This window comes from Xenopus laevis, chromosome 3L (assembly GCF_017654675.1).
Source record: "Xenopus laevis strain J_2021 chromosome 3L, Xenopus_laevis_v10.1, whole genome shotgun sequence".
NCBI lineage: Eukaryota > Metazoa > Chordata > Amphibia > Anura > Pipidae > Xenopus > Xenopus laevis.
Genome location: NC_054375.1, coordinates 13,251,737 through 13,323,825, shown reverse-complemented (window position 1 = coordinate 13,323,825; position 72,089 = coordinate 13,251,737). Strand labels below are relative to the sequence as shown.

Sequence of the window (72,089 nt, the reverse complement as noted above, 5' to 3'; positions counted from 1 at the left end):
AAAACGATGTCCAAGCACTGGAGTCATCAGTGTGCTGAAAGAAATAAGGTTGCCTGCGTCCATACGCTGCGCCCAGCGAATCCCCTGCGTCGGCGTCACGACATGTACGCTGTGACATCACTGGAACGCATCGCGCCGAACAGAGGATCGGTGAGTACCTGACACAGACAGACAGACAGACAGACAGATAGATAATAGATAGCTATAAATAAAATAGCTGGTTGGCTAACTGACGTATGAATACACAAAATAACACACACACTTGCCCTTTCCCTCTGCCAATAACTGAAAAGTGGTTTGATACAAACTATAACAATTTGTAAATAGATGTAGGCAATTTAGACAAATAAGGTATTTTCTATAAACGTAGACGAATAATTAGGGCTAATGAAAAGAGACCATTAAGTCTCAGTGTGGGCCAGGTTAAAATAAAAAATATACAGCTATTGCCATGAGATTTTTTTCCTGGAGCCTATGAAGTCGCTTGGCAAATGATATAAAAATAAAAGGCAGACATTTCAGTAAGAGGTAAAATAATGTAAAATTGTCCATTTATAATGTGGGCGCAGAAAAGCTAAGGGGCAGGTAAGGGAATTGTATGAACAACGGTGCGGCTTGAGGGCTGCGCCCGGTGATACAAGAGCAAACAAAGCGCCCCATTCACTTAGTGCCAATGGCTATTAAGGAGCCCAGCACCTAGTCGCTAATAAATAAATGTTTGGGCAAGTCTGCGGAATGTCATACTAGTTGATATTACTCCATTCCTGCGACTCCGCTTCAAAGAGCTCAGTGCAGTCCGTGTTCAGGAAAAGTGGGGAAATCTAATTGTCTGGGAGTCCGGGCGACCAAGCGAAACACAAAATATTAGTATTTACTCCTCTCTGATTTGCTTTCAGATAGAGGCACAGGTATAGTCCTGCCATCAGTCTGGCCTGTGTGGGGAATTAGTAGAGACAAGCCTTGCCCCCAGCCCGGACTGGCAATCTGTGGGTTCTGGCAAATGCCAGAGGGGCTGCTATAAAGTCCCATAGACAGTCAGTATTTAGTGGGCTGATTGGGCCTCTGTGTTCCTAAAATGCCAGGGCCTATTTTAATTCTCAGTCCGGACCTGCTTCTGTGCTACCCAAACCTGCACCCAACTGCCTGGCCTCCTCCTTTGGGCTGCCTTTCTATCCCTGCCTCTCACTTGCTTTCCTACATTCCTACCAGCCCTAATAAACAAAATGCCCCTATTTGTTGCCTCATTTAATTACAGGCTCAAAACACTGCTATGCACCTGGGGGAGGGGGGGGAGCTTTATAATGAATGAAGTATGGAGACCTGCTTATTCTATAGCATTATCCTTCTGATCAGATTGTGTTTTAGATTTTACACAGGAGAATAAATGATATAAAAGGATTCAACTCATCTAAGAAATGTGGCGCTTTAAATAGTACGACATGGACAGGCGCAAACAAATAAATTACCAGTGCAATGCAAATATAATTCATACAAAATAAAAACAATCCATATTCTGCTGCAACGATTAAGTCATATGACCTGCCCAAATATATAAATAATATATAAATATATATGGAGGATAAATTGTCGATTGTATAAAAATGTAAACCTACACAGCTATATACTTATTTATATTTATATCATATTAAAATATAACGGTGATTATACTGCCTTTTAAGTGAGAGGAGTCGAATAATTATTTAGTTATTAATAATGGATAATAATAATAATAATAATAAATCTAAATGAGGAAACAATGTCAGATGCTGAAATGAATTCAAGGTGTAATTGTCTGACCCGTCTGCACAAAAAACGAAATCGTAAAGGTTCTCCCTGTGATTTGTCCCTATTTCGAATGATTTAGTAAAAACAATAATACAATAATTCTAAGGGTAGGAATAAACAACAACATTGATAATAATAACAATAACACTTATAAATAAATAGTACAGGATCAATAAAAGAATTTCCAACAAAAGCCAAACCCCCAACTCCCTGTATATGTGAAGTTGCTGTTGTTGCTACAAATGTCAAGCTATTATAATAATAATAAGAAGAAGAATGTTATATTTCTAATTTTCAGGGCCGCATTGAATAAGCGCTTGCTGTACATTTCTGAGATGTAAGGCCGTGTCTGTGCAATAAAGCAGCTGTTCATATTTTCCTTCCCATCCCTCCATTCAGAAATATAAAGCAAAGAAGAAGGAAACACAGTTTCAGTAGCCAAAGAAGAGCCTAGATGTGACCTGAGCATCTGCCCATAGAAGATAATGAAGGGAGCAGGGGCCTTACCAGTTCTGTTCAAGGTGATCGTCTGTATGAGGTGATAAAAGACCTGATTAATTATTATTTTTTTGTAGTTTAAGCTCAGTTGTGCAAAGGAAAGTGATTCTGCCGCATACCGAGAGCCTAAGGAAGACAATGCTATAAAAGTACCAATTCTTTATGGGCAAGATTTTATCAGATTTGCCTGAAAGTGAGTTTAAATCTAATTCACTCCCACCATCACATGGTTGAGAGATTGGGAACAGAAGCAAATAGGAGTATACTATACACACATACATATACACACACACACACATACATACACACAGAGACACACACACACAGAGACACACACACACATACATACACACAGAGACACACACACACACACACACACAGAGGGAGCAATATTGTGGAACAGAAGTGAAGAGGTATAGAGAGATATTAGTGTAGCTGTACATTGTCACTGGCACTACCTCTATACCTTGCACTGTCTCCTTTCTCTTTGCACCTCTGTTCTGCCCCACAGGCTCAGTAGCACTGCTGCTCCCCCTCCCCCTTAACTGCCCAATTCAGGAACAGTAGGGTTTGCTGCTTGTTTGAAAGGATCTCATTGATGCTGTACTGTATTTGCACAGGTTATGATCAGAATTACTGTGAAAAAGAGAATGTATGATGATCTGTGGCAAAGCAGTGCTCCTATGTGTGCTGTACCTATGACTTTTCAGGGGCAAGAGCATGTGACAGATCTGTCTGTCTATCATCTGTCTGTCTGTCTGTCTATGGATCATACTCCCAAGGAAGTGGAACCCAAATGAAAGGAGGACCTATGTCGGGCCAATCCTTTCCCATCATCTATTGACGGTCATTTGGCAAAATGATACATAAGTTTGTACTGAAACTGGGGGCTCCAATATTATTTGGTACAGCGGTTTGGGTAGTATTTGTGCTATCCTTGCACATATCTCATACTGAGGTTTGGTCCTGACTATTGACCAGTCATATTTGTTTCTACAATCGTTGGCATACAGTACATCAGTATAAAGCAGACTCCTCTATTGATGACAAGGCTACAATATCTAAGGAAGAAGGAGATATAGCGATAGATAGATAGATAGATAGATAGATAGATAGATAGATAGATAGATGATAGATAGATAATAGATAGAGAGAGATATATGATAGATAGATAGATGATAGATAGATAGATAATAGATAGATAAATGATAGATAGATAGATAATAGATAGATAGATAATGGATATATATATATATAGATAATGGATAATGATTGAGATAGATATGTGATTGAGACAGATAGAGAGATAGATAGATAGATAGATGATATATATAGATAGATAATGGATAGATGATTGAGATAGATATGTGATTGAGACAGATAGAAAGAGAGAGACAGATAGATAGATAGATAATAGATAGATAGATAATGGATATATATATATAGATAGATAATGGATAATGATTGAGATAGATATGTGATTGAGACAGATAGAGAGATAGATAGATAGATGATATATATAGATAGATAATGGATAGATGATTGAGATAGATATGTGATTGAGACAGATAGAAAGAGAGAGACAGATAGATAGATAGATAGATAGATAATAGATAGATAGATGATAGATAGATGATAAATATGGACCCACAGACTGACACACAGCACTAGATAGGGTAGTGATGGGAACAGAGGGACAGGTAAAAAGAGTGAAGGGAAGTAATGAAAAGCTGGATGGGGAGAGAGAAGAAGGGGATGGAGGAGGAGGAGGAGGAGATAAAAGACAGGGTAAAGGAGTAGAGGAGAGAAAGTATAATATAACACATCTATATGTTACAGGACAGCCATTGGCTGAAGTGAATAAATACACGCTGGTATTGGAGCTTATTATAGATTTCACTGAAATTCATCACTTCTCCGTTGTCATTACATTAAGCCACGTGCTACCACTAGAGTTGTACATCTAGACACATTACTTACATCTTTTCACGTGTATATAAGTGAGAAAAAACCAGGTCCTCTGGTCTGTGTGCAGATAATTAGGTGTTTGCAGGGCCAGAACTAGGGGTAGGCAGAGTAGGCGCTTGCCTAGGCCGCAATCACAGAGGGGCGCACTTTTCAGCAAGAGACTTTTTTAAATTTTGTGTTTAATGCTGGTTTTATTTAGCCTTTAATAGTAAAATGGATTTATTGGGAGGGACAGCCACCTGCCCTTACCCCTTCTGGTGCTGCAGTGCATGATGTGAATATTAAACTGTTCTGCGCGTGTGATTGTTCTCCGCTTGCGATTGTTCTCCGCTTGTGATTGTTCTCCGCTTGTGATTGTTCTTCGCTTGCGATTGTTCTCTGCTTGTGATTGTTCTCCACTTGTGATTGTTCTCCGCTTGTGCGCATCCACTCCCCCTCCTGATCTCCCCCCTCCGACGCTCCCTGATTAATACATGCTATTAATAATAATAATTTGCTGTGCCTTAGCTATACATCATCAGACCATCCTTGTGATGCAGGCTTCATTTGTTCTAGGGCTGGGCCTCACACCTCACTCCTTGTTGGTCATAGTATATGATTTACTTTCTATAGTATCTACTATGATGGTGCATTGAAGCTGCCCTGGCCTATGTGTTATATTGTGATGAATTAAACAAATACATTACATTAAATTCACTCTGTCAGTTGGTCTTCGTTTTTTTTAATTATTCAGGTTTTTGTTCAGCGTCTCTCCATTTTGTAATGTAAGCACCTACTTGGTTGCTAGGGGCCAATTTAACCTAACAACCAGGTATTGTTTTGAGTGAGAGATTGGGAGATGAAATAGGAGTAAAAATAACATTTTATCTTCACAGAGTTCTTCTGCCTTCTTTATTAAACCTTCCCTTCTTTATTTGATTTTCTTAAACTAAAAAGGTAAATTGGTAAGGTGGGAAATGGAGATATAAGAATACTGGGGGGGGGCGCAGACTGAAGCACTTGCCTAGGGTGCCAAACTATCTTGGGCCGGCACTGGGTGTTTGCAAATAAAGCAGATTAGAGTGATTAGAGCAGCACAGGAGAAACTGTGATCATGGGGCCAGGGGGAGATTGGCAAACACATTCCTTCCCCCCATAGTCACCGCTGCCTAATAACCTGGGAAGGATGGGAAGATCAAGCAATTCTCTCAATGAAGCCCTAATGTCTGCACCATTAAACAGAAGCGGCTACACCAACAGCAATTTATCTCCCTGGGATTTACCTGATCACAAATATAGGCCATGTTAAAAGACAGACTTTTAGTGTCAATTCAAGAATTTGGACTCAGTTAAAAAGGCCAATAAAGACCGTAATTTATGGATTATGTAGACTTTTTGAAAGGGAATTGGCTTCATAACTTCATTACTTGTTTCAATGTGGTTCTAATTCCCTTCAGAGCACTGAGTGTGTGTGAGTGAGTGTGAGAGTGTGTGTGTGTGTGAATGTGAGTGAGTGTGAGTGAGTGTGTATGAGTGAGTGTGTGAGAGTGTGTGTGTGTAAGTGAGTGTGAGTGAGTGTGTGTATGTGAGTGTGTCTGCTTGAGCTTTCTCTTTTGTTTCAGGGGAAATGATTCACATTGCTACTATAGTGTTCATTACAGAATGAATAGGGCTGGTTTTGCTTTAATTTGGGAAATAGGCAACAATGATTTCTGAACAACAGATATATGCACCTGCCTATACACACACACAATTACTCACATATATCAGTATGTTTGTACACGTCCGCTGCTGTACGGTCATTTAAATGGATAGTGTGGGGGGCACAATATAATTGGCTACTGAAATCAGAATAAAGTGTCGTTTTGTTCCTGATGACAATATGTACTTGATAATAATGTAGAAAAGGTAAAAAAAAACAAGATTTGCTTTACTTTTTAAGTTCCAGAAACGTTCTTGTGCTTCCAAGTAGTGTTTCCCTTCTGGCATAATGAGCAGTCGATATAATGTGAGTCAGATTCAGATATTCTAATGTTTTAGGCATCGCTTTAGTATTCCTTAAAGAGAATACACAGAATTTATACCTTTCAGCAACCACATTTACTCTTGGCACAGAAAAGTTCTTTATAGCAGTAAGAGCAGTTTCATAAATCTCATCAGCTAATGGTAATGTATAGAATATACGCTGTCCCTCTGCTCCCAGGCAGTGAATAAGTAAAGCTTTCTAGCAGCACAAATCTCCCCTTGCTCAGCAGCAATAATGTAATTTTCAAACATACGGATCCAAGCAGTAAAAGGTATGGTAGGCTCACTAGGGTTTGGAAGAGAAGGTGCAGGCTGCTGCAGAGGTTGAAAAGCCACCCTTGTCGCCATTTGTTATGTTTTGGGTAGCCGAGGATGAGGAGAGTATAACAGTGCTTTATTAGCAGAGTCATGCAGCCATTACACAACAGTAACTTTCACTTTTAAGCTGTCAGGAAGTATGCACAGTATAAGTCTGAGCACAGTGACATCTACAGGCCATTTGTAGAAACACCACACTAGGATCATTTTAAAGAACCCCAAATAACAAGTGGTAATGATGATGATGATTATTATTAATGCCACTATAATTTAAAATGATCAGTGATTGACCTAGAGATAAAAAAGTGCTTTGTGGCTATCCGAGCAAATGTGAATACAAATACTTCTTAATAAACAGCACTTAACCATTTGATGACCCAGCCCCTTGCAAGTCTCTAACTCCACTATTGCAAATCGCTATCTCCCATTATTTAAAGCACTGCAAAGACTTGTTTTTATTCCTTTCACCTTTGGTGATCTTTGATAATATCTATTCACCCTTTGGCATTGTAACCAACATAGGAAATATCTGGAATTCATTTTCAATGATCTCTCTCAGATATTAATTGATATTTCTAGGCGCGGACACCTGAGGGAATGTTCGAACTCTAGAATTTTGGGACATTAACTGAGGCGGGTCCAATAAAGCTGCAAAAATATATATATATTTATATGTATAAAATATATATAAATTCTTTACCATTAATTGAAGAGAACATGTCAGTGCGCATTAAAATATAATTAGCATTTATTCAACTGTGTATGCGGCACGTCAGTATATATATATATAAATAACAAAACTCAATGCCGGTGCAATAAAATGCTCCAATGCCTGTGTGTTGCTTCAAGTAATCATATTAATAAGAGAATAGAAAAAAAACACACCACCCAGGACTTTGCATAGTGTCAAAAACAACAACATTTATTCTCAACGTTTTGGCTCTAGTTCTTGAGCGTCTTCAGGAAAATTGTGCATATAATAGGGGACAGGGACATAATGTTGATACGTAAAGAATCAATGTGGATTTATAAACTTGATGTTTTGGCCCCAAAAGGACTCAATGAAACTCTCCCCATTAGTCTAACCCCTAACCAGAGGATACTCGTAGGAAACCTAACAATAATTTGACGCCAAGTAATAATGATACTTAATACAATTGTTCTTTGACTTATCTTTATTATGGATTCCTCTATCACATGATCTAAAAGACTCATTTAATTTTGACACAATATATCTGGACATTATACAACAATGCTACCCCAGTAGGATGGGACAATTACATGTGGCTGATCCTTACCTGCTCTATAACTTCATAACCGATTAGCTAACTTCTCTATATTATTTGTAAATAGCGTGGATATACATTTCAATTTCCCATGTTCAATTTTCTTCCAGGTTCATGGGCCCTCCTCTTTTTTGGATTGGGACTCAGTTTACTGTAGGAGACAGGCCCCTTGCAGGGTTGGGATTATGTACAGCAGTGACTGTCAAGAAAAGGAAAAGATAAGTTAACAGCTGGTTACCATTGACAGAGTGCGCTAATCTTAGGCGATATATACATAGGTATGTGATAAGCTGGAGTCCCGTCCATTGGGGAGTGTTTTCGGGTGTAGCTTCACCTCCCCACAAGAGGGATGAGTGATGGACACGGGGATTTATTTGATATCGTTTTTTTCTCAAATTCTACACACTAAGGGGCAAATTCATCAAGGGTCGAATATCGAGGGATAATTAACCCTCGATATTCGACTGGGAATGAAAATCCTTCGACTTCGAATATCGAAGTCGAAGGATTTTGCACAAAAACTGCGATCGAAGGAATAATCCTTCGATCGAACGATTAAATCCTTCGAATCAAACGATTCGAAGGATTTTAATCCAACGATCGAAGGATTATCCTTCGACCAAAAAAATTTAGCAAAGGGATCTTCCCCATAGGCTAACATTGGGTTCGGTAGCTTTTAGGTGGCGAACTAGGGGGTCGAAGTTTTTTCTTAAAGAGACAGTACTTCGACTATCGAATGGTCGAACGATTTTAAGTTCGAATCCTTCGATTCGAAGTCGTAGTCGAAGGTCGAAGTAGCCCATTCGATGGTCGAAGTAGCCCAAAAAACACTTCGAAATTCGAAGTTCTTTTTACTTTGAATCCTTCACTTGATGTTAATGAATTGGCCCCCAAATGATCGGGCATCACTGCCTAACTTCTTACTTTTTAATTTTTATCTGCACTAAGATGTTGGTGTATATTTAAGTTTTCACGTAGAATAGACCATGAGGGATCCCCGATGACGTCATTATGTGACTGAATTCACACCCCCTCATCACACGTCACTGACCCGTTGGCTGGTGTTTTGGGTATTTAAATGCTGTATGTTTATATGCACGATTTTCCTGAAGACGCTCAAGAACTAGAGCCGATACGTTGAGAATAAATGTTGTTGTTTTTGACACTATGCAAAGTCCTGGGTGGTGCGTTTTTTTTCTATTCTCATATATATATATATATATATATATATATATATATATATATATATACTTACACACACAAGCGATATGTTGATGATTAATACGCATACAACTCACGTTATATTAAACAATAAAAAAGGAAGTCAGCATAACAACAAGAATTAAAACATTTAGAAGAAAAAAAATGAAACAAATCTGTAGAAATTGGGAGAGTCACTAGATTTCTTCTAATCGCACAAATGTTGTTTTGTGCCAGTCTAGAGAATACATGGGAGCCATTTAGTCATCTAGTCAGGTGCTGGCCAGGTGTAACGCACCATAAAAGCCGCTACATTCCATCACATGTACCAGATTCCCGGCTCTTAAATGCTGCGTGTGCTTCGTGTACATGTTAGTGGGCCTCAGCCTGTGTGCGACCTTTCTGTGCTTTTATACAGGCACAGGTTAGTGCCAAGCACTCGTATCCACAAGGGGACCAGGCATTTTATGGCCATTTCCCCCAATAGTTTCCTTCTGCTCAGCATTCCTACTGACCCTTAGTGAGTGGACAAGTAAGAGCACAAAATAAAGCTGCCATTATAGTCAGTTTGTTCTGTACTACACTGTTCCTTTTGCTAAATCTCTTTTAATCAGGTGCCCATTGGAGAATGGATGGCAACTTAAATGTAGTCCAGTGAAAAAGAAAGGTGGTACTAGTATAAGGAGCACTTAGCCCTTGATTAGTGTCTATAGAGTGTTATATGTAAGAAATACTTACCGAGCGGATCCATCGATGCGCCTCCATCCAGCGTTCCTGACGTCACGGGCATCGGGTCACGTGTGCGCGCAGAAGCGTGCACGTCAGCGCGCATCCAGGCGCAGGCTCGTTGCGGCGCAGAGCGTGTTCACGCTGACTCCTCGTCGCAGGCGTTCTGACGCTGCAGAATTGGCGCCAAGTTTAAAGGTATTTAAACTGACTTTTGTATTTTAACTGTGCCTGGTTATCGTGGTTTGTCCTGAGACCTAGCTTACAGATTTAAACTACTTCTGATTGACTCCTGTGTATGACCTTGATGTGTTTTGACTTCTGAGACTTGCTGCCTGCCCAGACTTCTGCTTATCTTTTCGTTCCTGCTGACTTGCTGCCTGCCGTTTGACTTCGGATCCGGCCTGACTATTCTCTTCTTTGAAACCCCTGGTACCTCGCTTCGGCTTAGCCTCACTGGCTTCTCTCCACTCACAGCTTCCTCCTGTCTCATCCCCGGGTGGGTTCTGTGTTGTGTGAGCCACTTGTGGGTCCTTATCATCTAGAACAGGTCCATCGCTTCATAAACTATCCGGTAAGCCTGACAGTATAACCAGGCCAAAAGATGGATCAAGCTGAAGGGCCATCTCCGTTTTCAGTCCTCACACAACAGTTATCTACGCTTACGCAAGCAGTCCGTGAGCTTCAAGGGGGCTACGCTCAAATGCAGGATCAGATGAGGACCCTGCAGCCACCTCCTGGTGGTTCAGCTACAGTTCCATTGGCCGAACAATCTTCTTCTAGCAGCTCTGCACCTCCTTCTGAACAACCAGAGCCCAAGGTTCACCTTCCTGAGCGATTCTCGGGAGATCGAAAGACTTTTAGTCTATTCAAAAATAACTGCAAACTCCTGTTTACGTTAAAACCACGCACTTATCCTACTGAACAGGCCCGTGTAGGCACTATTATTTCCTTCTTGGTGGGGGATCCTCAGGCTTGGGCCTTCCGTTTGATGGATATGCAAAGTCCGGAACTGGCCACAGTGGAATCCTTCTTTAAAGCAATGGCTGTATTATACGAAGATCCACACAGATCTTCTGCGGCAGAAGCTTCGCTACGGGCTTTGAGTCAAGGGCGAGGTCCAGCTGAAGACTATACTGTTGAATTCCGCAGACTTGCAGCAGATGTGGATTGGAATCAATCTGCACTTAAACATCAGTATCGTTTGGGGTTGTCTGAGCCCTTGAAAGATGAACTAGCACGTACAGGAATTCCAGAGACCCTGGACGACCTCATCTTACTTACTATACAGATTGATCGGAGACTCCGTGAACGAAGAGCTGAGAGGTCGGGCCAAGGCTCTCAAATGTGGGTTCTTCCTCATGCTCCTCCACCAGTCCGGTTGCCTGTTGCTCCATCTGCTACTGTGGACCCTGAACCTATGCAGATCGGCGCCATTAGATCAGCTCTAACGCCAGAGGAACGCCTGAGACGTCGAAGGCTCAATTTATGCCTGTACTGTGGACAAGCTGGCCATCTGCTCCGTGACTGTCCCACACGACCTTCTCCTCGGGGTAAAACTCTTCTTAACAAGTCACCGGTATTTACGTCTCCTTTTACTCCCCTACTTACTGTTCCGCTTTCTTTACAGTGGGAAGGCAAGACAGTGAGTCTACAAGCAATCATTGACTCTGGGGCTAGTGGGTGTTTCCTGGACTCTGCAACCGCTGAAGCTCATTGTTTTCCCCTGCACCAGAAGAAGAATCCCATACTACTTCAAGTTGCAGATGGCTCGCCCATATTATCCGGCCCAGTTACCCAAGAGACTTGTCCTCTGTTTATGTCACTTAATAAAGTTCACGCTGAAATCTTGAACTTTGATATTGTGGCGTCACCTTTATTTCCAGTTATTTTGGGGATGCCATGGCTCCGGAAGCACAATCCGTCCATTAATTGGGATTCTGGGGAGATTGTCTTTTCTTCTAATTTCTGCCTCTCTAATTGTCGACCCATTTTACCTTTTGGACCTGCTAAACTCTGTTCGCTTGCACCTCCGCAAGAAGTTCTTAATAAACTTCCGATGGCCTATCAGGAGTTTCAAGATGTCTTCTGCAAGAAGGGAATGGACATACTTCCTCCCCATCGTATTTATGATTGTCCCATTGACCTGTTGCCCGGTGCACAAATACCTTTGGGGCGAATTTATCCTTTATCTGAGCCTGAGTTATTGGAATTGCGCAACTATTTAGATGAGAACTTAGCTAAAGGCTTCATTCGCAATTCCACGTCTCCTGCCGGGGCTGGAATTTTCTTCGTTGAAAAAAAAGACCATTCATTGAGACCTTGCATTGACTACCGTGAACTTAATAAAATTACTATTAAGAACCGATACCCACTCCCGCTTATTCCTGAGCTGTTCCAGCGGCTACGTGAAGCTAGAGTTTTCTCCAAACTAGATCTCCGAGGAGCATATAATCTGGTCAGGATTCGTGAGGGGGATGAATGGAAGACCGCTTTTCGCACAAGATATGGACACTTTGAATATCTCGTTATGCCATTTGGTCTATGCAACGCTCCAGCAACGTTCCAACACTTTGTAAATGATGTGTTTCGTGATTTTCTAGACGTATTTGTCATTATTTACTTGGATGATATCCTTGTTTTTTCCAATTCCCTTGAAGATCACAGAATTCACATGAAAAAAGTCCTCTCTCGTCTTCGTACCCATCAACTGTATGCTAAGCTAGAAAAATGCATTTTTGAACAAGATTCTGTGGAGTTCCTAGGGTTCTTTATTTCTCCTCTAGGCATCCAGATGGATTCTCGGAAAGTTTCAGCGATCCTAGATTGGCCTATACCCACATCTAGAAAGGACGTTCAGCGATTCATTGGCTTTGCTAACTTCTATAGGAAATTTGTTAAAAATTTCTCTCATATAATTACGCCTATCACCAGTCTCACCCGTGCCAATGTAAAATTCATCTGGACATCTGAAGCTCAAGAAGCTTTTGATTATCTTAAGAGTCTCTTCGTCTCTGCTCCCATTCTTCATCATCCAGAACCTTCACTGACTTATGTCCTAGAAGTTGATGCATCGGAAACCGCAGTAGGAGCCATACTTTCCCAAAGGTCAGGTGTTAAAGAAGAACTTCACCCAGTCGCTTTTTTCTCACGTAAAATGTCAAGATCCGAGTGTAACTACGACGTCGCTGACAGGGAGTTATTGGCAATTAAACTTGCGTTGGAAGAATGGAGGTATCTTCTTGAAGGCGCCAGACACCCTATTCTTATCTTTACAGATCACCGTAATCTGGAATATCTCCGTTCAGCTAAAAGACTTAGGCCCAGACAAGCCAGATGGGCATTATTTTTTATGCGTTTCAATTTTCATCTCACCTATCGTCCTGGTACCAAGAACACTAGAGCCGATGCTTTATCGAGAATGTTTTCACCGCAGCCAGACTTACAAGAATCCTCTCAAACCATTCTTGGACCCAACCATTTTCTTCTCCTCCAAACCTCTTTCTTGGATCAGATTAAAAGTATTTCTGAAAATATTCCTCGCTCTTCTCTTCCTCAAGAAATAATCTGCAAAAATGGGATTTATTTTCTTAATGATAAGCTTTTTGTTCCTAAAGATCTCCGCCTTGAAGCACTCAAAATTATTCATGATGCTAAACTAGCAGGTCACCCTGGAATCCGGAAAACCTCTTTGCTTGCAAAAAGATTGTTTTGGTGGCCCGGGCTGATCAAGGATTGTACTAATTATGTGGCCTCCTGCGAGACTTGTGCTCGTTCAAAAGCCTCTCATAGTAAACCACTTGGGCTTCTTCAACCACTTCCCATACCCTCTCGTCCTTGGGGATCCGTATCTATGGACTTTATTTCTGAACTTCCACCTTCTCAAGAGCACACCGTTATCATGGTATTTGTGGATCGTCTTACTAAGATGGCTCACTTTGTTTCATTACCAAAATTACCTTCTGCCTCTGAGACTGCCGAGGTGTTTATTCGAGAAGTAGTGAGACTTCATGGAGTACCTGATGAAGTGGTTTCTGATCGCGGCCCTCAATTTACCTCACAATTCTGGAAAACTCTTTGTGCAGCATTACAGATTAAAGTATCTCTCTCTTCTGCATTCCACCCCCAATCTAATGGTCAAACAGAAAGAACAAACCAAACTCTTGAGCAATACTTAAGATGTTACTCTTCTCATCTTCAGAATGACTGGGTAAGCTTACTTCCTCTAGCAGAATTTGCTTACAATAATTCTTGCCACTCCTCGACCAAACAATCTCCGTTTTTTGCTAATTATGGGTTGAATCCGGCAATTTTTTCAGCTCCAGCATTTTTTGGGATCCCGGTTCCATCAGTCCAAGACCGACTCACCTTTCTAACAAAAAATTTCAAATTGTTGCAATAGACAATGACTAGAGCTCAACAAAACTTCAAGGTTTATGCGGATCGCAAACGAAGGAAAGATCCTGAATTCAAGGTTGGGGACCAAGTCTGGCTATCCACGGCTAACCTCAAATTATCTTGTCCCAGTAAGAAGTTGGGTCAGCGGTTTTTGGGGCCCTTTACTATCTGTCGTCAAATCAATTCTGTCTCTTTCCAGTTGAAGTTACCTAAGTCCTATCGCATCCATCCGGTATTTCATGCAGCATTGCTTAAACCTGTGGTACATCACCATTTTCCGGGACGAAGTTTTCCTCCGCCTCCTCCAGTTATTGTCGACAATCAAGAAGAATTTGTGGTTGAACAGATCCTGGATGTTCGTAGGAGAGGGAAACGACTACAATATTTAATTAAGTGGAAGGGCTATGGTCCAGAGGAAAATTCTTGGGAACCTTCTTCAAATATACATGCTCCTAAACTCTTGACTCAGTTTCATAAGACTCATCCTGGCAAGCCTTCAACTGTCTGCGTCCAGAGGTCGCATCTCGGTAGGGGGCAATGTAAGAAATACTTACCGAGCGGATCCATCGATGCGCCTCCATCCAGCGTTCCTGACGTCACGGGCGTCGGGTCACGTGTGCGCGCAGAAGCGTGCACGTCAGCGCGCATCCAGGCGCAGGCTCGTTGCGGCGCAGAGCGTGTTCACGCTGACTCCTCGTCGCAGGCGTTCTGACGCTGCAGAATTGGCGCCAAGTTTAAAGGTATTTAAACTGACTTTTGTATTTTAACTGTGCCTGGTTATCGTGGTTTGTCCTGAGACCTAGCTTACAGATTTAAACTACTTCTAATTGACTCCTGTGTATGACCTTGATGTGTTTTGACTTCTGAGACTTGCTGCCTGCCCAGACTTCTGCTTATCTTTTCGTTCCTGCTGACTTGCTGCCTGCCGTTTGACTTCGGATACGGCCTGACTATTCTCTTCTCTGAAACCCCTGGTACCTCGCTTCGGCTTAGCCTCACTGGCTTCTCTCCTGTCTCATCCCCGGGTGGGTTCTGTGTTGTGTGAGCCGCTTGTGGGTCCTTATCATCTAGAACAGGTCCATCGCTTCATAAACTATCCGGTAAGCCTGACAGTTATATGTCACATATTAGCTCCACTCACACATTCAGGCAAGTTGTCTCCAGCTTTCTCTGTCTCTCACTCCCTCTCTCACACTCACACTCACTCACAAACACTGGCAGACCATCACATGCAAACCTTACACTTGTTCATGAAAATACTTTTACATGGATGAAATATTTTGATCCTCTATTGTTAACACTTTTGAACAGTCAGATATCTCTGTGTATATCTTTTTTATATACACTCTCCATCCCTTAGGGAGTCAACTCATAAACACTGCAGAGGAAGGTGTCTGTTGTGCACCCGAAACGTTGATATTTAATAGAATATCTATATCTATCTATATATCTATCTATATCTATATATTCTATTTAATATATATTGCTGCTACATCAACATACACAGGATTTATTTATATTTATCCATATGACTGTTTTCCCTTAATGAGAAACTGTGCTGGCATTTAGCTTAATTACTAAAGTTATATTATAATTACCCGTCAATGTAATGTCCCCTACAGTGCAGCTGCCATAGAGCTAAATCTATGATACTCATGAAATCATACATTGCTATGAAGCCAAGGCTGTGATCCGTTTCATATTAATTATCATGAAAGTTAGACTTGATGTTCAACCTGCATGTATTAATGGGTAAATGAGTAACACAAGACATTCATTTTTCCACTCCATCTCTTACGTGTAATAAACTTGAAACATAAAGCAAAAAACATAAAGTTATTACATTAAACGGTCTTAAAGGTTATTATACGACGCACGGCTACTGACGTTCTTTAATCTGAGACCTTCTCTCCCTACTATACCTGCTATCCCACAGTCACACTCCCTTCCCAGAGACTATTATCCACTGTTACTATAGACACCATCTCTCCCTACTATACCTGTTATCCCACAGTCACACTCCCTTCCCAGAGACTATTATCCACTGTTACTATAGGCACCATCTCTCCCTACTATACCTGCTATCCCACAGTCACACTCCCTTCCCAGAGACTATTATCCACTGTTACTATAGGCACCATCTCTCTCTACTACACCTGCTATCCCACAGTCACACTCCCTTCCCAGAGACTATTATCCACTGTTACTATAGGCACCATCTCTCTCTCTACTATACCTGCTATCCCACAGTCACACTCCCTTCCCAGAGACTATTATCCACTGTTACTATAGACACCATCTCTCCCTACTATACCTGCTATCCCACAGTCACACTCCCTTCCCAGAGACTATTATCCACTGTTACTCTAGGCACCATCTCTCGCTACTATACCTGCTATCCCACAGTCACACTCCCTTCCCAGAGACTATTATCCACTGTTACTATAGGCACCATCTCTCTCTACTATACCTGCTATCCCACAGTCACACTCCCTTCCCAGAGACTATTATCCACTGTTACTATAGGCACCATCTCTCCCTACTATACCTGCTATCCCACAGTCACACTCCCTTCCCAGAGACTATTATCCCACTGTTACTATAGGCACCATCTCTCCCTACTATACCTGCTATCCCACAGTCACACTCCCTTCCCAGACACTATTATCCACTGTTACTATAGACACCATCTCTCCCTACTATACCTGCTATCCCACAGTCACACTCCCTTCCCAGAGACTATTATCCCACTGTTACTATAGGCACCATCTCTCCCTACTATACCTGCTAGGTATATACTGCCCCTTCCCAGCACCGACTGGAGACCATTAGGAATGGGCAGTTAAGTTGCCAAGGAAAAACATCTGTATAAATACACAAGTATATATATCTGTGTAATAAATGATATGAATATTATAGTTAACATGTTACCTTATAATAAAGCCAATGCTCTGCTGATCGGGACACTGGAAAGAAAAGGGTTTGTCGTAATCCTTGATCCATTTGTTCCCGGGTTCCCTTCCTACAACAACACAACAAATAGACTATCCGATAACATGACAACCAAAACCCATATATTTATATATAAACCCATATATAAGATTGTGCCTAAATTGATTGGAGATTTAAGATTTAAGAAGCAAAAGACAGTGGATCCGTTCCATATTATTTCATAGGTTAGAGTTACAATAGGAGGGTTAGAGCTGCTGAGGCTCAGCTACAAGTATCACCTGTACAGGTTACTGTGAAGAACAACGTTACCTTGAGGTGCAGTCCAGGCTCCTGCCAATGCCACTAACACAATCAGAGTCCCCTTCATGGCTGTGACCAATCAGATCCCGGAGATTAGATGTTTCCCCCCCTCCTTACATACTAAATATCTTACCAAAAAGTACAGTTAACCACTCCCACCCTCTGAGTGAGACACCCCCACTTGAACAAACCCACAGGCAATTTGAACGTCAGCCAAATATAATAATGACGTATAAGAAGTGGCTGGAGACTGTCGTTGCCCGTTGGCTCCTTATATAAGCCCATCTCCATATGGATTCCAGCTGTCCTGTTCTCTTCTCATTTATATTTTCTGCCTTTGGCTATTGATCATTCAGTGGTTTTGTTGGCCCTGTCTTGGCTAAGGGGCCCTATTTCTTACTCTGTCCTAACTAAAGGTGGCCCTACACGGGCCGATTGAACGGCTGAATATCTTCTAAAATGGGCAGTAGTTAAAGTGAACATTCAGCTGTTGGTTGGCTGAGGATGATGGGAGTTGCAGTCTACGAACAGGAGGTAAAAAAAAAAAAAAGCAGAAACAGGAACAAGCAAAGGCCGTTACCAATCGGGTAGCGGTCAAGAGACCAAAGAAAGCCGAGAGAAGCCTTCCCCAGAGGGATCCATAGAGCCAGCACAAACCCTGCTCCACCAGCCAACGCACATACAGCTTCCACAATGCCTGCCCAGAGCCTGAGATTGGAGCCTCAGCCCCTTCACATGCTGTCAGTAGAATAGCCAGGGAGGAGAAATCGAGCACCACAAGATGGATGGTCGCCCTGTCGCCTTTTCTGAAGAGGAGGGGAAGTGGAGTTTCGCTGAGTTATTTCTTAATAAAGGCTTTGCAATTTAAAAGTTTAATTTATCTTGGTGTTTATTTTTCGTTGTATACTAACAAATTTTTAAACAAACTTTTTGATGTTACTGGTCCTTTAAGGGTAATTAAAAAAAAAAAAACAACAAAGTAAACTTCAAGTAGAAGTATTTGCCATTAGCTGCATAACGTATAAGAAAACTGATTCCCCTCTAGTGCCCCCTTGACTTCTGACATTGTATAAATTAAAGGGAGAATCCAGAAACCAACATCAGAAACAAATGAGCCCCGCACAGTCCATACTCTGCTGCCTCCTAGTGGTGAACTCAAAGAAGTGTTTTAGATTCGAGACCTTCAAAGTAAGTTCTTAGGGGCAAATTCACTAAGATTCGTAGTTGCGCCAGGCGTAACTTCGCCGCACTTCGCCAGGCGTAGTTTCGCCAGCGCTCCGCAAATTCACTAAAATCCGAAGTTGCGCTCAGGGGTAGCGTAAGGTTGCGAAGTTGCGCTAGCGTTGATTCGCGAAGCGAAGTTACGCTAGCGATGGTTAATTTGCATACGGCACCAAATTCAAATTTCAATGGAGGAATACGTAGAATCACTACAAATGCCTGGGAAACCTTCAAAACATCAAATACATTTTTTTTTTTGCCCTACACATGTGCCCACTGTATAGTAAAGTTGCCATGAGTTAGGAAATGTAGGGGGGAAGGAGGGGAGCCCCAAAAAAATTTCGATCTTTTTCAGCCTATCACCCATAATATAGAAAAAACGCCAGCGTTTTTTGGGACTTAGAAAAAATGTGAACTTTTTTTGAAGCAATCCCTATCTACTCTATTGCGCTTTGCCTGGTCTGAGGTGGCAAAGGAAGTCTAGCGTAAAAGGTAGCGTTCAGAAAAATGCGCACGTTAGTGAATTTGCGTAGTTACGTCCGTAGCGAAAATTCGCCAGGCGTAAGGGTGCGAAGTAACACTAGCGAATTTACGCAAGCGTTCGTTAGTGAATTTGCGAAGTAACGAAAATGCCCAACGCTAGCGAATTGACGCTAGCGTTAGGCGCTTAGTGAATTTGCCCCTTAGAGTCTTAATAAACAGGGGCCTTGAATATCCTGGTAAAATGTATCAGTATAAATGTGGCTTAGTGATGTCATCAGTGGTAATAAATGACATCACTGAGACTTGTGTATTATAAAAGTAATGTACCCACTGCTTTAAAATGTGACAGTGCTCGAGGCCCATGACCTGTATAAAACTTGGTTATAGAGCTCCTTCAGCCAAGGTTGTACTTCCCACAATGCCTTGGGATAAGAAGATTGACAGCAGTGTGCAAAGCATTATGGGAAATGGAGCAGAGCTGGTCTGTGTAGTCAGGACCCACAGTGCAGAGAATAGCAAATTACTTAATACCAATAATATCAATTTTGTGTAGTGTTTTTAGGAAGGGGAAGCAAATTGTCCCTGTACCTGCAAGAGCCAGACGCTGTCCAGATAAAAACAAAGAATCATTGGGGTTGGACTTGTTACTCAAAATGGAAAGCGTTTCTGTTATCTGGGCGCTGCTTTATTCACATTTCTCTCTTGCTAAAGTCCATAGATACATATGTTTATAGATTATTAGCTGCAGTACCACTGTTGCCCATGGGGGTGCAATAGAGGAGCAGAGTCTGGTGAGGAGCACCCAAGTGCAATCTCCCAAGAGAGCTGCGACCCACCTTGTTTTTTTTCCCAGTGTCCCAGTCCAACCCTGATTGTTTGGGTTGTACACTTGTGTTGCAAATGCAGCCACACGCTAATCACTATGTCTGCTTCACTTGGTCCACACAACCACCTAAACTGGAATCTCTTTGTCTCAATCTCCCCCCCCCCAGATAATTTCGTCCATGCTGATCTGCACCCTGGAAATATCCTGGTGCAAGAGGTTCACCAGGTAAGTGCGCAAGGCTTGTGTCACACCTTTATCAGGTTCTACTGCACCAGAACATCATTGCTAATGTCTTGGGAATATCTCACTGTGATTGGCTGTTTCAGAACCAAGGTGAAAGCAACCAATCACACTCACATTGTTGGGTTACTCCATGAACAAGAAGGGAAGCTTTTTGCTTCTAAAACCAACACTGGCCTATGTGGGCACAACCATGCTTGACCAGGACCCCCTGACCTAAATGTAAACCCACTACCTGGTATGTCCCACAGGTGGTCTGACCAGACCCCTGCCCCATATGTCAGTAATAGAAAAGATATATGTGTTACAGGGTGAGGAGGTAGCGGAGCTGATCCTACGTTACGCCAGAGCCAATCAGTGCACAGATGTAGAGGGATACATGAAGGACATGGCAGAGCTGGGACAGAGGCCAGGAAGATGACAGTTGTTATTTTAAAGGTTAGCTGCCTCCTCCAGTCCCACTCGTTATTAGCTACTAATTTCTCGTCTCAATGCATTAGTAAGTGGTAGTTCTGCTGTCCCGATTTTTCCGGATTCTCATGGCGTACAAGGTAAAGTTCTTAACTCCACCTTCTGCTCTTCCATAGAGTCTGGAAAACCTTAAAACCTAAACACAACCCAAATATTCTGAGTGTTTTTGGGAACCCAATACAACTTTTTTTCCTTCCCTTCCAGGTAAAGCTCCAGAGCAACTTTACATCGGTGATATTCACTGTTCTGGTAGGACTCGGCCAGTCCCTGGATCTGGAGGTCGATATTTTGGAGGTGGTTCTGTCTCTCCTGTTGAAAAATGCTGTTTCCCTAATGATCTAGCCGTGATACCGGAACCAGAGCTTTCAACTACTGGAATGGAAGGCCATGTCTCAGGATGGGAAAGATGGACCAGTATTCGTAGGAAGATGGAGATACTTTGGCAAAACAGCGTGACTTTTAACCCTTTCTTTGCCAACAATGTAGATTCCATGTTGTCTGCAATGGGGTTACCTCCTGCCAGCAACATGAAATCTACAGTGGGTCACATTTAAGTGAAGGAAAAAAAAGGCCTGACAATACTTTTGTATTTTAATCCCCTGTGTTAAAGGGAATCTATATGAAAATGTACATACAATATAGCAAAGGACATTAGTTTAATATCACATATTTGTGATCTTTTAATCCAATTAAAATGTTTTGTGTCCATTTCATAAAGAGGGTATACGAGTGTCACTTCCTTGTAAGACACCGTGCGGTTCATTAGGAGAATGCTAGACTATTTCAAAACTGCAAACCATAAATAAATGAAGAACAACTGCAAACTGTGCTACTGTATTAATGCTTCAATTTCATTTAAAGTTGAATTTTGTTTCAGCCCTTTAACTTGGCCTTAGCACCAAGTGATTTATATTTTGGTTGATGCTTCAGTTTCTCATACACTCTAGGGGTCAGACTTCTGTTCATTGGGGTGCAGTCATTCTGGTGCCGTGCACACAAACACACACCAACAGCACATTCCCAGTCTCCCTCCTTCCTACCGGACCATGGCCAAGTGTAGAACCTGGAGATTTTGCTCCTTCAGGTGATTCAGCATCTCCAGGTCCCTCTGAGATTCCTGCTCCACTTTGCGATAGAACTGCTCCAGTCTCTTAGAGACGTTTCTCCTGGAGCTGCTGTTACGGGTGCTGTTCCTGGATATGGGATTCCACCTTCCGCTCCTGCGCTTTTCTTCTGCAGCAGCTTCTAAAACCATAAAACATAAATTAGTGATTCCACTTGTTGCATTTTAAAGGGGAAGTTAACTTTATATTTATATCTTATTCAATGGTTCATTCAGTAGCTATATATATATATATATATATATATATATATATATATATATATATATATATATATATATATATATATATATATATAAAGCCTTGGACAGGGTGTAAAGTGGAAAAAATTAGCGAAAAAGAGCCTTATTTTTTGCACTGCAGTTTTAGAACATAATTGCAGCTCTTTGCACTTCTATAATGAAGCACAAAGGTTTCAGCTCAAGGTGGGTGGGGTGTAGGGTGCACTAGACAACAGATATTGCAAGCAGATACCCAAGACATCAGCTGTTGACAGACTCATCGTGATTGGCTGCTTACTAAATGAGCTGCAAGCAGCCACTCACTGATGATAATTTGCCATGCTGGCCTATGTCTGACAAATGCACCCAGTGCCTGGTGTCAGTGAGATAACTAGCAAGCAGCTAGTTTCATAATTCTTGCACCTCTTGCATTTCTTGGTCCAACTCCTCTCTCTTCTGTCGATTCTAAGTCCAGAACTGAACTCGCTGATCCTCTTTCCTCCAGTCTGTCTCCTGCACTGCTTCCTGCTCTATGTCCTACACTTATTACTTCCTGCCCTGTTTCCTGTATTACTTCCTGCTCTACGTCCTGCACTGTTTCCTGTATTACTCCCTGCTCTACATCCTGCACGGTTTTCTTTATTACTTCCTGCTCTGCTTCCAGTACTGCTCCTGCTCCACTCTTCAGCTGCTGCCCTGCAGAATTCTGCTCTCTGTGCCACCTAATTACCATGTTCATTTTACAAAATTTGGCAGGTTATCAAAGTTTGAACATATTTCTGTGTTTTTTCCCCCATTATTATAGTTTTTCTAATAAAGGTGAATTGCCCTTTAAACTGTGAGTCTAACATTTCCCAAGGGACCTGTTACAATTACTTATTTCCTTATGTAGAATTTGTTACAAAAGTATCTTATCTTCTGCAGCGGCTGTTCTGGGCTCTCTACCAAAAGCAAATTAAGTTAGAAACTTTGTTTCTTTTTCTGGCTGTTCAGTGCAGAGAAAAACAAGACTTTCCAGTACAAATGAGGGACTGCGGGTTGAAAAGAGGGACTGTCCCTCTAAAAACAGGACAGTTAGGAGGTATGATCCTGGTACTTAGTAGCGCAGTGTCTCCACCTAGCGGGAACCTACGAGTGGCCCCACTGGGAACACAGTAATAAAACACACACACTATTTGTTACACAGAACTTGTTTATGTAAAATAAATGGGCAACTAATAGAGACAGCACTAACCGGTGGCAATAGGGCCTCACTAACTAACTTGCTTGCGTGGTCTGTCAGACTAAATAACTGGATAAGTTCTTTAAAGTAACGGATGGCTCCTCACAGTCCAACTAATAGAAATGTGTAGAAATCTGCGAGCGCTCCTTTAGTACCCTGTCACTTTAAATATCAGTCCTCACTCCAAATCCTCTTTAAATGCTTTACAGTTTGTCTTGAGTGGAGTCCAGCACAGTCAGACATACAGTGAGACTAGCAGCCCCTTTGGATGCTCAGATAGGAATCTCCTGCTGGTTGTTCCTCCAGTCTGGATTCCTTTCACACTCTCTGTCTCTCCAGGCACAGTATGAGGCTTCCCTGTCCCAGCCTGATCCAAATGTCTGATTTTGGTGGAGCCTCTCAGCTCTCTGGGCCCACCGGCAACTCTCTGGTCTCTCTCTGTGTCCAGCGTGTGCTTCTCTCTGCCAGGCTTTTCTCTTCTGCTACTTCCTCTTCCTGCCAGCCACTCACTAGCTGCTGTGTCACTTCCTGTAGCACTGAGATCCTGTACAGCTGGTTGCTAGGTAACAGCTCACAGCACACAGACAGGCTCCTTTACAGGGATAAGTGCAAAGATTTGACACGACTTCCCTACACACATTTTCACTCTTTGTACAAAGCAGACTGGGGCTTCCTGCAGTACTTACTGATATTATCTACTTCTGTTTCTCCAATAATAAGGGACAGAACGGCCAGACGTTTCATTCTCATCTCTTTATTGTGGATGTTCCAGAGATTTCTCATGTATCAATGTCCTGTAGTCTAATGACTTACCCATATGGCTCTGTACTGGCTCACTAATGGCTTATGTTTGCTGCTTCAGCATTCCTCTCTGTTACGTGGGTTGCCATTGGCATTGGACTCAGTGCGCTGACTCAATAGGCCACACATACAAAGCAATGCTCAGTGTACTTAATAGGCTGTGTATGTACTGCACATCTAATTAGAAATAAATGCCATATAAACCTCACTCATCAAAAGGGGACACTTCCCCTTTAAGAGCAGGAAACAGAGGTGACTTCCTCCTGGGGAGGTGACAGTTGGTTCAGTCCGTTGGTTGTCACTTTGGTGAGAGGTAAGTGTATTTTCCCTCTGAGAGATTTTCTTGCCAAATAACCCTTATTTTAGGTAAATAATAGGGTGATGCCCCCCAAACGTGTGGGTGTTGTGCCTCTCGCTGATTTTAGTGAATTTGGAGATTATTCCCCCTAAAATTGGCTTGGGAGGAGCCTTTAATCTTAGTGCTGGTTGGGAAACACAGGATTTGGCAGTTATAGAGGACTGTCAGCAAATATTCATATCATCTACTGAAGGGAACATTTTGGGACCCCTGTACCTCACCATAAGCTGCTTAATTTGTGTTCAGGCTCCTTAGAGATTTGCCCCTCTGCCCCCTGGTATCTGCCCCCAGCTCTGCTCTTATGTACCAACATTGTAGCTAAATACATGTTCCCTTTATCCAAGTCTGGAACTAGGGGTGGGAAGCAGAGGCACGTGTCATGGGGACAGTAGGGGGTGATAGTAAATGAGTGGGAGGGACATAGAGCAGGTCCCATAGAAGAGAGATCATTTCTCCCTAGGGATTTGACAGTTGGTTCAGTCCGTTGGTTGGCTCTGGGTTAAGTATATATTCTCTCCAAGACTTTTTTTTTTGCCAAATATCCCTTATATTAGTGAAAAAAGGGATAGTTGGTGCCCCCCAGTCTGTAACTAGGGGTGGGAAGCAGAGGCACGAGCCATGGGGACAGTAGGGGGTGATAGTAAATGAGTGGGAGGGACATACAACAGGTCCCATAGAAGAGAGGTGACTTTACCCATAGGGATTTGACAGTTGGTTTTGTCCGTTGGTTGGCTCTGCGTTGTGTATATTCCTTCTGAGACTTTTTTTTTTACCAAATAACCCTTCTTTTATTGGGAAAAAAGGAGAAATATTTGGGCTACACCCCCCCTGACTAGCGGATGTTCCTCTTGTCACTGATTTTAGTGAATTTGGAGATTTTCCCCTAAAATGTGCTTGGGAGGAGCCTTTAATCTTAGTGCTGGTTGGGAGACACAGACCAGGATTTGTAAGTTATACAGGACTGTCAGCAAATATTCACATTTATTAATGAAGGGAACATTTAGGACCCCTGTACCTCACCATAAGCTGCTTAATTTGTGTTCCCAGTACTGACAGGCTCCTTAGAGATTTACTCCTCTGCCCCCTGGTATCTGCCCCCAGCCCTGCTCTTATGTACCAACATTGTAGCTAAATACATGTTCCCTTTATCCAAATCTGGAACTAGGGGTAGGAAGCAGAGGCACGTGTCATAGGGACAGTAGGGGGTGATAGTAAATGAGTGGGGGACATACAGCAGGTCCCATAGAAGAGAGATGACTTTAACCCTAGGTTTTGACAGTTGGTTTAGTCCGTTGGTTGGCTCTGTGTTAAGTGTATATTGCCTCTAATATTGCCTGTATATTGCCAAATAACCCTTATTTTAATGGAAAAAGAGGGGAAATATTTGGCTTACACCCCCTAACTAGCAGATGTTCCTTTTGTCACTGATTTCAAACAAATGGATGGTTGCTAAGGGCAGAGAGCCTAGCAACCAGATATAAAATGTAAAAAAAAAAAAAAGTCCAATTGAAACAGTGGATTTGGTACATTCCTGGCTACTAAACAGTGGATGAAAATCTAACAAATCAATGAGTCTGTCCTTGAGTTGGGGACAAGAAGGATGATTGTTTGATTTTATCTGTAAAGCTGACTTGTATTAATTTATATTCTCTCTCTCTATACAGACATCGGGCTACAGCGCATTTCCTGCGATTTTTGCAATTTTTTCTGCAAAGTTCTGCAAGTTTTCTGCTCATCGTCATCAGAGCATTTTTTGGCTTCCCCCTAGTTTGATATAATCCATCCTTATCAGAACTAGTTTTTTGGGATAGCCAGGGTCTCCTCAGGGAGACCCCTTGGGATACCCGGCCTTGTGCCGGTCCCATTTTTTTTCTTCCAGAAGCGACAACATCTTCGACTTCTGCGTTTTTTGAAAGGTAACCTTGAAAAAATCCAATTGATACTTGTATTATATCTGTTAGAGCAACTCTGCCCTAAGTTCACATGAGACTTTGTATTAACCCCAGTGTTTTCCCACTCTGCACCCAATAATGTACCATTTAACATTGAGGGTAACAATGTGCCGTAAAATAAAGATAAGGAAATATCTGTCTCTTAATCTCGTATTTTATTTCAGCTGATAACACTTAAACTACACAATAACGACACATTCATATTAAAGTCTTTGGAACGTGAAACTATTGCTGTGCCGAATATATTGCTGATTTGTATCATTTTTCTTCCTTTAGACGGCTGAAACATCATGGACCGCTCCATAGAGATGGAGGTAATGTATCTGTTTCTTTTGTACTTCCAAAAAAGAGAAAAAACATTCCCTCATCTAAACTGGAAGTTCTGGTGAGAGCTGCCATACCATGATACAGGCGGCATTTACACCCAGGGCCGACATCAGGGGGGGAGAGGGGAGAGAGTTTTAGGGGGCCCGAGGGTAAGGGGGGCCTGGCCACGCCGCACTTACTTGATTAGCCGGGGCTTCTGATGAAGTGACACTTACGTCACGAAACGCGTCGAGCTGTTCCCCTGCCCGCTATCTTGCTATTTTTAAGCGTCTTTAATAAAGCAGTACGTTTTAATTTAATGGTTCGTACCTGCATTACATTTGGAATTGGTGGAGCCACACTATTACTTTATTCCTTGTTGATTAGCCGGGCCCCCCTGCTTTCTGAGAGCTGCCGACTTCGGGAAGGCAGGGCGGGAGCACAGGGGGAGGTCTCTTCTGTCCATTACTTTCTCTTATTGGTCACAGAGTTTAAGTCTGAGTTGAGCGGCTGGATTGGATAGCTGAGGTTTGAACTTCCCCTCCAGCTCATCCAATCACCATGCAGCTTTACCGGGACTTGAAATTCTGTGACCAATAAGGGAAGAAAATGCTGCTCCCCTCCTCCCTTCTGCAGTTGGCAGCTCACTTACAGCAGGTGGGCCACACTAATGAAGTAAGTGCAACATGGCAGGGCCCCCTAAAGATAACCCTTTGTGGTACCTGTTGTGTGGTGGGGCCCTGGTCACCAATTTTCTTTCAAACTTCTGGGGGGGGCAAGTTTTTTTTACATGGATGTTTAAGGGGGGCCCTGGCCACCAATTCTCTTATAATGTGGGGGGGAGCCCTGGCAACCAATTTTTTTTCCCATGTGGGGTCCGAGCCACCAATATTTTTTAATGGGGGGCCCTGACCACAAATGTTTTTTATGGGAGGCCCTGACCACCAATAGTTTTGTATTTTTTATTAACGTGTTGGAACCCTAGCCACCAATGTGGGGGGTGGACCTGTGGGGTGGGAGGACCTGTAGGTGGGGCTTGTGGTGGGCTCAGCCCAGGGGGCCGAGGAAATTTTGTCATATGGGGCCCTGCGATTTCTGATGACGGCCCTGTTTACACCCATTCTAAATTGTATCTCTCTTTCTTTTCTTACAGGCGGTTTTGTTGACCCGGAAGAACTTCAGGGAGGAGGAGGAGACAGACATCGAAAGTCTCCTCTATTTTTATGGTAAATATTATATGAGTCATCCATTCCTTTATTTAATGGGCTTCTCAGTAGGCTGCTAGGGTTTCAAAGGCTGTAGCACTGGTTTATTATTATTATTAATAATAATAACATGTATTTATATAGCGCCAACATATTTTGCAGTGCTGTAAAGTAAATGTGTTTATACAACTAAGTCACATTAATTACGTAGAACATATGGAGTTACATACATCACAACCAATACTGGTACAAAAGGTAAGGAAGGCTCTGTGCAAAAAGAGCTTACAATCTAAAGGGAAGGGAATAAGACACGAGGTGTGGGAGTGGGCAAGATCAGATATAAGAGGGTGAGAGATGTAGTACTGTATGTGGTATTGCATTTGGTAGTTAAGCAGAGGGAGGGAGGCTTCTCTAAATAAGTGTATTTTAAGAGATCTTTTGAAGGCAGAAAGGTTGGGAGAAAATGTCAGAGAGAGAATTGTATGTGATTATTATTATTATATGTCCTTCCCTCCTTTAGCTCAGAGTTTCATGGAAATGTTTTTCCCTTGCAGAACATCACTACAGGAGAGAGTTCGGGAAGATCGACGACTTGTAAGTAAAACAGAAATCTGCTTATTTTTGGGAATTGTTGGCCATTGCCCCGGGGGAGGGTGTAGGAGAGATAAGGGGGCAAAATGGGATCCCTCATTGGCCTCAGAATTTGGTCAATTGACCTGTCCTGTATTGTTTGGCCCCTGAGACACTATCTCTTGGGGGTCTGAATAAAGTACAAGGTGTGCCAGGGGCCAGACACATGCACCCAATCACCCATTCTCTGATTGCAGCATCACATAGTAAATAAACCCCCTGCTTCAAGATTGGATGGACTTTGGCCATTGGCTCCACACAAAGTCCCTATTTATAAATATTCATCGTAAGCAATTTAGAAAATTTATAGCTGACTTTTCCTCCTTCAACTATCTCTAAAAAAAGATTATTTTGCCGGAAATTGTTCTTTTATTAGTGCCTTTTTATTTTCACTGTTTTTGGATCATTTGGGCTCTATATAGGTTAACCAGGGCCCAGACATAGTAGAAATGCAATGCAGCATTAGATAAAACCTTGTATTAATGCTCAATGGCAATTCTTTTTCAGAGCCAACTTCCTGATACGATATGCAGCCACCCACCAGTACCTGACTAGGGCGAACCTCGTCTACTTCATCTACGTGGTCATGAATCTGGTAAGGAATCCAAAATAGGGAATTAATGATATTAGATTGTAATTATTATTATTATAGAAATCAGGCCCGGACTGGCAATCTATGGGTTCTGGCAAATGCCAGAGGGGCTGCTTTTAGGTCCCATAGAAAGTCAGTATTTAGTGGGCTGGTGGGGGCTGTTTGGGCCTCTATGTGGGCTGATTGGGTTTCTGTGTACCTGAAATGCCAGGACCTTTTTTAATTCTCAGTCCAGACATGGTAGAAATATTGTATCCCCAGGCCTTTTGTTTCTCATGGACTGTTGCGCCCCTGGTCTGATTCAGTCCATTAACGATTTGTAATTTATTTTGAATCAGTGTGGCATTAGATTGCCAGCTCTTGGCTTATACAATGTAGTCAGCTATTGCACCTCCAGACAATAAACTAATTATAGAGGAGAATATATATGTTTTATGTCCCAAACTGAGAAGAAAACTAAAATGTTATCCCCATGTCTGTAAAAACATTGCCCTGTGGCCTTCATGTACATGCGGGTGAAGCACTAATATTTATTGTAAATTCCTATTGTTGCCAGTATTTGGTTCTTATGCCCTTTAAACCAGTAACTGACAGTAACCCATATAATCATATATCTAATTATTATTATTATTATATACATATCACTGATGTGTGGCCTATAGTGACACTGCAGGTGAATGGGAACTGCACAGCAGCGCTGCTCCATATTTCTGCTTCTCATCTACCCGATAATATTGCTTAATCCATTTCTCCCTCACTGACACTTTTTTTTATGTTACAGGAACAACTGGATAATATTGTGGCTGATTTCCAGCTGCCGGAATCACCTGTAAGTGGCATTATTAGTCTTATTATTAGTGACTGGGTGTCTTAGTAACAGTAGTAACAGTATTATTGACTGGATCTCTTCTAAACTCACCCACCTAAGTCCCATTTTCAGCAGCAACAAAGCAAAAGCAAAAACTGTTGCAATGCAGTGTGGGTTATGCACAGAGGCCCCTCATAGGAACCCTAATAACATGGGTACAATGCAGTGTTTGTATAACATTGAGTCTCTTCTCCCACAGCTCAGAGACATCAACATAGACCCAGAGGAGGTTGCTGAAGCCTTGAAAGTAAGTGTCCGGATCACTGTCTCTGTCCCTCATCCTTCCAATACAGAGTATAAATGTCTTATTTACCCTTTGCTCCTCTCCTTGTGTCTTCCCCGACAGACTTTAAGATCAATATCGGAGGGCATGGAGAGAAAACTCCTCGAGAAGGAGAAGGAGCTGGAAGAAGCTGCCATGTATGTATTTTACATTTAATATTCCATTCCAGTTTATGATGCATAAGAACAATATATATATAAGAAAAAATGAATGTAGCCAGTCAGAGCACTGATTTCATCGTTACACAGTTTCATATTGGACTGCAGGTGCCACCACAATCTCCCAGAATTCCTCAGCTGCAGCCTACAATTAGACATCTAATTTAATCTAATCAGGATTAAACAGAAAAAGTCACTTGTACAACCAGTTGAAGTGTGGCTTTGCAATAGTTTGAATTGTGAGTTAGGAACCATTCAGTCCAGGCAAAGAGCAGACAGAAATAGGTTCTATGTAATGATCTTAACACAGCAAGAAGGCGAAAAAAATGTATATTGGAAAACCTGCTCTTTTTTTCCACAAAAATTTTAGCTGGTCTATCAGTTTACTCTTATCAACCCATATAATATACTAAATCCCCCCAATCAACACATTAATGACTATCAGGGAATATATTATTACTTCAGTAATGATATTTGTAGTCTCAACACTTTGTAAACAAATTACGCTGACTGATTGTTCTCCATTATATCCCCTTAAGGACCAGTCAACAGGAGAAAGTGGAGGAAGATCACCTGCAGGAAGAGGAGAACCATCAGGAGGAGCAAGAAGAGGTGGAACACAAGGAAGAGGAACAAGAGGAGAAAAACAAGGAACAAGACGAAGATGTTCCTCCAGAAAAGAAAGAGGATATGGAAGAACTGGAGAAAGATGTTCCTCCAGAACAACAAGAAGAGGAGATGGGACTGGAGGAACAAGAGGAGCAAGAAGAAGATGGTCCAGCTGAAAAGACAGAGAATGTGGAAGAACTGGAGAAAGATGAACAGCAAGAGGAGGTGATGGAACTGGAGGGACAAGAGGCGGAAAAGCAGGAACAAGAGGAAGATGTTCCTGCTGAAAAGCAAGAAGAGGTAGAAGAACAGAAGAAAGTGGTTCCTCTTGAACAGCAAGATGTGGAAGAACTGGAGAAAGAAGAGGAGATAGAGCTGGAGGAAGAAGAGGAGCAAAAGCAGGAACAAGAAGAAGATGTTCCTGCTGAAAACCAAGAAAAGGGGGAAGAACCGGAGAAAGATGTTCCTGACGAAAAGAAAGAAGAGGGGATACAACTGGAGGAACAAGAGGCGAAAAAGCATGAACTAGAAGAAGAAGTTCCTGCTGAACAAAAACAGCAGCAGCCAACCCGGAGAAGAAGGGTTGCCATCAGGCTCCAGAGGATCTGGGTAATATATCTAATATTACTGGCTTTCTATTTTCATATGCTAATGCACCATGTTGGCTCTCGTGTACTTTATAGCCTTCCAGTCATTCAGGCTGTCTACCCAAATTATTGGAGAAATTGAAAGGTTGCCATAGCTGCCTTGTATGTTCTCTGTCTTTTTTTGCCTGTGGCCTGATCAGTCAGAGAATTTCCCCTATTGGCGAGGGTATGGCTGTCTATAGGTTGTACTGGGTTACTGACTCTGAGCAGAGATCTGGCCAAGTCTCCAGATACCGCTGTTGATTCTCTATAGACCAATTAGGGGGAGGTTTGGTAACTCTCATAGGGCTGTTGTAGCCCTTCCCTTCTTTGGAAATAACTTTGCTACTAGAAACTAGACTCACACAAGCTGATCAATATAAGAATAAAAGGTGCCATTCTAGAGAGCTGACATGCTAATAATTATTTATCTGTAATTAATTCTTCTTTAACAATTTACAAGATATTTCTTTTCTTTGCAGCGTTCCACCAAGAAGTTCTTCCGAGGGATAAACTGTCGTCGCCCCACGCCTGCGCCGTGAATACCTTGCACCCACACTGGAACCCACACAAGCATTCACACATACACTTACACACGCACCCTCCCTTCCACACACATATATTAAAGGAATCATTCAGTATTAAAATAAACATTAGGTAAATAGATAGGATGTGCAAAATAAAAAATCTTTTGAATATAGTGAGTTAGCCAAAAATGTAATGTATAAAGGCTGGTGTGACTGGATGTCTAACATGACAGCCAGAACACTACTTCCTGCTTTGCAGCTCTCTTGGTTTCCACTGATTGGTTACCAGCCACTAACCAATCAGTGACTTGAAGGGGCCACATGGGCTGCAAATCAGGAAGTTGTGTTCTGGCTATTCTGTTAGACATTCAGTCACTCCAGCCTTTATATGTTACATTTTTGGCTAACTTACAATATTAGAAACATTTTTTATTTTAAACATCCTATCTATTTACCCAGTTTTTCTTCTTTTACAGTGAACTAAACACAGACATATTAAAGGAACTGATCTGTATTAAAATAAACATTAGGTAAATAGATAGGTTGGGCAAAATAAAAAATCTTTTGAATATAGTGAGTTAGCCAAAAATGTAATGTATAAAGGCTGGAGTGACTGGATGTCTAACATAAGAGCTAGAACACTACTTCCTGCTTTGCAGCTCTCTTGGTTTCCACTGATTGGTTACCAGCCAATAACCAATCAGTGACTTAAAGGGGGCCACATGGGCTGCAAATCAGGAAGTTGTGTTCTGGCTATTATGTTAGACATCCAGTCACTCCAGCCTTTATACATTACATTTTTGGCAAACTTACTATATTAGAAACATTTTTTTATTTTGCACAGACTATTTAGCCAGTGTTTATTTTTATACTGAATGATTCCTTTAATATGATTCCTGTGTTCAGTTTAATGTAAATAGAAAAACTGGGTAAATAGACTGTGAAAATAAAATAATGTTTCTAATATAGTGAGTTAGCCAAAAATGTAATGTATAAAGGCTGGTGTAAATGGATGTGTAACATAACAGCCAGAACACTACTTCCTGTTTTGCAGCTCTCTTGGTTTCCACTGATTGGTTACCAGCCAATAACCAATCAGTGACTTGAAGGGGGGCCACAGGAAGTAATATTCTGGCTATTATGTTAGACATACAGTCACTCCAGCCTTTATACATTACATTTTTTGGCTAACTCACTATATTAGAAACATTTTTTATTGTGCACAATCTATTTGCACAGTGTTAATTTTTACACTGAACTGTTCCTTTAAGCCATGATCCAGGGAGTAATACCGATTGCCATTTGGAGTCAGGAAGGAATTTTTCCCTAGGGTTTTTGCCTTCCTCTGGATCATTAGCTGTTATGAATGCCCAACCCAAATTGACTTTAATATGAATAAATCCTGTTCCCACCAACAGGTTTGCCCATAAATATGTGTCTGTGTTTTTATTGAATCTCTATGGTGAATCTTGAGGGGAGGTAAGAGGCTCCAGTGCCTCATTCTGATAAAGGTAACTGACCAATTGTGTCATTTAATACTGTGGGGGGACTGCTCAAATGGGCAGGTGTGGGGCAGAGTGGGAAAGAGGTTTTGTTAAAGGTTTGTATGGTTTTATATCTGTGCAGGGGGTTGTTAGAATGGGTTCTGATCTGGGAATTCGTTGATTAATATGTATGTGATGGGGCTAAAATACACAGGGTTAATATCTGTGCAGGGGGTTGTTAGAATGGTTTCTGCTCTGGGAATTCATTGGTTAATATGTAAGTGATGGGGCTAAAATACACAGGGTTAATATATATGCAGGGGGTTGTTAGAATGGTTTCTGCTCTGGGAATTCATTGGTTAATATGTATGTGATGGGGCTAAAATACACAGGGTTAATATCTGTGCAGGGGGTTGTTAGAATGGTTTCTGCTCTGGGAATTCATTGGTTAATATGTAAGTGATGGGGCTAAAATACACAAGGAGCAAAAGACACAGATATGAGGAGACCCTACTTACTATATTATACTACAATATCACTTTATTCCACAGTACATAATGTAACAGTATTATATGGGTGCTGGGTGGGTTACAAGCAACATATACAATAGTTTCTCCAAAAATGCCACAGGTGTATCTCAGTCACATTGTATTTAGCACAGTCAGTGGTGCAGCAGTTTGTGTAAGTGGAAAGGACCAAAATTCCCCTTAAAAGGGGTGTCACTGCCTCTTAAAGTGCCTCACTGAGCCGACAGCGAATCACAGGACCCAATACACTAGTCTGACACCCCCCTGCCAAAATACATCCCAGCACCCACACACTGTACCCCCATATACTTAAGTGGTAAAGTGCCCCCTATGTAATAGCACCATCTCAATTCACTCCACACCTTATTTGTCTGCCCCCCTATGAACGCAAGTGGGAAGTACCAATAGTTTTTGGCTGTGCCCCTTGTATGTGCCGCACAAATACCCCCCTGCAGTTGGTCAGGTTTTGCCAGGACAAAAGGTTGAACTCAATGAATGTGGGTTTTTTCCAACCAAAGCTGCTGTGATTCATACAAATCATTTTACAGAAATGCAGGGGGGACTCTATAGAGGGAGATGAGCCTGCAACTGTTGGGGTGCCCAGGAATTATATGGGGCTGATTGAGACTTTAGGGGATCCAACAATCTGATTGGGGGGCTCAATAACTAGTGTTCCCCTGCTGAAAAATTCATGTAGGAGATTCTCATATAATTCAGTACAAAGATCCCAATATAAACATATACATTATAATAACTGCTTCATATAAACCCCTCCACTTACTACTGATTTTTATCTGTTTTCTGTTAGTGCTGGGGTATTACAACTACTACTAATAGCACCTTCTTTACTTACTATACCTGCTATCCCACAGCCACATTCCCTTCTCACAGACTATTATCCACTGTTACTATAGGCACCATCTCTCCCTACTATACCTGCTATCCCACAGTTACACTCCCTTCCCAGAGACTATTATCCACTGTTACTATAGACACCATCTCTCCCTACTATACCTGCTATCCCACAGTTACACTCCCTTCCCAGAGACTATTATTTCACTGTTACTATAGACAACATCTCTCCCTACTATACCTGCTATCCCACAGTCACACTCCCTTCCCAGATTCTCTGTGTACAGGAGGGAGAGTAGGGGGTTGTGTACAAGAGGGAGAGTGGGGGTTTTGTACAGGAGGGAGAGTGGGGGTTGAGTATAGGAGGGAGAGTAGGGGGTTGTGTATAGGAGAAGGTTGAGGGGGGGTGTATAGGTGAGGGGTGAATAGGAGGTGGGGGTGTATAGGTAGGGGGCCGGGAGGTCTAGCCATGATCCAGGGTGTAGAACCGACTGCCGTTTCTAGGAGTCAGGAAGGAATTTTTACCTTCAGTGCAGATTGGCCCCCATAGCACTCTAGGGTTTTTCTCCTTCCTCTGGATCATCCACTGTTAGGGAGGCCCAAATATAAATTGCCTATTAATTGTAATAAATCCTGTGCTCACCGCCAGGTTTCTCCATAAATATGTCTCTGTGTTTTTCTTTAATCCCTATGGTGAATATTGAGGGAAGGGGCTCCTGTGCCTCGTTCTACTAAAGATGACTGAGCGGTTGTGTGAGGGTAAAACTGGGTGGTGGTGCTGATACAGGGGTTTAGTTGAAGAAGGGAATGGGTTAATATCTCTGCAGGGTTAATTGATTAATATGTACATGACGGGGCTGAAAGACATAGGGACACATACTGATCTCTAATGATTGGAGGGAACTAGAATATTGCTTTACTCCATAGGCCACAATGTAACAGCATTTCCATTCAAGTCCAAGGCCCCTTTCTTAACACTGGAATTCCATCCACTTCCCACCAGCCTATTGTCACTATACCAGACATTTAGTATATGAAGGAGCTTGATATTGGCCAATGACTAAGCTGGATTTGTTTTTTGGGTACCACTTTCTCCAGGTTATGAGACGTCCTTTTGGGGTGGGGGGTTCCTGCTAAAGCGATTGAGTTAAAAACATTGGTGGCCTGGGGCACTAAGAGTTGAAAACATTGGTGGCCTGGGGCCCTAAGAGTTAAAAACATTGTGGCCTGGGGCCCTAAGAGTTAAAAACATTGGTGGCCTGGGGCACTAAGAGTTAAAAACATTGGTGGCCTGGGGCCCTAAGAGTTAAAAACATTGGTGGCCTGGGGTCCTAAGAGTTAAAAACATTGGTGGCCTGGGGCCCTAAGAGTTAAAAACATTGGTGGCCTGGGGTCCTAAGAGTTAAAAACATTGGTGGCCTGGGGCCCTAAGAGTTGAATGAATGAATGAATGAAGGATGAAATCCTGGAGAAACGCACAGAAACCTTTTAATGGAAAGTAAAAGATTCTTTAAAAAAGTGTAAAAAAATAAGAGGAAACTGCAAGAGTGAAAAAGGGAAAGAAGAAAATATTTAGTGGAGTATAAAAAACAAATTGGCCAACAGGAGCAGTTTGAGCAGGAACAGCGAGGCTTTAGCACAAGTCGATAGATGAAGGGAAGAAAATAAAGGGGCAGGTAACAAGCGGAGAGGCTTCTGTGTTTGTCATTTAAAGGTGGGACTTTTCTCCGTGGCTTTGTGCAATCCTTCCTGAGAGGCTGCCACACACACACATACATTTCTGGATTCTTATCTGCTGCTTGTCACATGAATTAAACATACAGTAGCACAAAACTATTTACTGCCGGCGGAGCAGAGCCGGGGAACCTCGGGCAGATCGACTAATCTCTCAAAAATTTCCCTCACCCTCCTGTTATCCCAACAAAGGGGCCTCGGAACCCCTCGTAAGTTCATGCGAATCACCTGCTTATCCACTCGTCCATTAAAGGGGTTGTTCAGCTTTCAGTTAACTTTTAGTAGGTTATAGAATGGTGAATTCTACGCAACTTTTCAATTGGTCTTCATTATTTACTTTTTATTGTTTTTTATTTACCTTTTTTCTGATTTTTTCCAGTTTTCAAATGGGGGTCACTGACCCCATCAAAATAAAAGTGCTCCGTAAAGCTACAAATGCTCTTTTTTATTACTCCTCTTTGTATTCAGCCCCTCCCCTATTTATATCCCAGTCTCCTATTCAAATACATGATTATTCAAAGAGCTGCTGAATAAAACGTTAAACAACTCAAAAACCACAAATACAAAATTAAAAACCAAGGGCAAAACCTCAGAATATCACTCTCAAGATCATACTAAAAGTTAACTCAAAGGTGAACAACCCCTTTAAGTTAACTTTTAGTATGATATTTTGGTTTCCATTTTTTATTATTCGTGGTTTTGAGTTATTTAGCTTTTCATTCAGCAGTTCTCCAGTTTGCAGTTTCCAATATTTGGTTGCTAGGGTTCTTATTACCCTAGCATTGACTTGAATAAGAGACTGGAGTATGAAAGGCAGAGGCCTAAATAGAAAGATGAATAATAAAAAGTCGGAATAACAATAATTTGTTGCCTTACTGAGCATTGGTTTTAGATGGGGTCAGTGACCCCCATTTGAAATCTGAAAAGAGTCAGAAGAAGGCAAATATTAAAAAAAAAACTTATGAAAAATAAATAACGAAGACCGAAAGATGTGTAGAATCGGCCATTTAATAAAATACTAAAATTAACTTAAAGGTGAACCACCTCTTTAATATAATGGCCCCACCCTGGGGTAGAGTCCTGTGAGGAAACAAATTTTGAAACCCGGACCTGTAACCCACACCCACATTTTTACCTACCTGACCCGCAACTGCCTGATCTGCAAACTGATCCGTGACTCGCTGACCACCATAAAGCAGGAAGTGTCGTTGCTGGAAACGGGAAGTGACGACATCAGAAGTGGGCTAGGCAGGAAAAATTTTTTTTAAAAAACTTTGATAAGATCCACAACTTGACCTGCAAACCCTCAGACTCCCAACCTGCATCTGAAAGTCCTTCCTACAACCTACAGGGCTCTACCCTGGGGTACTCAGACTGCCCTGCCTGGGAGCACAGGGAAAATGGCACCAATCAGCTCTCCAACACTTGGATGCTCCATTGGGGCATTTACCAATTTTTTTTTACCAATTTTAATATTCTGTCCTTTAAAAAAGATCAGGGCAGATAGACTAAATTTTTAAAAAGTTCCCTCGCCCTCCTGTTATCCCAACAAAGGGGCCTCGTAAGCCCTAATGGAGGAGCGGCTGTGATTGAGTGGCATTGCACCCCTGGCCAGGGTCGGACTGGGGGGCCCGGGGCTGCTGTCTGAGGGCCCCCCTCCGTCCTCCCTTTCTGAGCCGGCACACTGCGCTGCGGGCAATACAGGAAGAAGGTGCGCAACAGTTTTTGCCCTTCGTCGGGCAGTCACTGCAGGAAAAAGGTGCCGATCTGGGCCGGCGGGCCCACCGGGTTTTTTCCCCAGTGTCTCAGCGGCCCAGTCCGACACTGCCCCTGGCACTACAACATAGGCAGCCTAAGCTTAATGATACTTACAAGGGATTAGCCATGAGAATCTCCTTGCACTTATCTAACATACACATTACAGGGCCATTTTGGCAGCAGCAGTTCTAGGGGGCGCACAAATTGGACAGGACATATTTGTAGCTGGTACTGCCCAAGCCCAGTGTAAGGGGCGCATGTCTGCTTAATCTGAAGTAGGATTTGGGGTGGGATAAAGGAAAGTAAAATAATACTATGGGTGTTATTGGGTAGATCCCCTCCAGTAACCCAATATTGAAACCTATTGTCCCTTGGCCAGGGTGCCATGAACCAATCCATGTTGTGCACCCAGGTGTCCCTTACGTAGGCTTGGGTTGGGTTCCACGAGCAGGGACTCCAGGGAGCAGAGCTTTCCTTGGGGAGTCGAAAAATGGGGGCAGCTGCCCTGGGTCCTGGGCATGACAAGGTCAGTGGGTAGTTCATGCCAACGGCACAATCTCCTGGTTATCGACTTGTCCATTAAATGGGCTGTTCATCTTTAAAGAGGTGGTTCATCTTTCAGTTAACTTTTAGTATGTTATAGAATGGCCAATTCTACGCAACTTTTTAATTGGTCTTCAAAATGTAATTTTTATTGGTTTTTTTTTTCTGATTCTTTCCAGTTTTCAAATGGGAGTCACTGACCCCATCTAAAAACAAATGCTCCGTAAAGCTACAAATGATCTATTATTGCTCTTTTTTATCACTCCTCTTTCTATTGAGCCCCTCCTAATCATATCCCAGTCTCTTATTCAAATAAGCCAATGGTTACTAGGGTAATTTGGACCCTAGCAACCAGATTTTGGAAACTGCAAACTGGAGAGCTGCTGAATAAAAAGCTGCTGAATAACTCAAAAACCACAAATAAAAAATGAAAGCCGGGGGGAATGGCCAGCGCGTGCATGTAACCACAATCTTAACTGCTCCTGCTTCGGTGCCAAACGAAGGTGGAAAAACAGCAGTCCCAGGGTGCCCTAAAGCGCAGAAAATCAACAACCGCTGGCATATCTAGAAGAAGAACTAAGCAGCAGCCCCTGCAACTTACCTCATTCTATGGATCTCAGCTGAAAGCGCCGCTCTTGGAGGATTGCCAAGATGGCGCCCAGTCCTCATCGGGTGCATCCTCACCAGCGCGACACGATGCTGAAAGAGCGCAACAATCAGATAAATACGAGGAGGGGACACAGGGCTTAACAGAGACACATTTAAAAGCGCTGCTTACAAAACTCAGGGAAGATATTTGCTCAGACACAAAACCAACTGTGCAAGACTTAAAAACAGAGTTACAGGTCATAGCTGAGCGCACAGACCGTGTTGAAACAAAAATGGTGGAACTGGTTGAGGCGCATAACACAATGGCAGACACATTGAATACTCGGGATGCCGAGATCGATAGACTGCAAAATAAGATAGCAGACATAGAGGATCGATCAAGAAGAAATAACGTGAGGCCCAGGGGGTACCACAAGAGATCCTGCAGGCTCAACTAAGCCAATATGCCCAAGAGCTTATATTAAAGGCACTCCCAGAGACCCCCACGGATCACCTTATCATCGATAGGATCCACAGGGTCCCTGAACCCAGAAATGCACCAAGTGAAGCACCCAGAGATGTGATCCTCAGAATCCATTTCTATCACATAAAAGAGGACCTGATGCTCTTTACCAGATGAAGAAAATTGGGTATATTAGTTATAAACTGGGAACAGGCCTGAGGTTATTTAAGGATCTGATGTAGACTGGGTGTCTGAGAATGACAGAAATTGTATCTTGGAGAAACAGATGTAAAAACAAAGGTATATTTAGTTGACATTTAAGGGTATGAGAACCTATACTAAAAGATATATCTGATGCCTGGGTCAAAGGGGTCGAACAACTGTGAATTCAAAGACAACTGGTCAAGATTCCAATCCTTTTTAAGAAGGAAATATATTTATACATACATCTATCTCTAGGTTTTTATTACATATTCATTGTATGTTTTGTATTTTGTATGTATTTTAGGTTCTTAATATTTATACTAGTTAGTTTGATGTGTATATGTTTTTCTTTAAATGGTTTCCTGTTATAATAGTAAGATTTCGGGATCCTTGAAAGGACTTGCAAGATGGGAAATGTGGACTTTGTAACATAAGTAATACGACAGTGCCATCTTCTGGTGGTTACACAAAAGGACTTTTGCCTTAAAGACAAAGAACTCTTTTCTCATTGGTTCAAAGTTCATCAAAGGAATTCTTCAGGGAAATTTGTATAAATGGACTGCTCTCAAACAGCAGTGCAGCTCATCTTGACTTCTGATACCATCAAGAACCTGAACATCCAGAGCTCACATATAAACGCCGGGAAAACAACTATTCACCAGAGGAAAAGGAAAGGTATTAAATTACCAACTACTGGGGAAAGAAATAGATTGTCCTTTAAAGCATTTTTGTTTGTAGTTTTTAAGAACTGTTATATACAAGTCATACTCTCTGTCTTGCATTGCTTGAATAAATCCTTCCATTGCTAAGCCTAAATTGGACTGAATTGTTGTTAGACGGATCAAATTTCTAACAGATTTGGCAACCCAGCCAGTTTTTGCTATTTCCCCAATCTTGGGAGCAAACCCCATATTTTTTCCTGTTCAGCAGGAGGTTTAAGATTAAAACTTTCAGGTTTAAATCTTAAAAAAGGGGGGAGTTCGATAACCACAGAGAGTTATCTAAATAACCACAGAGAGTTATTCAAGAGAAGAGGATTTTTTGCAAAGTAAAAGAACCTAGAGTCAGCAGTCCATTGGGCAAAGAAAGGAAGGGGAGAAGAAAAACAGTGGCCACTGTGTAAAGCGGGAAGACGCGTTGTATCTTCATATTTTTTTTCTTGGATCCACGGAGAGATTCAAGAGGCGTAGTATCCTTCCTGGAAAGAGTGCACATTTTAAAGGCAAAGGGACTACGAAACTTCATATCAGGTGAGTATGGAGTTAATTACTAAGCATGCAAAAAACAGTAATGTAATGTTTGAATTTAATGGTTGTACTAGAGCAGATGCTGATTTATGGCATAGTTTATATGAACAATGTGATCATGCAAACCAACTATTGGATAAGAAATTGTTATGCATAAATCGAGATAAGAAAAAGTTAACAAATATTCTTAAAATGATACATATTTTTAATACCATGATTTGTAAAAAAGAATCCACACAAGTTGTTTGCATGGCCACAAAAACAGAAGTCATAAATAATGAATCAGATGTTGCCAATACAGATATGGGAGGAAGTCCTGGAGTTCAGGATAATGTATCTGATTGCCCTAACTGTGACATATTAATGCAACATGTACAAGAGTTAGAAGATCAGATACAAGTAAGGACTGAGATGGTATGTCAGCTCAGGAAAAATACAAGGGAGATATGTGCAGGGAAAAAAGTTAAAGGACCCTTAGATATCCCAGAAATAGAAGAAGAAGAGGAGGAGGAGGATGAAGCAGTAGGGGGGGCTGAGGAAGAAAGAGGCAAACAGAAAAGGAAGAAAGAATTATTAACAAGAGCAGCCAAAATTAAAATTAAAATACATGAACAGTTGATGAAGATAGTTAAGGATTTACCTTCATACAATGTTGCTAAGGATGCATTTTTTAACCATGATGTGTTTCAAGCACATGTATCCAGATATGATTTGTCTAATGAACAAATCAATAAAATTTTTAAATTTTGGATTCCTACTCATATGGCTAGAAGACTTGTAATTCCTATTAATGCCCCAGAAATTGATCAAAATGGCCAAGAAGTACACGGCACAAGTAGGGATAGACTTAAACAGTTAATACAAATCACCACAGGGGAGAGTGTACCAACTAATGAGGTTCTTGATAATTTGAAAACTTCTATAAATGAAGACCCCTTTGCATTTTTAGTAATGTTTGAACCAGCTTATAGACTGGTTATGGGAATTGAAGATGATCAAGTTCCTCAACAGATGATACATGCCTTTGTTAAAAAATTTAAATATCTAGATACAGGTGCCATAGTATTTGCATGTGCCCTTGATAATCTTGAAGATGCTGCTGCATATATTGACAAATTTAGGAGACATTTAAAGGCAAGCACTCCAAAAGCTAAAATAGCAGAAATTATAAAACCAGCAAATAGATCCTCCTATAATAACACATATAAGAATGGGAAGGGGGAGAACAGACCATTCTCAGGCCTACAGAACCTGAAGTGTTTTAGATGTCATAGAAGGGGACATTTGAAAAGGAACTGTAGGACTCCTGAGAATGAGATAAATCACAAAGATTTAGGAAAGGAAAATGGATTTGTGAGGCAGGCCACAGCACCTCCTGCAGAGGCACAAAATCCAACACATGAGTCACCCTATGCACCTCTGTTGAGACAAATTAGGGAATTAGTAACTGAAGCAGGTTATAATTCTGTTAAAACATCTACTGAACATCACAAAATGCCAAATAACCAATGACTAGAAACGCCTAAATCTCGTCCCCTTGAATACCTAGCACCAGTATATCTTGATGATTGTGGTAGGCCTTTTGTTACAGCTTTATTAGGGGAATTTGAAACTGAATTTTTGATTGACACAGGAGCACAATTAAGTGTTACTAGCAAGAAAATTCCTTTACAGACAGGTTCACCTTGTTGTACCATTGTAGGTTTCAATGGTGGGGGAAGGTCCATTGCAACCATGGTGTCTGACATTCCATTAACAATACCAGGATGGCTTAAAACTAAGATTGACATCTGGTATTGTAAGGGAGTGGACAGCATACTTGGAACAGACATTATGGAAAAACGTGGTTAAAAAAAAGGTAAAAAAGGTAAAAATCCTGTTGTAATAGATCCTACTGATTTTGAACATGTGAAAGCAATTTGTCCAGTGAATGTTTCCCCAGAGGAATTCATGTGGCCCAACACTGGGGAAAATCCTAAACTTAAAGAATTGGTGAAAAGATTTCCAAAATTGTGGGCCCAGGGCAAAAATGATTGTGGCAATTTGAAAGGGGTTCTGGTTGATATTAAAGGCCCAGACCCTCCACCACAGAGGCAGTACAGACTCCCTCCTGAATCATTTGATTCAATTGCCAAGGTCATTTCTGATCTGGAAGCAGCAGGTGTCATAAGGAAAGGAAATTCAAAATGCAATAATCCTTTATGGCCTGTGAAAAAACAAGATGGGTCATGGAGATTAACAATTGATCTGAGGATGTTGAATAAATATACACCTCCCTCAGCTCAAATTGTTGCTGATATCCCTGATGTTATGTCTAGATTGATGGCAAATGCACGATTCTTTTCAAAAATAGACATAGCGAATGGATACTTCAGCATTAGTCTAACTGAGTCCTGTCAATACAAATTTGCTTTTACATTTCAAAATCAGCAATTCTTATTCAAAAAACTACCACAGGGTATGAGTTCTTCTGGGAGTTTTTTTCATCAAGGTTTGGCAAATGTTTTATCCATATTTTCAAAACCAGAATGTTTGTTACAATATGTGGATGACATATTGCTCCAAACAGTCTCAGAGGAGGAACACTTAGAATTGTTAGAGGAACTATTTGAGCTGATATGTAACTCAGGACTCAAAATGAACACAAAAAAGGTAGTGTTTTTGCAACCAGAGATTGAATACCTTGGTATTCAAATTGGTCCTGGTTACAAAAAGCCACTACAAGAAAGAATTAAGGCTATTTCCAAACTTCCAGTTCCAACAACCGTAAAAGCCTTAAGACAATTCCTAGGATTAGTAAATTTTTCCAGAGACTTCATTGAATCATTTGCAGAAAAAGCAAAACCTTTATATGATATTCTCAAGGGAAATGATTCTGCATTTGGTCCTTGGACTCAAGAACAACAAATTGCGTTTGAGACACTTAAGAGGGAACTGCAAATGGCTCCAACATTAGCTACAGTAGATTCCTCTGCTCCTTTTGCATTACAGGTGCACACTTCTGAAACGGCTGTTTCAGCAGTGCTCCTGCAATTGCAAGGTAATGTATGGAGACCAGTAGGATATTTTTCAAAGGTGCTGTCACCTGTTGAAAAAGGTTTTGATATCTGTACAAGACATTTGTTGGGGGTCCATTTTGCTGTGATTGCTTCAGAGCATATCGTGGGTTTTAAAGATATATGCTTACAAACACCACATACACCTCTCAAGTTATTGATAGAAAAAGGAATTTCTGGAGTCTCACCACAAAGGTTTTCACATTGGTTAGTGACTTTGTCAACCAAGCCTATTAAAGTGGATCAGAAAGCAAAATATGTGCTTCCACAATTAATGCAATATGAAGGCCAATGTCATGAATGTGAAGCAAATGTGGAAGATGCTTATTCTATTCTGTTTCGCAGAGAAGCAAGTGAAATAGATGAACCTGTATTTGTAGATGGATCCAGATTTTTCTCAGAAGGAAAATACTATACAGGTTACTCCATTTGGTATCCAAACAGGAATGTTTCAGTTAAGCATAAACTTCCAGGGCATTATTCAGCTCAGAGGGCAGAAGTAGAAGCTGTTAAAACTGTTCTCATGCTTGACAAGGATAAGGAAAAACATCCACTAGTAATATATAGTGACAGTTCTTATGTAGTAAGATCTTTAACTGAATATTTAGTGGTGTGGCAGCGTAGAGGATTTGTAGATGCCTCTAATAAAACCCTCATACAAAAGGAAACATTAGAGGGAATATTTGATTTGGCAGCACAAAATCCAGGTTTACATGCTGTAGTCAAGGTGCCTGCACACAGGAAAGGTGAAGACTCACTCAGTGCAGGAAATATCATGGCTGATGCATTAGCTAAGGAAGCAGCTTTAACTGGAGATACTGTAATCCCTTTGGAATCCAAATTAGTATTACCGGTCAGGAAGACAGACACACAGCTTCCATCATTTTCTGAGGAACAAGCCAAAGATCAAAATTTGGTTGATCTTCGGGTTAATTTAACATTTCCCTTTGTTCAGGAGAACGGAATGTTATGTTATGACCAAGATGGGAAGTTGCGTCCTGTAGTTCCACAACATTTACAAATCCCATTCACAAAATACAATCATGAGAGTTTAGGACACATAGGGCAACAACGACTTTATGAAGTTCTACGAGACAAATTTTACTGGGACAAAATGAAAGACACAATAGAGCAGGTAGTAAATACTTGTCTAATATGTGCCCAGGTAAATCCACGCCCCAAAGGCCAGAAAATACCAATACAACATATTGCACCTGCGGATGGTCCATGGGCTACTCTCCAAATAGATTACATTGGACCACTGCAATCTGGAAGGTATGGGTTAAAATATGCATTGGTGGTGGTGGACATATTTTCTAAATGGGTGGAGGTTATCCCTGTAAAAAGAGATGATGCATTGTCAACTGCAAAAGTTCTGTGGGAACATATTTTTTCCAGATGGGGGTTTCCTCAGATTTTAGAATCTGATAGAGGCACACATTTTACAGGACAAGTGATGCAAGCAACATGTGCAATCCTGGGAATTCAACAAAGGTTCCATGTCCCTTATCATCCACAATCAGCTGGAATTGTGGAGAGAATGAACAGAACCATAAAATCCAGGATTACAAAAATGTTGCTTGACAGGGGGAATACTTGGGTGGAAGCACTCCCAGCAGTGTTAATGAGTATTCGAGGCACAACCTCCTCAGCTACCCAATATACACCTTTTGAGTTAATGACAGGTAGGAAAATGTCTTTAACATTCCCAGGTGAACCAAAATTAACCACCCCACAGAAGGATGCAATTGCAAAATCCCATTGGTTACAATTATTGCAAAATAATCTTGATTCTGTTTTATCATATGCTGCATCTAAAATGCAAAAAACCACTCCTCCTGAATTTTCAAAATTTAAAAAAGGTGGTATGGTTATGATAAAGTCATTTAGGAAAACAGGACCATGGGAAGCCAATTGGGAAGGCCCATATAATGTATTGAACACAATGGGTCAAGCTATGATTCAGGTACAAAGACCACCTGATTCAAAGCAAAACAGACGCAGACAGCAAATGTTCTGGGTTCATGCAGATCAATGCAAACTTTATATGCCAACTCAGTGATACTGCATATTTATTTTTCAGGATAAAGAATTCATTAAATGGAATTCCAAGGAAACAGGAAAATGAAAGAACACCAAAGATGGGACAACCATGAAAGATCTTGCATCAAATCCATAATAATGATGACTTTTCTGATGATGGGATACCTATTGCCTTATGGTCAAGCCATTATTCAACAACAAGAGGAATCTATGTACTTAACTCAGGATCAGTTATCAAACTTTAATCTAACAAATGACATAAAGGGCCAAATATGTATAGGAAGTCAAACTGGGATAATATTAACATGTTGCATCAAAATTACATTCGATTCAGGTGACAGTGTGTATATTAATGCATCTATAGGACCAAAAAAAGGATACAAGTGGTTAAAGGGTTTATATACACAAAATAATCATACAGAGTTTTCGGAATGTAATCTTGGTGATTCTATCAAATGGATTTTAATGGTTAAAGGGGAAAGCTCCTTACAAATAACCAGCAATCCTGAAATAGGTGAACCAGGTGAAACCAAAATGGGTACAGTTATACCATTGGATATATATTATGCCAGGGTATGGTACAAATATCTATTACCAGAGAATTCAACCAAACATGACTCTGAGGAAAATCGTAAAAAGGAGTGGCAAATTAAAATAAGTAGGGAAAGATCTCTTCCAGTAAATATTGAAGTGATATTGATTGATACAGATGTTGTAATTCCTAAAGTCAAGGTATGGCCTAAAAATGTAAAAGTACAAGAAGGCCAAGATTTACAATTGACTTGTGGTACGGAAATAAGCTTACCTCTGGGTTCGATCATATCATGGTTCAAGGAAGATGATTTTCGAGGAAGTATGAATTATGGTTCTGAGATAATTTTACATAAAAGTCCCATTGGGAAGATACAATGGTATAACCAAACCCTTACCTATAAGATGGAAAATCTAAGAATAGAAGACCAGGGAGCTTATCAATGTTGCCTATCGTTATCTAATAATATAACATGTGAAAAGATTAGTGTTGTAGTATATCTACATCCTGTAAATGTAACCTGTGCAAATAATCCTATTGTTCCATCAAGTCCATTCCAAATTAACCATTTTCATTCTAAACCACTTTTAAAAGATGGCCAATATATTACTATAATTTGGCATTTTAATATTTCTCAGTGGAAAATCTCTACTAGATTCCCACAATGTAAGAAATATCTTTTAAATATGGAACAAGGAATGGAACATTGGTTTGGTAAATTAGACAATTCGAGATCAAAAAGAGATGTAATAGATAAAATTCTTGGAGGTATTGGTACTATAGGCACAGTTGCCAATAGTATCGAGATTACTTCTCTACAGAAAGATTTAGAAGGTACAGGATTATTGAACAGCAAGTCATTGCATGTTCAAAGAGGCTTAAATCAAATTCTGAATCAGATGGTTGTTAAGTCTGCTTCAGTATTTGGACCTTCCTTGCTACACCTCCAACATATTACATTAGGATTATTGGACAGTGAGAATGCTGCACAGGTATCAAGAGCTTGTATGGAGATTCAGACTGAATACTCCACAGATTTTAAAATAACAGCGCAAGCTCTACAGGGTGGGATAACTCCTTTATCACTACAAAATAGTTTACCTCAAGAATATGAAAAAGCCCTTAACCATTCGGATTTGTGGGTGAATAAATGGGTTGGATGTAAGAACCTTGAATGTATCGCGACTTCTCTTATACCAATTGCGGGAGAGGAGATGTCAATATACTCAATGACTGTTTTAGGAATTCCAGTTAGTAAATCTCAATTATTATTTTATAGTTTAACGTATAAAGATTTTATTGGGAATCCAACAACAACGAAGCCTGAACAGGTGGATTTATCCGCATGTTTACATTTTAATTTTAAGATTTTATGTTTACCACACCAGATAAGACCAATTTATCATTATTGTTTCCATAACCATTCAATGTGTGCTGCTAGAGTTGAAAATGTTAAATCTACAATAGAATTAATGACCCCTCTTGAAAAAGGAAAAATATGTTTTCAAATAATGAAAAAAATTGAATCGGTAAAGGTTTTATATCCTACTTGTATGGCAAAGCCCAATTTGGATAGAGGATTATATTGCATCAATAATAATCCAACAGCATTGACTTTACAAGGAACTTATATAAATATTCCACAGTTCCATGTTAAAGATATAAATGTGGTACCGATTCAGTTTAATCTTACTGTAGTAAATGAATTCCCTTGGTTTGAATGGGCCAAACAAATTCAAGAAGATAAAGGATTATTATATAATTTACAAAAACAGTTACAAGAGGCGGAAATTATTTTCCAACATGAAGAAGGAAAGTTAAAAGCTATAGAGCATGAATATTCAGAAATGTCAGGGTCTACCTGGTGGAGGAAAATGGTGAAATCTGTTAATATGTGGGCTAAAACCTCTACAGGCACCGTTGTTAGTAATATTCTTTTTCATCCTTTAATTATTGTGTTTATATTAGCCATAGGATGTATTGTTATACAATTATTTTTAGTTTGTAGAGTAAGATGTATGTATAAACGTATGAAGAAATCTATTAATCAAGGGGAAGTTATTCTCAGAGAAATGGTAAATCGAAAATGTTGATTATATTATGTTCTCCGGGATACAATAGTTTGTCAAGAATGACTGTGATACGAATGAAATGTGAAAGTGATTATAAAAATTACTACATCAGACCATAAAAAGGGGGGCTTGAAGAAAATTGGGTATATTAGTTATAAACTGGGAACAGGCCTGAGGTTATTTAAGGATCTGATGTAGACTGGGTGTCTGAGAATGACAGAAATTGTATCTTGGAGAAACAGATGTAAAAACAAAGGTATATTTAGTTGACATTTAAGGGTATGAGAACCTATACTAAAAGATATATCTGATGCCTGGGTCAAAGGGGTCGAACAACTGTGAATTCAAAGACAACTGGTCAAGATTCCAATCCTTTTTAAGAAGGAAATATATTTATACATACATCTATCTCTAGGTTTTTATTACATATTCATTGTATGTTTTGTATTTTGTATGTATTTTAGGTTCTTAATATTTATACTAGTTAGTTTGATGTGTATATGTTTTTCTTTAAATGGTTTCCTGTTATAATAGTAAGATTTCGGGATCCTTGAAAGGACTTGCAAGATGGGAAATGTGGACTTTGTAACATAAGTAATACGACAGTGCCATCTTCTGGTGGTTACACAAAAGGACTTTTGCCTTAAAGACAAAGAACTCTTTTCTCATTGGTTCAAAGTTCATCAAAGGAATTCTTCAGGGAAATTTGTATAAATGGACTGCTCTCAAACAGCAGTGCAGCTCATCTTGACTTCTGATACCATCAAGAACCTGAACATCCAGAGCTCACATATAAACGCCGGGAAAACAACTATTCACCAGAGGAAAAGGAAAGGTATTAAATTACCAACTACTGGGGAAAGAAATAGATTGTCCTTTAAAGCATTTTTGTTTGTAGTTTTTAAGAACTGTTATATACAAGTCATACTCTCTGTCTTGCATTGCTTGAATAAATCCTTCCATTGCTAAGCCTAAATTGGACTGAATTGTTGTTAGACGGATCAAATTTCTAACACCAGACAACACAAAAATATCCCACAGCTGTTCCAAAAAATACAAGTCTATGCAGAACTATCAGCAGCAACTTTGGCTAAGAGACACCAGTTAGCAGTGATAACTCAGGCCCTACGCCAGAATGATATACAGTACAAATGGGGGGACCCAACAAAACTGATTGTTCAGTGGCACCACAAAAATGATCTCCACTGCAGCGGAAGGAAAAGCAGCATTAACACAATGGAATATCCCAGTAGAAACACAACACAAACCACATGAGCCGCATGGAAGCGCATGCACGTGGAAGAAGAGTGGATCAAAGACATAGGGAACCTTAACCTCCCACCACCACTATAATGACCTTCAACCCTGGGTCACTTACCTGGATTAATGTTCCCAGGCACCGGAACAAGAACAACTAAGATCTCAACAACAGAAGATCTAAACACCCCCCCAATTCTTTTCTCTGCTACTGCTAGACTGTGTGCCCAGATAAGGCATGTATGCAAAAAGAGAATGGCCTAACCAAACGGCCAAAATGTACATATGTTTATAATGGTTTTGTTTACTTCTCTTTCCTCTCTCTTCTGCTCTACCCCTTCAATCCTACCCAGGAGACTGACATGACAAATGAGTAAACATCAGTTCCAGCTGCTGAGGAACCAGCCAAATGTACACACTATAGCACAACAACAAGTTCCAATGGGTCTCAAATGTTTTAGTATGAATGTGAAGGGCTTAAACACACCCCACAAACATCCATTGACCTTAGCAGAGTGCAAAAGGCAAAATGTAGATATTCATTTGGATCCAAGAAACATATTTTCCAACAAAAGATCAAAACTCGATTGGTAATAAGCAATACAAAATGATAGCAGCGGCAACATCGAAAGCAGAAAAAAAGAAGTGTAGCCATTCTGGCTAGAAGATCCTTAAAGGGATACTGTCATGGGAAAACATGTTTTTTTAAAAAAACACATCAGTTAATAGTGCTACTCCAGCAGAATTCTGCACTGAAATCCAATTCTCAAAAGAGCAAACAGATTTCATTATATTCAATTTTGAAATCTGACATGGGGCTAGACATATTGTCAGTTTCCCAGCTGCCCCCAGTCATGTGACTTGTGCCTGCACTTTAGGATGGAACTACTTTCTGGCAGGCTGTTATCTCTCCTACTTAATGTAACTGAATCAGTCTCAGTGGGACCTGGCTTTTACTATTGTGTGTTGTTCTTAGATCTACCAGGCAGCTGTTATCTTGTGTTAGGGAGCTGCTATCTGGTTACCTCCCCATTGTTCTGTTGTTAGGCTGCTGGGGGAGGGGTGATTTCACTCCAATTTGCAGTAAAGCAGTAAAGAGTGACTGAAGTTTATCAGAGCACAAGTCACATGAATGGGGTCAGCTGGGAAACTGACAATATGTCTAGCCCCATGTCAGATTTCAAAACTGAATATAAAAAAATCTGTTTGCTCTTTTGAAAAATGGATTTCAGTGCAGAATTCTGCTGGAGTAGCACTATTAACTGATTCATTTTGAAAAAAACATGTTTTCCCATGACAATATCCCTTTAAATATAACAAGTGTTCAACATTTGGCTGACTATAAGGGCAGATGTTTAATTGTAATTTGTAATGTAAACCAACAACAATATACCCTGGTGAATCTGTACTCTCCAAACACTAATCAGAATCTTTTCTTAAAACAAGCCCTGGATCAAGTACAAAGTCTCAAACAGGGTATTGTCATTATAGGTGGTGACTTTAATAATGTACCAGACCTGGAAATGGACAGAACCCCGCAGGCAGCTCTATTACCCCCACGATAACGTAAAACAGTAACGAAAAAAATCTCTTAAGTTTTACTAAACTCCTAGCGCAATACAACTTATATGATATTTGGAGAGTCCATAATCCTACCATGAAGGACTTTACCTATTACTCAGCTCAAAAATCATATACGAGAATTGACCTATTCCTGATCTATCCCCAAACACTTAAGCAAACACTCCTAGATGTGAAATCAAAAACACAACATGGACAGACAACTCACTAGTCGCATTTATACTACAGGAAAAACATCAGTTTACCACTAGACCCCCGTGGAGACTAAATGACACGCTTCTTACAGATAAAAACACCAAATTCACTAAGATTCGTAGTTGCGCCAGGCGTAACTTCGCCGCACTTCGCCACACTTCACCAGGCGTAGTTTCGCCAGCGCTTCGCAAATTCACTAAAATCCGAAGATGCGCTCAGGGGTAGCGTAAGGCTGCGAAGTTGCGCTAGCGTTGATTCGCTAAGTAAAGCGAAGTTACGCTAGCGAAGGCTAATTTGCATACGGCGCGAAATTCAAATTTCAATGGAGGAATACGTATCAGCACTACAAATGCCTAGAAAACCTTCAAATCATCAAATAAAATTTTTATTTTGCCCTACACATGTGCCCACTGTTAAGGTAAGTTGCCATGAGTCAGGAAATGTAGGGGGGAAGGAGGGGAGCCCCAAAAAATTTTTCGATCTTTTTCAGCCTATCACCCATAATGTAGAAAACACGCCAGCGTTTTTTGGGACTTAGAAAAATTTTTGACTTTTTTTGAGACAATCCCTATCTACTCTATTGCGCTTCGCCAGGTCTGAGGTGGCGAAGGAAGTCTAGCGTAAAAGGTAGCGTTCAGTACACTGCGCAAGTTAGTGAATTTGCGTAGTTACGTCGCTAGCAAAACTTCGCCAGGCGTAAGGGTGCGAAGTAACACTAGCGAAACTACGCCAGCGTTCGTTAGTGAATTTGCGCAGTAACGAAAATGACAAATGCTAGCGAAGTAACGCTAGCGTTCGGCGCTTAGTGAATTTGCCCCCATGGATCAATTAGTATTACGGATTTCTTTACCATCAATGATAGCACTAACGGGCCAGACCTAAACCTCTGGTGTGACCATAAGGCAGCGGTCAGAGGGCAACTGATCAGTATTGCTGCCTATAAAGCCAAACTAGCTAGAGCTAAGCAAGAACAACTACTAAATAAAATAAATGAGCTGGAACAACTTAAACGCACGGCACCCTCTTCAGATATTATAGGTCAGTTAAATGGACCAAAAGAAGAGCTAAATCTCCTTATTCTAAGCAGATGCCAAAGTCAACTTACTAAACGCAAGAGTATAAACTATGCCATGGGAAATAGAGCAACTGCCATTCATAAAAAGCAATTGGTTCAACAAACATTACAGCAGAGAATAGGGAAAATACATTCGACCACTCAAGAGGTTAAAATCAACCCAAAAGATATAGCTGATACATTTGCCCAATTCTATAGTGACCTTTACAACATGAAGGATAACCCCTCTATTACTAAACCTACCGAGGTGGAGATACGCTCATTCCTGGAGCATATACAACTACCAGGTATACCTACCATAGCAACCTCAACCCTAAATAGCCCTATAACAACAAAGGCATTTAGGAAGTTGATAAAAAATATGCCTCAAAACAGGTACTATAAAACCTCGCTACGCTATTAACACCTTACCTTACAAGAGCCTTAAACGCAGCAGCAACTACAGGGAAGTTTCCTCAAGTGTTGAAATCATACATTTCGACAATCCCCAAGCCAGGGAAAGATAGCACTAAATGCCCCAACTACCCCCGATATCTTTATTAAAAATATATGCATCTATTTTAGCAGACCAGATTCAGACAGTACTACCACACTTAGTCTGTAACGACCAGACAGGATTTGTTAAACACTACAATACTAGAGGGCTCATTACATTGATACATCAGCTACATAAAGATAACATACCATCTATGGTATTGCCATTGAATGCCGAAAAGGCGTTCGATCGGGTAAATTGGTTATATCTAAAATTAGTCCTAGAGTCATTCAAATTCCTTCTTCACTAATAACTGCCATTATGGCCCTCTACTCTGACCGCTCAAGTGAATGGTTTCCTGTCAACCCCCTTTTCCTTATCAAATGGAACGAGGCAAAGGTGCCCACTCTCACCTCTTATCTACATTTTAAGTATTGAACCATTAGCCTATGCTATTAGGAGCGCACAAAAGATTAGAGGGATAACACTAGGCCCACAAGAGCATAAAATTCTATTGTTTGCTGATGATATTGCACTGACAATAACCAACCCTGAAGTTGCCTTACAGGAGATGTTTGAATTGATTGGACATTTTGGCAAACTGTCATACTATAAACTCAATATTACCAAAACGCAAGCAATGCCGGTTTGTATGTCAATATTGGATACCAATAAGCTGAAAAAGAAATACGACCTGGACCAAACCACAGCAATCAGTTATCTGGGAAGCAAAATAACAGCAGATCTTTATCAACAGAATTACACCACAATACTTAAAGATACTCAAACAACTTTACAGACATGGAAAACTTCATATGTATCCTGGAAAGGCAGAATAAATGCTGCGAAAATGCTGATTTTACCAAAAATTCTATACAAATTTAGGGCTTTAGCCATTCCACTAGACAACTCCTTCTTTAAGCAACTCCAAAGAATAATACAAGCGTTTATATGGAACCATAAGAAACCAAGACTCGCACAGGACATTATGCAAGCCCCTAAGCAAAAAGCTGGTTTGGCATGCCCGAACCTACGATTGTACTATAGGGCTACTATCCTAGACCATTTGGCCGACTGGCACTTACCTCTGGATGCTAAAAAATGGGTAGACATGGAAAAATGGGTATATAAGTCTCACTTTGGACACACTGGAATATCACATGGACTATGGGGACACATCACCGAACACGTATGGTGCATCCCATTATCTACGCTACTACCGATCAGCATCTTGGAGGAGGGGATACAGGACTTTGATCTAGAGAAATGTCAGAAATCGGGCATTTCAAAAATAAAAGATCTATATGACCAGTATGGATTGAAAAACCTTTTCCACCCTACAAACGAAACATGATCTACCAAGTGCCCAATTCTACACTTATTTAAGGGCACAACACTATCTCCAAAGGAACAAATGGTTAGGGGCACACCAGCCGACTAGATTTGAACTTCGATGCTGGGCTCCCACAGGAAGGAAAAAGGGAAAACGAGATTTGTGTACTCACCGATAAATCCGTTTCTCTAAGTCCCGAACAGGCAGCACAGGTACCAAAGGGTTAATGTCCTCTTCCCTCTAGGAGGCAAAAAACTGCAGGGCTGCTCCTCCTCTCCCCGACATTAGCCCATCCCACTTTAGTTATTGTTATCAAGCATAAATGAAAAGGAATTAATACAGCAAAGGGTGGGAACATCCTGTGCTGCCTTTTCGGGACTTAGAGAAACGGATTTATCGGTGAGTACACAAATCTCGTTTTCTCAAACGTCCCTTGGCAGCACAGGTACCAAAGGGTTATGTCCCAAAGCAGAAGGGTGGGCAGTGAAAATAAGAAAAGACTTTAGTAAAGAGAAGCAACTGATTAATTCGAAAAAACAGAATATAAAGCCTTCCATTATAGTAGGTGGAGACTCTTACAAAACTGCCGCTTGTAGAACTTTGCGGCCAAAACTTGCCTGTGATGAACGTGTGTACTGAGGACCATGTGGCCGCACGACAAATCTGATCTGCGGATGCCTCATTTGCTTGAGCCCAGGATGTACTCAGTGCTCTTGTAGAGTGTGCAGTCACTCTGAAAGGAGCTGGCTTTCCTTTTTCTGCGTAAGCCCGTAAAATTGTCTCTCGGATCCATCTGCTGAGAGAAGCGGAACTGGCTTGGTTACCTTGCTGAGGCGCTCCAAAGAGAACAAAGAGAGCCTCGGATTTTCTGAAATCCTGAGTTCTATGCAGATAGTACTTGATTGCCCTTACAACATCTAATGTGTGGAGTGCCTTCTCTTTAGAATTTTTGGGCTTCGGGCACAACGACGGTAAGACAATGTCCTGATTTATGTGGTAGTCAGATACTACCTTTGGTATGAATTCAGGTTGAGTACGAAGTACAACTTTATCCTCGTGTATCACACATAAGGGCGTTCGACAAGACAGAGCTGCCAGTTCTGAAACCCGCCTTGCGGATGCTATGGCTACTAGGAATACCACTTTTAGAGACAACATTTTTATACTGATGGAATGCATGGGTTCAAATGGTGGCTTTTGTAGCGCGTTTAAGACCAGAGTGAAGTCCCATGGAGGTGTAGTTGCACGCCAACGGGGACGTATATGTTGTGCGGCTTGTAGAAAAGTCTTTACGTCTTTTTGCTCAGCTAAAGGTTGTTGAAGCAAAATTGAGAGCGCCGATACTTGGACCTTGAGAGAACTTGTGGCAAGACCCTTGTCCAGGCCCTGTTGTAGAAAATCCAATAAATCCGAGATAGATAGAGATGTATGATTTAACTGATTGCGGCTGCACCAATCTAGGAATATTTTCCAGATCCTGTGATATGACCGCTTGGTGGATTTCTTTCTGGCTTGTAGTAGAGTCTGCACTACTGAGTGAGAGAAACCTTTTTGTGACCATATTGCGGTTTCAATAGCCAAGCCGTCAGGGCAAGCATGCCGAGATTGTGGTGTCGGTATGGACCCTGGGTCAACAGGTCCGGCCACAGTGGTAGTCTCCAGGGGTCGACTATGGACATGTTCTTCAAGTCCGAAAACCATGCCCTCCTGGGCCAATATGGTGCTATTACAATGGCTGTGGTATGGTGTAATTTCAGTTTCCTTAGAACCTTGTGAATCATTGGTAGTGGCGGAAACACATAAACCAGATCGAAGTTCCAGTTGATAGTCAGTGCATCTATTGCTGTGGCTCTGCAATCTCGGTACCGTGTGCAGTACATCGGTAGCTGGTGATTGAAGGTCGATGCCATGAGATCGATTTGGGGCCATCCCCATTTGTTGGCAATTTGAACGAATATCTGACGGTTCAGCTTCCATTCCTTTTGGAGACAATGCTACCGCTGTAGCCTTGATGATTTAGATAGGCTACAGCGGTAGCATTGTCTGTTTGTATCTTTACGGGAAAACCGTGGTCCAGTGTAATAGAGCGTTTCGGATAGCTCGAAGTTCGAGGACGTTGATTGGCAGCTGAGCCTCTGTTGGTGACCATTTTCCCTGTACCGTCTTGTCCTGGAAAACTCCTCCCCAACCCGCTAGACTCCCATCTGTGGTAACCATGAGAGAGTTTGTTACTGAACATGCACGTCCCACTGCCAGGTTTTGTTTCCGTGTCCACCAAAGCAAGGACTGTTTGGTGTTTCGCGACAGACAAATCTTGGCGTCGAGTGTTGTTGGTGATCTGTTCCATTTACGCAGCAGTTCCAGTTGAAGCAGTCTCATGTGGAATTGTGCGTAAGGTACCAGATCTATCGAGGCTGTCATTAATCCCAAGAGATGCATTCCATTTCTTATGGAAATATCTGACTTGTGAATGGTCGACAAAGTCGCTTTGATAAGCTTTTGAATTTTTTTCTTGAGTGAGGAACACCCTGTGTCTTTGAGAATCGAAGAGTGCTCCCAAAAAAACTATGGACTGGGCTGGAGACAAAGAGCTCTTTGCTGGGTGAATTATCCACCCATGTTGCTGCAGTATGAATTGGCAAGTATCTGTGTGTCGTCGTGCGATCTCTTTGGATGGAGCCCGGAGAAGGAGGTCGTCCAGATACGGAATGATGATTAGATGCTGTTCCCTCATGTAGGCCACTAGACTGGCCATGACCTTGGTGAAAATTCTCGGTGCCGTGGCCAGACCGAAGGGTAGAGCTTGAAACTGAAAATGTTCGTTGGGTAGTGCAAACCGCAGAAATCTTTGATAGCTTGGATGGATGGGGATGTGTAGATAGGCATCCTTTAAATCTATCGAGGTGAAATAATCGCCCTGTTCTACATTGGCGATGACTGCTCTCAGAGATTCCATCTTGAAAGTAGGCACCTGAAGAAAGCGATTCAGTTTCTTTAGATCTAAGACTGGTCGAAGAGAACCGTCCTTTTTGGGAACCATGAAAAGGTTTGAATAAAAACCTTGATTGCGTTGGGATGTAGGTACTGGAACGATGACCTCCTTTTTTCGCATCTCCTGGATTGTGCGAAAGAAATCGGACTTCTTGTCCGGGTTGGTTGGTATTCTGGATATCAAGAATCTGGTTGGTGGAGGTTGCTGGAAAAAAGGTTCGTAACCGTATGTAATTACTTTGTGAACCCATGTGTCTGAAGTGTTCGATAGCCACGCCTCTTTGAAAAAACTGAGTCGTCCCCCTACCGTCTCCTGAGGAATAGAGGCGGCTAAAGCATCAGGAATCTTGTTTAACCGTGGTCGCCTTGGTTTGACGACGTTGTGGGTTCCATGTTGACTTTCCAGAACCCCGGAAACCCTTAGAGTTGGCACCGGTATTAGATCTCGAATTCCTAGAAAAATTCTGTTTAAAACGCTTGTTGTAGGAATATCGAAACGAGCGTTGTGAATTCTGCGGAGGCCTGGATCTCTTGTCCTGGGGTAAGAAATTGCTCTTACCCCCTGAAATCTTCGAAATTATCGCATCCAGCTCACTGCCGAAGAGCGTGGTTCCTGTAAATGGAAGCGACACTAGATTCTTTTTGGAGGCCGGATCTGCACTCCATGGCTTTAGCCACAATGCCCTTCTAGCAGCGATTGCTAGTGCTGATGATTTCGCAAGTAGATGAAGCGAATCCATTGACGCATCACATAAGTAGTGAATAGCGTTCAGCATCTTAGAGAGGTGGGATGACATGTCGAATTCCTCCTCAGAAGCTTCCTGTATGGCTTCCTGGGCCCACAGTGTAAGTGTTCGTGCTACACAAGCCATGGCTATGGTAGGTTTGAAGGCTGACGTGGTGGAAGTAAAAATATTCTTTAACAGACTTTTGGTCTTTCGATCCATAGGGTCTTTGAAAGAAGTGCCATCTTCCAGTGGGATAGTTGTTCGTTTCGCTAGTCGCGCCACCGGGGCATCTACCTTGGGAACTTGATCCCATTTGTCTTTATATTGTTGTTGAAAAGGGTATAGATTATCCAACCGTTTATCTCTGGATAATTTTCGGTCAGGAAATTTCCATTCTTTCTTTATCACTTCCTCCACTGTTTCGTGGACTGGAAAATGTCTCTGTGGCTTAGAAACTGAGCCAAAAAGTTTGTCCAGGGTTTTAATCTCCTTTGTTTCCTCTTGTAAGTCTAAGGTGACAAACATATCAGCCAACAGTGCGTCCACCGCCTCAGTTTGTGACCTTTTTGAAGGTTGTGAGGCTGTGTCTAACTGATCCGAATCAGAATCATTAGGATCTAAGGATGGATCCTCTTCCGAAGACTCAGGACATGTTTCTGAAGTGCTCGGGTGAACAGTATGTGAAGCAGTATTAGAAGGTTTTTGCTTTTGCATAGCAGCTGTCGCCAGCTTTTCAATGGATGAAGTCATCCCCAAAAATGATTTTTGAAAGTCCTTGAGCCAGTCTGGCATTTCTGGTGGTGGTGGACTGCTTTCTGGAGGAATGGAGTCTATTCTGGGTCTTTTTGTGGAGCCACTGGCGGAGGTCTTAGGCCGCTTGCTGGAGGGCTTTTTTGGAGGGCAGCTGAATAGGTTCCCCCATTTGGCTGGGACCCAGTGAAGAAGTAGTCACCCCTTCCATAATGGCAAGGCACTATGTTAGTAAGGCACTAGGCAAGAAGCAGATTGCAACCAAAAAGCCCCAGAGGTAAAGCAAAAAGATTACCTTGTTAGTCAGGAGGGACAGGGTAATGTCGGCAAAGAGTAGAGCTGAAAGTAAGCCCTCTTTGTCTGATGCGCAGCAATGCGCTATGCAACAACGGAACGGCGCAAAACCGCTTGGCGCGTCAATGACGTCATCACGCAATGCGTGCGCATGTCCCCCTGACCTTCTCATGCGACCGTCGGTCTAACAATGCGACCGTTTACTTGACTGTGGCAGCGCAATAGCATGCCTTTACTGTCTGTGCCTATAACAGCGCGAAAGCATGTCTTCCCATGATTTTTACTTTTAGCAGCGCAGAAGCATGCCGTTGTAAAGAGGACCGTGTCACTCCATAGGGAATATGGTAGCGCCTCCGCATACCTTGCCCTGATATGTGCTGTGTCTATGAGAGCGCTCGCCTCTCCCTCCTGAGTTTAGTGAGGCATGACACACAAGTGTACCGCAGCGTAAAAGCCTGCTACACTCGCACACAAACCCAAACGTGTAGAAATAATGAGGGCAGCGCAAAAAGCATACCCCATACAAGTGATATTTCTAGAAAAATAAAGGGAAAAAAATATATTACCTACCTCCTTGGAAGCAGGATGACAAAAAACTAAAGTGGGATGGGCTAATGTCGGGGAGAGGAGGAGCAGCCCTGCAGTTTTTTTCCTGTCATCCTGCCTCCTAGAGGGAAGAGGACATTAACCCTTTGGTACCTGTGCTGCCAAGGGACGTTTGAGAAATACAATTATTTATAACTTATTACTGGACTATGATACAGGAAAACCCCTAGTAGCAATGGACAGATGGCAGGACGATCTACAAATGCCGTTAAGCAAGGACTTATGGCAACGTCTCTTTAGGCAAACATCAATATTCTCCAGAACATTAATCATCATGAACTATCCATCAAGATTATGTACAGATGACACCAGAAAAGGAACACAAAGCCTTCCCCAAATCAACAAACCTTTGCTGGAGGTGTCAGCAGGAAGTGGGCACTTTCCTGCACATATGGTGGACATGTTCAATTGCAAAGAAATTTTGGGACTGTGTCAACCAACTTATAGTAGAAGTTATGAAAATACAAACCACGTTTCAGCCTGCATTAGCGCTACTGGGCCAAGACACTATCCAAAGAGATCGAAGCTCCAAAACAACAATTGTGCAAATACTGCTGGCGGGCAGGAGCCTACTAGCCCGGCATTGGGAAAAAAAGTACATTACCGGCAAAAAGAGAGATAAAAAAGAAAATAGAGCGCATCCAACTATATGAACGAACATTTACCCAATATCAGCACGGGTTGTAAGAAAAGCATACGAGAGAAACTGTATCGAAATGTCCAAGTAGTATCAGAAATAAGACCTAGAGCAAATGTGCAAAGCTGAAATATGAATTACCGTATTAAGAACTGTTGCCAGTACTCCTCCTCCCCTCCATCCCTTTTCTCTTCTTTCTTTCTATCCTTATCGTTCCTATAAGAAATGATATGTAAAATGCAAAAATCATAAATAAAAAAAAAAATGGAAACCAATAGAAAATTGTCTCAGGATATCACTCTCAACATCATACTAAACATTTACTCAAAGGTGAACAACCCCTTTAAGTTAACTTTTAGTATGATATATTGGTTTTCACTTTTATTATTTGTGGTTTTAGAGACATTTAGCTTTTTATTCAGTTTGTAGTTTCCACAATCTGGTTGCCAGGGCCCAAATTACCCTAGCAACCATGCATTAATAGACTGGAATATGAATAGGAGTGGCCTGAATAAAGTAATAGACGCAATAACAATACATTTGCAGCCTTCCAGAGCATTGGTTTTTAGATGGGGTCAGTGACCCCCCCATTTGAAAGCTGGAAAGAGTCTGAAGAATGTTGCCTAGAATCGGCCATTCTATAAAATACTAAAAGTTAACTTGAAGGTGAACCACCTCTTTAATATAGTGGCCCCACCCTGGGGTAGAGTCCTGCGTGGAAAATTTTTTTGAAACCTGGACCTGTAACCCGCACCCACATTTTTACCTACCTGACCCGCAACTGCCTGATCTGCAAACTGATCCGCCACACGCTGACCACCATAAAGCAGGAAGTGTCGTTGCTGGAAACGGTAAGTGACGTCATCAGAAGTGGGCTAGGCAGAAAAAAAAATGTAAAAAAGGTTTAAAGGAGCATGACAAGGTCAGTGGGTAGTTCATGCCAACTGCACAATCACCTGGTTATCGACTTGTACATTAAATGGGCTGTTCACCTTTCAGTTAACTTTTAGTATGTTATAGAATGGCCAGTTCTACGCAACGTTTCAATTGGTCTTCATTATATACTTTTTAGTGTGGTTTTTATTTACCTTTTTTTCTGATTCTTCACTGACCCCATCTAAAAACAAGTGCTCCGTAAAGCTACAGATCTATCATTGCTCTTTTTTATTACTCCTCATTTCTATTCAGCCCCTCCCCTATTCATATCCAAGTCTCTTATTTAAATAAGTGAATGGTTGCTAGGGTCATTTGGACCCTAGCAACCAGATTTTGGAAACGGCAACCTGGAGAGCTGCTGAATAACTCAAAAACCACAAATAAAAAATTAAAACTAATTGCAAATTGTCTCAGAATATCACTCTCAAAATCCTACTAACAATTAACAACCCCTTTAAGTTAACTTTTTTTTTTTTTAAAGGTTGTTTTTTTATTGAGTTTTAGCATACTAAACAAGAAAAGCGAAAAGAAACAAGACAAGACTAAAAGATGGTGTCCTTCTAGTTAACAGCTTAACAAGCACTGTATTTAGCATTTGTAGGTCGCCCAAATATTTTCTGCCAAACCTCTCGTGGAATGTCAGGAGCTCTCAAACTACTGATGATGCACATTATCAGTTGGGTGGAGATCAAGCCATGGGGACCAAACTTTGACAAATTTTGCGGGGCATCCTCTACTATCGTAAGTGAGCCTAATGGCCGGAAGCAGTTTATTAACAAGATTGACCCATTGGTCCACCGTAGGCGCGTTCTGCCCCATCCAGTTCATTATCATCAATGTTTTTGCATAGAATATTAGAACTCTGGCCAGGGACTTTGTTTTATTTTGTGGGAAGTAGGTATCTATTAGACCGAGCAGACGCGTGTCGGGAGTGTTGAGATTCGGAAAGTCCAGACTATTCTCCAGATATTGGGTAACATCTCACCAAAATCATCTTATTGAGGGGCATTCCCATGCCAGGTGGAGAAGGGAGGAATTCAGATCTTGGCACCTGGGACACTCCGCCTGCAGACGCCCACCCATTTCTTGTAATTTTATAGGTGTGATGTACAATTGGTGACTGAACTTCAATTGAATCATTCTATCCCTGATGGAGATCAGGTCCTTGTATATAGACTCCGTTGCCTCCTCCCATTGGTCGTCATTTATAGCTGGCCTTATGTGTGACCATTTCATTTTGGCTCTATCAAAAGGTGAGGGGATTAAGCCAATCAGGCCTCAGTATAGTCGAGAGGTAAGCATCCGGGTCTGAGGGTCCCTAAGTGTGAGTTCGGACGGAGGGGTCTTGAATTCCAGAGTAAGGGAACCAAATTGGGCTTGCCTGAGTTTTAAATACCTATAAAATTGTATGGTCTGGGCTTCTACTTTGGCCTTCAGTTGTATATACGAAGGGAAGTTATTCTCCACCAGTAGGTCATCCGAAAACTTGATCCCCCCCCTGGAGACTCACAAAGTGGTGCAAGTGGGGAACGGCAGATATGGTGACAGAATTGGAGGGATATGACCTGACGTTTTGTGAGCCGCAGTCCACACTCTGTATGGAGTTGTAACGGTAGAGTGGCAGGACGTATAATCCGCTAGCTTCCTATAAGGCAGGTTCCTGAGGGCTTCCCATGATCCCACTCGTAGGGCTAGAAGGAGTGACCCCGCATCAGATTCATCTACATGGAACCAGCTGAGCATGTGGTGGATTTGACTTGCTGAAAAACAATACAAATGTGGGAGTCCGAGTCCACCCTCTAGAATTGGGGCCGTAATTACGTTCCACGATAACCTTGGCACTTTATTGGCCCATAGGAATGGAATCAGAATGGAGTTTATTCTACGAATATAATTCTACGTTATGGGAACCCACAGGGGAGAGTTATGTTGCTTGTGGAGAAATTTGAGCAAAAAATATCATGTTCAAAGGGACTAAGGTAAAACTTAGTCCCTTTGTAAAATGTATAATGAAGCAATAGAATTAGAATCAGATGAAAATTGGAGCGAGGACTGGCCAGATATGGGATGACTTTGACGTAGTTGGCCAGCTTAAATATATTGCAATATATGGACAAACAATCCCTGTTTTGTTTAATTTAAAGGGTAAGGCATTTTTCAGTAGCAGTATGCACAAAATGTCTTAAATATAATGATAATGGGTTGAGTGCAGAGGACTCTTGTATTTGTCTATATGTATTTTGTGGTCACAGCCTCATTGCACCCCCTCCTAATGTTTTTAAAAATTAGTGGTGAGCACAACTTTCCCTTGTTTGTTATAGGCTCAATGTTGTCTTCAATAAAGAGTCTTGACAGTCGGCCAAAAAAAGCAAAAGGTTGTCAGCGTAAAGCACCAGTTTATCCTCCAGAGTGCCCATTTTTAGCCCTTTTATGTCTGGATTCTGCCTAATGAGTAGGGCTAGTGACTCGATGGCAATGGCAAATAAAAGCGGCGACAGGGGACATCCTTTCCTGGTGCCCCGTGCCAATAGAAAGGGATCAGAGAGTGCCCCATGAATTTTAATCCGAGCTGTTGGCCTTTGATATAGAAGCTGGATCCAGCCTATGAAATGGGGGCCAAATCCAAAGCACCTGAGAGTTTCCCACAGGTACATCCATTCTACTGAATCAAACGCTTTGGCGGCGTCTAAAGATACTATTATCCTGGAGCCTATGTTGTCATATTGGGTTTGTAGATGTGTATACACCCGTCTGAGGTTAGTCAAGGTGGATTTTTCAGGCATTACCCGTTTGATTGGAGTGAATGATGGAGGAGATCACCTTAACGAATCGCATTGCTCTGATTTTGACAAATATTTTGGTGTCTGTGTTGATCAGGGAGATTGGCCTATATGCATCACATTGTTCAGGGTCCTTCTCTTCCTTTGTATCAGAATTATGATTGCAGCATGGAATGAGAGAGGAAGAGTGCCTTCTTCAATTGAGTTTAGGAATATTTTGTTGAGGGAAGAAGAAGGGGTTTGTCTTACATGACATACCACGCCACTGGAAATCCATCTTCTCCAGGGGTTTTACCCTTTGAGAGTGAGGCCAGGGCATCTGGTACCTCTAGTTTAGTGATTGGACTATCCAAATATAGAGCCTCCTCAGGCGTCAGGTGGGAAAATTCTATAGAGTCCAGGAATTTGTATAGTTGTTCATCAAAGTAATGGCTTTAGAGCTGTGGGTTAGAGACCAAGTTCCCCCGGAGTTCCTGAATCTCGGGATCAGGGTCTGCAAATCCTGTAGGTTAGCAAGTCTGGCCAGCAGTTTCTCTGTCTTGTCCCCTTGATCAACACCTTCTGGTTTAGATAGAGGAGTCTCTTTTTTGATAGTTTAGTTTGCGCAAGTTCAAGGTTCCTTTGGGCCTGACTCAGACACAGTTTGTTGCCTTCCGTTTGCTCAGACTTATATTTGTTTTCAGCCTCCATAAGGGCCTGTTCATCCTCCACCACCTCTGCTTTGCTTAAAGTTTAGGCAGTCGCAACTTCCTTAATCAAGACACCCCTGGCAACAGCTTTGGATGCGTCCCTTAACAGAGCAGGAGAGGCCGTGCCTTGATTGATGGACCAATATGCAACATATTCCTCCTGGGCTTGGTCCCTAATTTGGGGATGAGTAAGCCATAACGGGTTAAGTCTCCAGTTTGCCCGTGCTATCTTGGGGCCTAGTGCCAGAATCACTGATAACGGGGAGTGGTCCGAAAATGCCCTAGGGAGTTATTCCACCGACTCGACCATCTGTGCAAAATCAGCTGAGGCGAGAGCCATATCTATACGTGACAGTGAGCCATAACTGGGGGAATAGCAGGAGTATTGCTGTTCTGTCGGGTGTTTCCATCTCCACAATTCCAAAAGACCTAAGGATTCAGTCCACGTTTTGAGGTTTAGACAGTGGTGCTTAGCCTGGCTCAACCTGTCTAACTGGGGATCCACATTATTAAAGTCTCCCAGCATGCAAATGGGCACTGCAGGTAGACCTGCGATGATTTTATAAATTTGTTCCAGAACCGCCAATGAGAATGGGGGAGGACAATATACATTAACAAGCACTAGTGTTTGGTTATTGATTTTGCAATGTAGTACTATGTATTGGCCATAAAAGTCTGTGCGGACATCTAAAAAAATCAAACAGCACCCCTTTCCGAATCAGTATGGACACTCCTCTCGCATGGGTTGAAAAAGGAGAGGGATAAGCGTGCGCTACCCAGAAACGTTTGAGGGCTAGCAATTTCTGGCCGGTCAGATGAGTCTCCTGAAGAATCAATACTGCAGGGCGATATTTCTTAACATAATCAAATAGTAAGGCTCTTTTGAATTTGCAGTTGAGTCCCCTAACATTCCACAATACTACCGCTATAACATGCATTTTGTAGTGACATATACATTCTCAGCAGTGTACACCATTACAGAAAAGAAAAATTTAGCACAGAAGAGAAAAAAGAAACAATAAAAACATAGAAAAGGTAATGCCCAACAACCCTCATCCCACCCTGCCCATCCCCCTAACATGGGTGAGCCTATACCCCGAACTAGGGAAAACTCCTCTGGGGAGAAAAAACAGCGGAAACTGCTAACTTGTAGATGAGTTAGTAATGGTCAGCCCGTACCATGGGCATGTGATATCCGTGTGTGACAATCGAGAAACATGTAGAAATTAACCATGTTATACAAAGCAGGCTAACAAAAATGTAGACACGCAACCCGTTGCAGGCTGGCTCCCTATGTGCAGGGTGAGTTCTGGTGAGGCCCCTAAGAGCTTATACCACAATAGCAATGGGTATAATAATCCGCTGCCCTGGAGTAAAACCTTGAGTCTCGTACTTGTAAGACGTCATGTGGGGGCGCCCTGCTCAGAAACAGGATCTGGCTAACAGTAACTTTGTTGTTTGGCCCATAGTGAAATGGGTGGATCTCCCCTCATACATATCCTGCCAACAATAAACAGGGCCGAGGTTTTCACTTTTTATTATTTGTGGTTTTAGAGTTATTTAGCTTTTTTTATTCAGCAGCTCTCCAGTTTGCAGTTTCCACAATCTGGTTGCTAGGGTCCAAATTACCCTAGCAACCACACATTGATTTGGGAGAGGAACTCCCCAAATCAGGAACTTGAATAGGAGAGGCCTGGATAGAAAGAGGAGCAATAAAAAGTAGCAATAACAATACATTTGTAGCCTTACTGAGCATTTGTTTTTAGATGGGGTCAGCGACCCCCCATTTGGAATTTGGAAAGCATCAGACGAAGAAAAAACTTAAGCGATAATGAAGAACAATTGAAAAGTTGCTTAGAATTGTTCATTCTATAACATACTAAACGTTAACTTGAAGGTGAACCACCACTTTAATATGAAGGCCCCACCTTACGGTAGAGTACCCACACCCACATTTTTACCTACCTGACCCGCAACTGCCTGATCTGCAAACTGATCCGCGACTCGCTGACCACCATAAAGCAGGAAGTGCCGTTGCTGGAAACGGGAAGTGACGTCATCAGAAGTGGGCTAGGCAAGAAAAAAAACATTTTTAAAGGAGTAAAACTTTTCAAGATCCACAACTTGACCTGCAAACCCTCAGACCCCCAACCTGCATCTGAAAGTCCTTCCTACAACCTACAGGTTTGCTGCTTTTTGGGGGGTACCCAACACCCTGCAGGGCTCTACCCTGGGGTACTCAGACTCTTAGGACTGCCCTGCCTGGGAGCACAGGGAAAATGGCACCAATCAGCTCTCCAACACTTGGATGCTCCATTGGGGTAAAAGGCGGATAAATTATAGTCCCTCGTACCCAGTGTGTTATAGTTGACAAACAAGACCATTTATTGTGGAGGAGAAAACGTGTCTTTGCTGATAGAAGTGAATCCTCGTCAGTCTGCTCTATGGACTCGCATTCAATAATCACACGCAATAACGTGGAAATAATTATTCTGCCGAGAGATTCTAATGAGCTTTTAGTCTTCTATCCGTGCAAACGTTGCTCAGAGACGCGTTGTGGTTTCCGATGGTGTGTGTGTGGCAAGGTTGTGTTGGGTTCTTATCTGAGGTTCCCAGACTGTAGAGCTTGACACCCTTGGGGGCAGTGACAGATGAAAGCCTGAAGGGTAGCTAGGGTGAGATTTGGGGAGAAAGCATATTTGTTCTCCTAAGTACCCCTGAATGCCAAGTTTGAAGGGCAGTTAAGATAAGATGTTGGGTGTCTTTTTTCGTAAATATCACTGATCATCTTGAAGGCCAAGTAGGTTAATGGATGTCTATTTTCTGTCCTACATACCCTGAAAGACAATCATGAAAGCCAGTTAGGGTAAGATTTGGGTTAAGTGCCTGGTTTCCTAGATATCCATAAAAGCCCATAGGGAAGGTCAAGTAAGTTAAGACTTCTGGTGGATGTCTATTTATGTCCTACATACCCCTGAAATACCATCGTAAAGGACAGTTAGGGTAGGACCTTTGGAAAATGTCTAATTTATTTCCTGAAAGACAATCATGAAAGCCAGTTAGGGTAAGACTTGGGTTAAGTGTCTGTTTTCCTAGATATCCCTGAAAAATCATATAGAAGGCCAAGTAGGTGGATGTCTATGTTCTGTCCTACATACCCCTGAAATACAATCGTTGAAGGATAAGTAAACCTTAAAAATAAGTGAATGTAAAATTGACGAGAGGGCTATTCTAAGCACCTTTGCAATTTACATTCATTATCTATTTTGTTTTTATTGCAAGATATTAAGGGATACATGTACTGTTAATATGAATGAATTGTGTTACAACAGCGCCACCTGCTGCTCATTTTCCCACCAGTCTGACCAGCAAGTAGTCAAGGAAGTTGTCAGGAGAAAGAAAGAGGCTGCTCTGATGTTCTTTTGCTTAGGAAAGATTTGGAAAGGTTTCTAATTGTATTCCTTTTCTTTCTTATCATTAGATTTGCTTTCATTTTGAAGAGACTGTTTTTTGGAGGAGTTACCCTTTAAAAAATTAAAAAGGGAAACCACAAGTTATAGCAGAGCATAAAACAGACGTTAACTAGTCTTACACGGAATCCTTTATCTTTGTCTGCTTTGATGTCGGCCTCAAAGTACTTGTGTGTTGGTGAATCCCCTGAACGTGAGATATTCTTTGACTAGATCATCCGTGAGCTCCACTGCCGACATCATCACAGGTTTTCTGATTTCCGGTAGAAAAAAAGAAGGAAAAAAAATTACATCTGTCATCTTATAATTAAACTACTGGTAAATGGCAGCATCATTATTTTCTACTTTTTTTTCTATTCTTAAGGGGAAGTCTCACATTCTCTTACTTGGTCTGGAAAGATTTATAACAGATATTTAGAAACATTGGGGTAACAGTCACCCTGCTATAGTTCCAGGGGTACCCAGGGTACAAATAATCACCCCAAATCTCCCCCTAACTGACCTTCAGACTGGGCCCCCATAGCTCATAACACGGTTATATATAGAAACATTGGGGTAACAGTCACCCTGCTATAGGTAATTAATGTATATGGAGAGGAGAGAAAAAATGAAAGCACTGACCCATATAACTGCACCCTCCCATCCATAAGCTCTGGGGCTCATATGAAGTATTAAAATTAAAACATAACTTTTATTATGCCGTTAAAATCGGTGTCCAGTCTGCAACATTAAAAGACCAGTTAGAAGCAGGGGACTGATTGACCGGCTAATGGGAGGGTTAAGGAAGTAAAATGCTAACGCACCTGTGTAACCAGTAATAGTTTAATGGTCACAGTGGGTATTGGGAATCTTAAATACCACCAAAATGTGATACCCAGCACAGTCACTCAGAGAATGCCCATCACAATGCCAACCCCTTCACCCACTTCGAGATCCCTCCCATATACAATTAATTATCTGACCCTGCACATCTACTGTGCTTGATGGTTGGTGCTCCCCAATACTCCATTCTTTTGCATTATCACTCTTTCCTATCTTCCTTTGGAATGTCAGGGTGTAGCGCACATCTTCTTGATCTGTTTGGGTAGATTCGTGTCAGCCCCCATTGTTAATTTGCAATCTCGTTTTGAGAAACGGTCAACTCAATTGTCTGATGTACTCCAAGTTGAAACAGGCAGTAATAGCTCCCAATCAGAAGGCGACTGGAAATGGTTGCTATGGGAATACCAGCAGCAACAGATTAAGTTGACCAAAGCATGGTGGTTGGTTTCCACATTTAACAAATCTATAGAGGACAATATTATCTCTAGGGGGTTGCGCATTAGGATCCTCCCTACCTTTGAAATTCGTGATGATAACTTTAAGAGGAGTTGGGAGGAGATACTGCATAAATGTTCTATGCAACTACTCACTCTAACTCGTGAACACGAGCAACAGGTTGTATCTGATCTAACTATTATGATCAATGATATTGAGAAACAGTATCCGAATTCTCTCAGAATGAAGTATACATCTCACGTATGTCCAGAATTAATACAGAAATAGACTGGGTTGCACAAGAAATAATTGATAGAAACAAAGGGAAATATTTGAGAGACGCTACGGACTATACTATCCCCACATATGCAAACCTATTTATGGGATGGTCGGAGGCCAATTGGGTTTTGGGAGATCAGATGGCCCAATACACCCAATACATTTTATACTGGTTTTGCTACATTGACGATCTGATATTTCTTTGGACTCGTACCAAAGAGGATTTAAGCGATTTCCTTAAATGCCTAAATATTAACCATCTCAATATCAAACTCACACATACCATCAGTGACATAAGCATTGACTTTCTCGATATTACAATCACCAACAAAGAGGATGGGAACATTGGTACTGATTTGTACCGCAAAGCTACTGTGACTAATTCCATACTTCATTTTCAGAGCCATCACCTAATGGCAACCAAAAGGGGAATCCATTCGCTTACGCCTTAACTGTTCAGATTTACAAATTTAAAAGGAGAGCGAGTGAACTGACTGAACGGTTAGCACACAGGGGTTATTCACGGAGTGTGATTGAAAAAACTCATTCTAGAGCAATCAAGACCCCTAGGAGCTCATTATTGGAGGTACGCAAGCGATGCCCACATAATACTGAACAGCCTATTAGGTTTATAGGTACCTACTGTAAGCAATGGCCTATTATTGATTCAGTACTGAAAAAACACTGGTAGATCTTACATACTGACCCAGTCCTATACACAATGGTGGGCCCACGTCCATTGACCTGTTGCCAACAAGCACCTAATTTAAGAGATCACTTGGTCAAAAGCCATCTTAATAAACAGCGGCGAACAGTAAGAAGTGGCACCTCAGCATGCGCCAAATGTAAGTCCTGTAAATATATGCACAGAGTTATGTTTTTTTTTTTTTTTCCATTTGAACATTTTATTGATTTTCAAAGAAAGATAGGTCAAACAGTCATAATACTGAAAGCACAGTACAAACAAGAATAGCACAATGTCACATTGTCTGTCACAAGTGTACAGTGGTATGCATTTAGACATCAGGATGTATATGATTTAGTAATGCGCACAATGTTAGAATAATGTGCTGCAGTTTAGCTCGTATGTCAAACCAGTAGGGGAAGAGGGTGGGTTAAGGAGGAAAGAAGAAAGAAGGGTAAGGGTACAAGTTTTAGTTCAGGTTCCATAGTGACTACTAAGACGGAGAAAAATACGTTCCATGTATAGGGCGCCCTAGGGGAGATTACCAGGTCTCAACTGAGTGTTTTCCAAATAATGGGTCCACGGAAGCCACTCCAGCTCTCCTTCGTAGCTCCGCTCCAGTAGGTGGTCTCTGATTGACTCCATTGCTCTGATCCAATTCACTCTTGTGATTAGCATCTGTAGTCCTGGTATGTGTGGTTTTTTCCAATGTGCTGCCAATAATGATCTCGCTGCCGTGAGAATGTGGGTGGCTAGTTTGCGAGACTGTTTTGAGCGTAAGGCTCTTATTTTCATGCCTAACAGGAATGAGTG

At 41.5% G+C, this 72,089-nt stretch overlaps 2 protein-coding genes and 1 long non-coding RNA gene across 4 annotated transcripts; 2 read left to right on the top strand and 1 right to left on the bottom strand.

The window, feature by feature from the left end:
* Positions 1-21,327: 21,327 nt before the first annotated feature.
* LOC121401045 lies at positions 21,328-37,931 on the bottom strand. Of its 2 annotated transcripts, none has more exons than XR_005966070.1 (2): positions 37,892-37,931; positions 21,328-21,921 (listed from the first exon to the last, which is right to left on the bottom strand). It is a non-coding gene; the product is annotated as an uncharacterized LOC121401045 (long non-coding RNA). The 2 variants fall into 2 exon arrangements; XR_005966069.1 differs by lacking the exon at positions 37,892-37,931 and adding an exon at positions 23,253-23,608.
* LOC121400977 (golgin subfamily A member 6-like protein 22) lies at positions 26,017-32,256 on the top strand. Its single transcript, XM_041585340.1, has 10 exons — positions 26,017-26,315; positions 26,628-26,665; positions 27,811-27,883; positions 28,417-28,456; positions 29,000-29,087; positions 29,866-29,913; positions 30,152-30,199; positions 30,299-30,372; positions 30,933-31,611; positions 32,111-32,256. Exons 2-10 carry the CDS (start codon positions 26,642-26,644, stop codon positions 32,168-32,170), a joined length of 1,134 nt encoding a protein of 377 aa, XP_041441274.1. The 5' UTR covers positions 26,017-26,315; positions 26,628-26,641; the 3' UTR covers positions 32,171-32,256.
* Positions 37,932-40,281: 2,350 nt separating the features above from the next.
* Positions 40,282-50,234, top strand: LOC121400952. Its single transcript, XM_041585296.1, has 2 exons — positions 40,282-41,558; positions 46,695-50,234. The coding sequence occupies exon 2, from the start codon at positions 46,712-46,714 to the stop codon at positions 49,277-49,279; it is 2,568 nt and encodes an 855-aa protein (XP_041441230.1). The 5' UTR covers positions 40,282-41,558; positions 46,695-46,711; the 3' UTR covers positions 49,280-50,234.
* Positions 50,235-72,089: the final 21,855 nt, after the last annotated feature.

Excerpts from the sequence above, each read along its gene's own strand:
- LOC121400977 (XM_041585340.1), top strand. The coding sequence starts at position 26,642 with ATGGACCGCTCCATAGAGATGGAG. Across the intron at positions 30,200-30,298 it reads AGGTTGCTGAAGCCTTGAAA|ACTTTAAGATCAATATCGGA; the intron begins GTAAGTGTCCGG and ends CTTCCCCGACAG. Across the intron at positions 31,612-32,110 it reads TCAGGCTCCAGAGGATCTGG|CGTTCCACCAAGAAGTTCTT; the intron begins GTAATATATCTA and ends TTTTCTTTGCAG.
- LOC121400952 (XM_041585296.1), top strand. The coding sequence starts at position 46,712 with ATGGAATTCCAAGGAAACAGGAAAATGAAAGAACACCAAAGATGGGAC.